Source organism: Lathyrus oleraceus, chromosome 3, assembly GCF_024323335.1.
Source record: "Lathyrus oleraceus cultivar Zhongwan6 chromosome 3, CAAS_Psat_ZW6_1.0, whole genome shotgun sequence".
Taxonomy (NCBI): domain Eukaryota; kingdom Viridiplantae; phylum Streptophyta; class Magnoliopsida; order Fabales; family Fabaceae; genus Lathyrus; species Lathyrus oleraceus.
In genome coordinates this window covers 278,939,707-279,011,795 of record NC_066581.1, presented here as the reverse complement: position 1 = coordinate 279,011,795, position 72,089 = coordinate 278,939,707, and the positions used below count along the sequence as shown (strand labels likewise).

General features: G+C 35.8%; 2 protein-coding genes and 1 non-coding gene across 5 annotated transcripts; 2 read left to right on the top strand and 1 right to left on the bottom strand.

The window, feature by feature from the left end:
- The first annotated feature begins 22,224 nt into the window (after positions 1-22,224).
- LOC127134137 (small nucleolar RNA R71) lies at positions 22,225-22,331 on the top strand. Its single transcript, XR_007807902.1, has one exon. It is a non-coding gene; the product is annotated as a small nucleolar RNA R71 (small nucleolar RNA).
- An 11,527-nt stretch (positions 22,332-33,858) lies between these two features.
- Positions 33,859-35,175, bottom strand: LOC127131928 (uncharacterized; the record flags this gene model as incomplete). Its single annotated transcript, XM_051060810.1, has 1 exon — positions 33,859-35,175. A coding segment is annotated over exon 1 (1,317 nt), but the record flags the coding sequence as incomplete, so codon positions are not given.
- A 4,170-nt stretch (positions 35,176-39,345) lies between these two features.
- Positions 39,346-41,844, top strand: LOC127127019 (subtilisin-like protease SBT3). Of its 3 annotated transcripts, none has more exons than XM_051056101.1 (2): positions 39,346-40,046; positions 40,140-41,844. In XM_051056101.1, the coding sequence occupies exons 1-2, from the start codon at positions 39,440-39,442 to the stop codon at positions 41,747-41,749; spliced, it is 2,217 nt and encodes a 738-aa protein (XP_050912058.1). In that variant the 5' UTR covers positions 39,346-39,439; the 3' UTR covers positions 41,750-41,844. The 3 variants fall into 3 exon arrangements, with proteins under 3 accessions (XP_050912058.1, XP_050912057.1, XP_050912056.1); XM_051056100.1 differs by having other exon boundaries at positions 39,346-40,412; positions 40,479-41,844; XM_051056099.1 differs by having other exon boundaries at positions 39,347-41,844.
- The last annotated feature ends 30,245 nt before the right edge of the window (positions 41,845-72,089 follow it).

The following is a 72,089-nucleotide window of genomic DNA, read 5'->3' as shown; positions in this document are numbered from 1 at the left end:
CTTGTTACATGTTTCTCGGTGTTAAGCAGAAGGTGTACCTCTCTAATTTCCAGGATGAATCGTTAAACATGAAGTCTTCATAGGGGTTTGAAATTCATCAAAGTGAAGATTATTGAATATGACTCATATTAATGAGATATTTATGGATTGTTGAGATAACTATGAGTTGTTGAGAGTATAAGTCAAATTGTTTAGATAATTATGGATTGTTGAGATGATTATAAGTTGTTGAGACTATAACTTAAGATAATTACGGGTAGAGATAATGGTTTGTTAAGGAAAATTAGGGATTAGGGTTTAGATAAACTAAAATCTAGTACTATATATATGGTTTGTAACACTGGAATCCAATGCAATTTTCACAAGAGTTAAATAAAGAGAATTATAACTACTCTATATTCGCAAATGTAAGCATTTGGTCGGATTAGGTGAACATAATTTTTGTGTGTTTCACTCTACTCCGATCTATATTCTCGTTATTGTTCTAATAGCATGTGTAAAGACAAGCTTAAGTATATACTATTATATTTTATATTTTTGATAATGTTAACGTTAAATTTTATTAATTATTAATTGTCATAGAAAAAAAAGACAAATAGGAAAATGCCTTCTTTCCAATTGTAATGGAAGTTTAAAATCAAAACATTTAAATCATTAAAAAACTCATATGTAAACCATTCTCCATGAGCCACTGATTTTTCATCTGATCTACATGGGGTATTAGAACTATTATATTGTTCTTCTTCGTTAGGATTCAAAGACAAACCAAAATAATTTACTCGTTCAACACATTCCAAAGTTTGAGAAATAATTAAATTATCATTATAGAGGCTTTGAGTTTGTAATTTATCAACTGCGGTAAAACAAATTCAGCCAATGAGATTAAAAGTGGTTATCACATTCTGTAATGCATTATGTGGTATATGAGTTCTACTTTCACAAGTTTTATTAGAATTTATGTTAGAGTACTGTGTCCATTGTCATCGCTCTATACAATATGCAATAAAAAGTATCGTAGAAAATTATGAAATTTTTTTTTAAATAATTAAGTTTTTCAAAAAAAATACGAAAATAACCATCTTTTCAAAAAGAAATCCAAAATAACCAATTTTAAAAGAGGATGCGTCGGAGGAGTTGGCGCACCCCCAAAAAAATTAGAGAAGGCACCAGATGCATTGGCGCACATGCATTGGGTCTCCTAAAGGAGGCGCCAATGCTTGTGGCGCCTGCATGACCCTCCTAAAGGAGGCGTCAAGGGCAATGGCGCCTTAGTGTCCTTTGTTTGGTGGGTGTATGCGCCACCACATCTGGCGCATACACCCCCTCCTAGTATTTTTTTTTATTTTTTTCTATTTTAATATTTTTTAGTTATATTTTTTTAAAATATTTTTTGTTTTTAATATTTAAAATTTATTATTTAATACATAATAAATAAAAATAAAAATAAAATAACTTCATTAGATATATAATAATTGATTACATTGGAAAGACCAAAAACCTAATGACCCGCCCGATTATAACGTCCCCCAGTTCCACATCCCGGTGCGTTAGGTTGTCTCCGAGGTCTCCCACGATTTTCTTGAGGTGTTTGTGGTCTTTGGGTGCTAACCTGATCGAGCGATGGCTGGTTGGAAGGTCCGGCAGAAGTTCCGACGATATTTGACAGATGTGTCATCATTTGCTCCCAATATCCGGAGGGGCTCTGGCCAACGGTGCTTCCGTAATGGAGTTCGGTGCCCATGTCATCGTAGTTAGGGCGTTGGGGTTGGGTGAATTGGGTGAATTGGGTTCCGTACTATAGTTAAACAGTGGTTGGGTGTTAATTGGTGGGGGGCTACGATGACGTGACCCATATGAATCATTTGGGCTATAAACGGTTGTGGTTGCGGGGTTTGGTTCTTGGTTTTGTGTTTGGGTGGGTGGTATGAATGGATTGCGACGTTGGATGGTTCGTTGTTGGGTGGTTGGCATGAACAAGTTGCGATGTTGGGTGTGTCGTTGTTGTGTGTATGTGGTCGGTTGATGTTGTGTGGTTGGTTGTTGAGTTTGGGTGGGTTCACATTGGTGTTGGGTGGTGAATTGATGTGGGGAATACGATGACGAAGCAAGTTGGCGCGGATCCATCAAATATTGCGGCTTAGATAGAAGGGGCGCCCAAGCCTTTGGCACCTCAGTTACTTTATGGCGCCTAGGGAATGGACGCCTAGGTTTGGAATCTTAGGGCACATAACTCAGAGATTCTTTGATTCCCTGGCTATTGAGTATTCTTTTCACTTTTTTCTCTGCGTGCTAGATTCCTTCAACTGCATGTATTCTTTTCACTCTTTTCTCTGCGTGTTGGATTCCTTCAACTGCATGCATGGTCAAGTCTGTACAGACAATTATCAAGTTATCAATGCATTGGCCAACTATTTATGCTGTGCAGTTGAACAACTAAGCAATGCATTCAGTTTCAATTCCATTCAACACAATGTCTTCCACACAACATTATATGATCAGTGCACATGTTGAAGGTGAAATATTTGATCATCAGTTGTTCGGTTTTTGTTTTCGAGACACAGAGGTGACTCGGTTTACAATAAATCGGCGATCAAATTTTTCACACCTAAAACAAAGAATAGGGGCGTTGTTTGAAACCAGACGCTTAAAATGGAGTTCTGTGTTGCAATCTGGACAGTTGTTCAGTGATGCTTCAATGAAATTCATCAGACATGAAGCTGCCAAAGCAAACACACACGTGGTTACGGTATTTGACCGAACAAAAGGTTGGTTTAGTGTTGCCGAGTCCATGGATCACAATGAGGGCATGTCAATGGGACAGTACAGAGTCGAATTAGATAGAGGTTGGTGCGACTGCGGAAGGTTCCAAGCCTTTCGTACCCCCTGCTCCCATGTCATAGCGGCGTGCTCAAAGGTTCGAAGGGATCCATCCTACTTGCTATCTGAAGTTTACAAAGTCGCCAGTCTTTCAAATGTTTATAAAATTAGTTTTTCAGTAGTGGCAAAAGAGGATTATTGACCAGAATATAAAGGGGACATCGTCTGGCACAACGAAGTTATGCGAAGGAAGAAAAAGGGTCGCCCTAACAGCACCCGGACTCAAACCGAAATGGATACGGCGAACAAAATGGTTAGACTATGTAGTTCATGCCGTCAACCAGGTCACAATCGTAATAATTGTCCTAGCGTTGGAACGAGCACAACCAAATAAATTCAGATGTACCTCTGTTGCTATATATGGAAAGTTAAATTTATTTCAAAGTACCTCTGTTGCAATATATCGAAAATTAATTTTACTTCATAGTAGACGTCTGTGACGAAAAGACAGTTGTTCATAAAAAATAACACAAACAATTAAAACAACTAGAGTACAAAAACTATGCGATTACAACCATCAAAACAATTTTGAACATGTACTACATCATCCTACGAGCGTCTTGGTCGGTCTTAATATCCACTCATTCACGCACTTCTCCGTTTTGGTTGAACGTGGACACAAGTCATTGTATTCTTCTAATCCGTTCACCCTCTCCAATTTCTCCCTCTAACCAACTATACAACGTCCGATTAAGACGTTCAAACGTATCTGTGTTCCAAAGTCGAACCTGTATCGGAGCCGCAACGACAGAAAATATTACATCAGCATTTCGTTTCTGAATATATGCAGACATTGTTGAAACAAAGAAAATTGAAATTGATGGTTGAACTAGACTAGGAGATGAATTTGAGTGAAAATAATTGTATGCAAGGTGATGGTATTTATAGAGGTGGAAGATGAATTGGACAATACATGACACACACACAGGCGCCACAAAAAGTGGCGCCTTGCACACACATACACTAAGGCGCCATTGTCCTTGGCGCCTCCTTTAGGAGGGCCATGTAGGCGCCAGATGCATGGGCACCTCCTTTAGGAGGGCCATGCAGGCGCCACAAGCATTGGCGCCTCCTTTAGGAGGCCCAATGCATGTGCGCCAATGCATCTGGCCCCTCCTCTAATTTTTTTGGGGGTGCGCCAATTCCCCCGGCGCATCCTCTCCCAAAGTTGGTTATTTTGGATTTTTTTTTTGAAAAACCTGATTATTTTAAAAAAAAATTCAAATTATGAATATGTGCGTCATTATTTAAAAAGTTATGATTATTCTATAAATTACCAATGTATCCTAAAGAATTAACAAAAGCTCATATTGATTGATAAAAGATAATGTAAACTGTGTGCATAATATTGTTCTATTTAAAGAATTCAATTGCATCAAGTAATTCAAGTCTAACAAAAGTGATTGATGAACGACCTATGAATGTCGTAAACTTTAGAATACACATGCTAATATTCAAACGAACATAGTACCAAATTAATAGTCAAACAAAAGAAAGCTACAAGTACATTCAACGTGGAACCAACGCACGTTTATTCAATTCTCTGCAAACATGTTATAAATATTTTGTACAAAACAACTCTTATCACACGTATATATCATTTGCAATTACCTCGATTTAGTGCTGGACAACGGTCGATTTGGTTGGATTCAGACTCAATATATCAAATTGGGCAAAACTATTGATGCATTTGTCAGGTTCAATTTCGACGGAATGTTCAATCAGTTTGTTTGAGTTCGGTTTAATCGATTTATCAATAAAATCATATCAGTTTATTCGATTAATTGATATTCAACATTGTCATATAAAATTCTTCTACATTCTAACTTTTCTAAATAAATTTTAAAAAAAATTGGGTCTTTAAATATAACAAATGATCCATTTTAAGACTTTTTTGTATCAATAAATAAATTTAACCTTCAAATAATACAAATGGCCTACAGATCCAATTTAACACTTTTTTTATATCAATAAATAAAGTTGACTGTCAAATAATACAAAATTATATACTTCAGAGCCCCCTAATATACCTCAGTATCCTGACAGCAGTTTGGTAATGTGACAACTTTGGTTTGTTCATAAACCTACTCATCATTTTAACTGCATATCAGATGTTAGGTATAGATATATCTCAATGACCAACGATTTAAAAGTCATAGCATCCACATCATCAGCCTTAACATCAAAATCCAACTTGTGATTTATTTCATCAGGTTTGATTGCAGTCATGCAATTTATTACCTCAAATCTCTTTAGAAGCTCAAGTTCATACTTCAGTTTATGCAAGATTATACTCTTATCATAGTACATAATCTTCATCCCTAAAAAATATACCATATTTTCTAAATCAGTCATCTCAAACTCATTCATCAACACCTTCTTGAACTTAGCTATCTCATATGAGCAACTCCCTATTAGCAATATGTCAGTAACATAGAGACACACCAGAATCATATTGCTAACAGTTGTATGTTGAACATAAACAACATACTCTATCTCACATTTTATGAATCCTTTAAGCTTAAAAACTTAATCAATTTTCAGATTTCAAGCTCTAGGAGCTTGTTTCAGTCCCTATAAGGCTTTGCGCAATTTGTACACCATCCCTTTCTGATTCTTTTTATGCAGAGTTTTCTGTTTTTTCATCATCCCTTAAATGAAACAATGATAATGCTTATATAAGCTTGTGAAACGAATGAATGAGGTATGTGAGAAATTTTTTGCAATCGTGTGAGGAAAAAAGTTGTTAGGACTTTTTTGCAATCCCTGGATTTGTGGGTTTTTGAATGAGAATTTTCTTTCCAACTGAGTCTGCATTGGTGTGCTTGTGGCCCCAAATTGGCATGTATGGATGTATGCTAATGTCATGGTTTGTGTATTGTTATGATGTATCGATTTCAATTAGAAAATGAGTTTGTGATCATGTTATATGGATGAAGGTTTATGATATGTTAGCACGAGTATTCCTCTTGATCCAATTTCTCTTTTTCTTGTTAATTTTCTTATAAAATTATGATGATGAATGTAAGTTGTTTGATGTTTTTGTAGAGCTCATGTACCACACTTTAGTCCTTTTTTTCATGGCATTTCGGACTTGTTTAATTTTGTTTTATTTGTGATGTAAGGTGATTCACTGCCGCACACGGGTCAAAAATGAGTAAATAAAACTTTAGTTAAGGAAACGACACCTCGAGTCGTATCGCAAGGATTCTTGGCAAGATTAACCAAATAAGAAAACGAACTAGGGAGTTTTAAATTCGATTGAGAATAAGTGATTATGAAATAAGTTAAAACGAGTCAACCTACTGTTTAGTTTCCCAACTTATTATAAGTAATTATAAATTCAAAATCCTAAGTGGATTCTAATCCCCTTTCGATTACATTATCAATTAACAAGCGAAATTGACATTATGTGTTTTACACTTCTATTATCTGAATGAAGCAAACAGATTCAACACTCACGAATTAAGCAAACGTGATTCAACATACGCAATTTAATGGTAAAGCAGTGCTAAAACGTGATACAGATCAAAGAACATAAATCAATCGGAATAAATCAATATGAATTTATATAATTCGAATTAATCATATAAAATATATAGAAGAATATTGAAAGAGAAAAGAAATTAGATTGAAAATGTAAAACCTAAAAGTATCGGCGGAAACCGAATACAGTAGATCAACCGTGTGAAATTTAGTTCTCCATAAATTCGTACAAAACCTCTAATCTAATTTTCGTGAATATTCAGAATAATATTACTATAGCTGCGAGTTTTCTCTTATAACAAAAGGGAAATTCAGGCTCTAATGGAAACCGACCCGACAATTACAAAAATCGGCTCAAACTAACTATTTTAATTAAGTCAAGAACTTCAACAAACTATTCGACCCTATTTCACTCCGAATTAGCTTTTAACTTCAACACAAAACTTGTATCTCTTTCTCTTAGCTTTCCAAAATATATCAGAACGCATCAATCCAATTATTGAAGCTCAAGTTATGATCTGCATATTGACAAGGTATCAAATAATTATTTAAGCTGAAAATAAAGTACGAAAATAAAATAAAGTCCAAAATGAACTTAAATATAAAAACATACTAGGATAGTAAAAATAATAGAATAAACTATAGATTTTCCTAAATACAATAGTAGAAGAAGGTGCATCAAAAATACACTGATTAAGTTACCCCACACTTGAACTTTTGCACTCCGAACAAAACTAGAAATTCAAAATTTTAAACAGAAAAACAAGAGCAAAACAAAACATGCAATTCCAAAAGTTCTCAGGATACAAAGTGCAAGAAAAATTATAATTCTAAGCTTAAAGAATATGGTGTTATTGAGCAACTAATTGTGACGGTCAATGCAGATAAAATGATAGTTTACCAAGGAGTACATCATAAGTAGCAAGATTTTCACAACATAAAATTCACTCAACTCTCAAGTATTTAGGTTGATTGTTTACACTCAAACACAACATGAAAATTAGCACTACCATAAGCTTGAAAATATTCTAACATCCATAATTGAATTACATGCACACAAAGATCAAAATGACTTTTATTCGGTTGTAACTTGGCCATGGTACGAGTGAGATAAATCCTAAGTGGTACTAGGCTAAAATTCAAATGGTAAAAAGAAAATTGAATGAAACTGTGAGAGTTGAACTATCAAGAAATTCATTCACTTTAAAACAACAACATTGCAACCATTTATCTTCTATTCTCTCTTTTTATTCTTTCTTTTTTCCAAAGGAAATACGTATTATCATCCTTCTTTTCTTTTTCCATTTTTTTCTTCTTTTCTTTTTTCTTTTTATATTTTTTTCTTTTCTACCAACTTCTTAAGTATCACAACTATAATGATTCAACCTCACACAACTCCAAACAAGACTCCTTCAACCCTTTGAATATGGTGATAACATTGTTTTTGACTTTAGGCTTGTAATGAGTTTAATTTAAACAAACAATCAGATAATTAGGCTCAAATGAGTTTTCAAACAAGGGTGATATTATTCAGAGTTGACTTTTTGGTTAATTGGATAAAAAAAGAAAACACAAACAACTTGACTTTATCTTACCAGTTTGCACAAGTAATCAAACAATTTCAAACAGATTCAAATCATGTTCTAGAGACTAACAAACATGAGTAAAACACACAAGAAAGGAAAAGATGGATTTTGGAATGTTATCCATTATTAGGCTCAAAATCTCACAAGGTAAATGATCTACCATAAATGATGCACAATTTATAATTTAGTCCTACTTAACATATTAAGAATGCATAACAAATCAATCACATCACACCATAAGTATTTAATCAATAAAACAGAGAAATTACTCACACAATACTTGCAACCCGAAAACCAATGAAAAAGCATGTCATTTTTTTATTATAAATAAATAAAACAAGTAAGTAAATGAAAAATAAGAAAACACACAAGTAAATGATCCCCCCCCACACACACACATACACACACACACTTAAGACACACATTATCCTCAATGAAAGAACATAAGTATAAAATAAGAGAGAAGAGAGATATGAAAGAACACACCCGATGAGTCAAGACGGATATATGATCGCATAAACAACCTTTACCAAAGAGACCTCTTCTACAGTCTCTTTTTCCAAAGTGGGGCTCTCATGGAGTAGTATTGGGCAATGTCCATTGTTCTTGAAATTTTTAGTGGTGCCTTCGTCTTTATTTCCATGATCAAAGAAGGATCTTCGATAATTAAAAGTGTCGAATGGTAACGTGAAAATGATCTCAGTTTTCATAATATCAAGAATAAAAGGATTAAGAGGTTACCTCACTACTTTTGTTCCATCTTCAAGTGAGACCCTTTGCATACTCATGGATGGGCTAATATCACTAACGTCAACCAAGGTCCATCCAATTCCCTTCTTATGTTCCTAAAATAATTTCTCTTCATGCTTAAATTGGACCTTTGATGAACAATATAAATCTTCAAGAAGTGGTTTAGGTTTTAGAGAAAGTGGGTGTTCAATGGATGGTTTGGTTGGGGCAGCCGGGATGTCGAGAGCTTCAGTTGTATAAACAACTTCATCTGTAGGAAAAATGTCAACCTGCAAGATAACCTCAATCTCAGTATAAACTGAACAAAGGTTAGTGTCAGTACATGAATCACAATAGTAAGTATCATCAAAGTCAGACAATGATAGGAAATCAACTGGAAACAAATCAGAATAAGTATCATAAACTATGTTAGAAATAAATTCAATGTGAAAAATATAATGTTCTTTCAGGGGGTGTTTCATAGCATCAAAGATGTTAAATTTAGCAATGATATCACCAAACTCCATGGACATTGTTCCATCATCAACATCAATTTTTGTTTTTGCTATTTTCATGAATGACCTGCCGGAAAAATCAAGTTATTAACTTGAACGAGTACATCTTCTACTACTCTAGCAGGGCGGACATTGCTCCTGTTTGCCAACTGAATGGTTAAACTTGTACTCTGCAAAGGACCAAGATCAAGATTATTATAAACAGAAGTATGCATAACATTAATAGAAGCTCCTAAATCCAACATGCAATTTTCAAATTTACTATCCCCAATGGTGCATGGAATAACAAAATTCTCAGGATCTTTGCACTTATGTGGCATGACCTGAGTGAGAGATGAGACATTTTTCTCAGTTGTGAACTTTTCAAATACAAGTGTGGGCTGAAACATTTCTTCCCATATTAACTTTCTCATTTCCCTTAAATCTCTTCTTGTAAGTGTTTAAGTCTTTCAGAAATTTTGCATATTTGGGAACCGGCTTAATAACATCAATAAGTGAAATGTTCGCAGTCCTTATCCCTATCCTCCTCATCCATTTTTTTAGTTCTCACAACTCTCCGTGGGAAAGGTATTGGTGGTACATACTCTTTCTCTTTTTCAGCTTCAACCACAACATCAGAATCAAGTTTAGGTATGGCTTCAAGTATGGGCTCAACAACTTTGTTAGTTTTTTCTAGTGTTGGGCTGGTTCAAAACTCTTTTTGGATGTCAAAGAAATTTCACTCACATTAGAACCTCTTGGATTCACTACTATTTGGGCAGGAATTTGGTTTGATCCTTGAGCTTGCTGCATGACATTCATTGAAGTGGCAAGTTGTCCAATCTGGGTCTGCAAGTTCTGAATACTAGAAGTTGTTCACTGCTGAAATTAGAGACTATTTACATCCATTTTCTTGACAAGGTCCTCAAGTGAAGGTCCAGGAGGTGCATAGTGTGGGGTGTTCTAGGGTGGTTGCAGCGGTAGCATCAACTATTATTGACTAGGTTGTTGTGTCAATTAATTCCCATACTTAAGGTTTGGATGGTTTCTCCAGTTGGGATGATACCTATTAGTGGATAGGTCAGGAGTGTTGTTGTACATGTACTAGTTGTTTATTTGTGGGTTGTAGATGTCTGCTTTGTATGCTTGAGGCAACTTAGTGACCGAATCATCTTGCAGAATATCACATGTATCGGTCAGGTGTTTAGGAGAAGTACAAATACCACACAACTTTGTTGTTTGAGCTTTACCCACTACCAATTGTTTCACTAAAGAAGTTAGCTCATCAGGTCTGGCTTCTAGAGCCTTGTTGGAAGAAGAAGCCTGAATCTCATTCACATCGTTTGTTTGGACCATATAATTGTTTCTAGTTGTGAACTGTTGGGATTTGAGTTGCATGTTCTCAATCAAGGCTTTGGCAGAAACTAGAGTCTTATCAACAAGTGCCCCACCAGTAGAAGCATCTAAAATGTTTCTATTCATTGATAGTAATCCCTCATAGAAGTACTGAATTATAAATTGTTCAAAAATCTGGTGTTGAGGACAACTCGACATTAACTGCTTGAATCTCCCCCAATATTCGGCAAAGGCTCCATGTCAACCTGTCTAATATCACATATATTTTATGATTGAAGCAAATCTTGAGGTAGGGAAAAATCTTTCTAGGAAAACTATTTTTAGTTCATTCCAGCTTGTGACAGATTCAGCTCAAGATAATATAACCAATCTTTTGTAGCTCCTTGAAGTGAGAACGAGAATGCTCTGAGCTTAATATGAACCTTTGTGATTCCTTTGGGTCTTGATTGCGACTTTATGAGTCGAATTTGGGGTACAAACTGCAAGTGCACAGTTCTATCGCGTAGTTTTAAAAGATATCGATCCCACAGGGACTTATGAATCGATATACCGTTATCTAAGGTTACTTCGTAAAGCTAAGGAAGGTAATACTTTGATTGGTTGGGGGAAAAGCTAAAACTAAAATAAGATCTAAAATAAATATCTAATAAGCGGATATCGGTATGTAGTTCGTCGTAATTAGGGAATCAATTCTTCGTTGGTTTCTTGGTTTTAAAATAAATCTTTTCAGTTGACACTATTGATTAAAAGTCTTATCTCAAACTCTCGCTCTGTTGAATAAACTATGATTTTATATTAACGTAGCTGTCACTTATAGTTAAGTCAAAAACCACTTTTTGAAAACAATAGAATCCGTAGAAACTCTTTTTAAGAAAACACTAATCGTTTAAACACCCTTATCTCAAACTCTCGCTCTGTTGACTTAGGTTATATAATTAAATCCAAATGCTTAACTCTCGTCCTCACATTCAATCTTTAAAAATACTTTTTGAAAAAGATTAGAATTTAATTAACTCTAAAAATTGCTCTCGCCCTGATCTAGAATTAATGTCCAATTTACACTGTCCAGTCAAAAACTCAAACTCTCGTTCTATTGCTTTTAACTTCTTTATGTCTTTTACTTTCGTACAAAAACCTTGTTATTAAACCTGTAAATTGAGACCGTAAAAAGAGTGATTTTAATTTTAAACTTAATTAAACCAATTTGGTTTTGATTCCTTCATTCCGCTTACTTTACATACCGATACCTAAGTAAATCAGCCAGACATGCTAAACAGACTTAAATAATTCTCAAGCATAAACAGATTCATCTCAGGCAAATAATATAAATAAACAGTAAAACAGGGCATATATAAATTCAAACAATAATTAAAGAACCTGAGAAATTAAATAGCAGTCTTGAACACTCCACCACAGACCGGTTGGATCTGTTCTTGAATTCTTCAATCAGGCAGAAAAATAAAAGTGAAGGAATAAAAAAACTAGATTCTAACGTAAGGTTAGATCCGGTAAAAGGTACACAATAGTTTCCGGTGTAAAAACTATTGTGCGAAAAAGAATTAACTAAGTGCTGAAAAGGAAAATAGAAATTCCAAGGGAAACAATATAAAAATCGTAAAAGCAATGCTGTAAAAAATGTGCTTGTACTGCTGGAAAAGAAAAAATGCGAAAAAGCGAAAACGGCGAAGAAGTCTGGAAAAAGCGTGGAACCTCTGCAGGGTTTGCAAAGTTGATATTTATACTGGTACTTTCTGTAACGGTTTCCAAAAGTAATCCGCGTCAAAGGTCTTCACGTGGCGAATGGTTAGGCGTGCAAATAGGACTCAACGTCTCTGAAGCCAAAAATATAGGGGAATGGTGTGACGTCCGTCACACCATGTGTGACGCTCGTCACACAAGCGTGCAAAGCGTGACGCTCGTCACAGCCTTTGTGACGCTCGTCACAACCTTTGTGACGCTCGTCACAGGCACAGCGCCTGTGCTTTTTGGGCTGGGCTTTGGCTTTTGATATTTGCTTCTTTTCATTCCTTTTTGCACCTCCTTTTCTTCCTTTTTTACTTGTGCTTCAAATAAACCACCTGAGATAAATAGAAAGAAAATATCGCGTAATATCTAATAAAACGAAATAAATTGAAGTAAATAATAATATAATTTAATTAAATTGAGTCCTAGAGTGTGATACTATTTCATGTTATCAAACTCCCTCATACTTAGATCTTTGCTTGTCCTCAAGCAAAATACAGTATAGAACTTGTTTTAAAAATTTTAGCCAGATGAAATTTCAAAACACACATCAATTCGTACTAGGTTGCCTGTAAACCTTGTTTAGAAGTAACTTGAGTTTAATCTTGACATCAACAACCACCGTCACAACCTCAGATAACCCCACCTTATGCAAACCAGTTCGAGTAATGCTATTATAGCTATCCTAGTTCCTTTACTCTTATTTCACCCGTTTTCATTCTAGCGAAATCACATTAAGCCCTTTATCTTTTCGCGCACATAGTGGAGTAACCGGTTAGTGATTCTGATCCCCTTTTAGCTAGAAGTTCTGGTACATAAGTCGGATAACTTCGTTATTCAGTCCATTGCAAATTGCGGGGGATCGGACCGTAGTCCGCCCTACCAAGTTCAGTACCAGATACCTGCTGAACCAACTCATAATGGATCTTTCATATTATGCTTTTGTATGATCTGCAACCTTTAGATTAAATGATCTGGTAAGGATCACCTAACTTAATTAGTGCATTTCCTGATATATATATATATATATATATATATATATATATATATATATATATATATATATATATATATATATATATATATATATATATATATATATATATATATATATATATATATATATTTATGTTACTTTGGGAGTCATTCACTTATATTCATCGGCTCTCCACGTAGTTTGCTATTAAGATGGTGCTGACTTCTCGTATAAACTACTCGGGGTTACTATAAAACTAAAAGTTCAAGGGATTGGTATAATAGGTACTTATCCTGATCTAACATGTTGAGGTTCTTAGAGCGTTGTTATGGTAATAATTTTTGTCTTGATTTCACTCAAGTTTTATAAAATAAGCGACTTTTATACTTATTAAGTGTGTTGAATTTTTTGTTATGGCTCATGAAAATTGAGGGGAATAGATAATAGAAAGTTTTCACATTTGGGACTTAACTTAAAATAAATCTATATTATAAGAAATATTATTTTATTATATATATATATATATATATATATATATATATATATATATATATATATATATATTTTTATAAGGGAAATAACAATGAAAAGAAAGATACATACTTGAAAAAGAAAAACGAGGATAGAAAGAACATGGTTTTCCCCCCCATTCTTGAATGAAACATTGTCCTTAATGTTTGAAGGAAAAGAAAGGAAAAAACTAAAGTTAAGGTTGCCTGCCGCCTCGTGTTCTTGGACCTGGTGATCTTTGATGTACGTCTAAGTTGTCGAACCTGCTAAGCAAATCAGTGAACTGCTGGTCGGTTATGGCATTCCTCTCTTCCTGTTGTTGTTGCATTTGGCGCATCATTTGCATCATTTCGAGATTCTGTGTTTGCATACCATCAATAGCATCCATGATGTCGTCGTTGGTTGCAGGCCTTCTTCGTCGACGACGTCGGGAGGATGGGACAGCTGTAGTATCGGAAGGGTTGAGCGGGACTGATTGTTGTGCAGGAGCGTTATCACCTTGCTCCATTTCTTCGAACTCGTCTGCAGACGGGTTTGTATGTGAAGGCTCGGTAGCTTCGGGAGCATTCAGATCATAGAGGTGGCGGTTGGGATTGGTGACATCGGTTAAGGCAATGTTGGGTAGAACAACGCTTGGGACTGCCTGGTTATTCACCATAAGGTAATATTTTCCGCCTACTCGGTTCTTTATTAGGCGGCTGGACCGACAGTAGCTTATATCCATAAAGAGGGGAGGTAAAGATTCTAAAGTTTGGAGTCGGTCCCCTAGGTTTAAGCCAAGTGCTATGGTGGTGATTAATCCACCAATTACAAAAGGTTGACGGCCTCTAGCACATAAGGTGCGGATATGATGAAATAGGAAGGAGGCGGCGTTTACCTTAGCATTCGGTTCGAAGACGCATTCGAGGAAGAATAGTTCCTTTGCGTTGACCTTGTTGTTGTTCGGTCTTCCAAAAACTGTGTTTTGTAGGATGCGGATAAAGTACCGGATAGTTGGGTTATGTATATGGGAAACAAGGAGCTCTTCCCAGTTGTTGGCATCTACACCGGATATTTTCCTAAAGAGGTCGAAAGCGGCAACTGTGTTCCAGTTTAGGTTTGGAGGGATTCTGGGGTAAACTTGACCTTCTATGGGGAATTGTAGCATGGTACTCAATTGATTTTGGGATAGGGAGTACTCGGTATTGAACATACGGAAGGTTGCGGTACCGGTTAAGAATTCGTCCTCACCGGTGGGAGTGTTGTACGCATATGAACTTAAGAATTCTAAGGTTAGGGATGGGTATGTGGGTTGATTATGCGTGCATAGAAAGGTTAGATTGGCAAGGCGGAGCATCCACTCGATACCTTGAAGTAATCCTAATTGTTGTAAACAAGTTGAATCAGGATACCTGGTAGAGGTGACACCTCGTTGTTGGAAACGCTCGAATTGCTCCCTTTGATAATTATCATCTTCGGATCGGAAGATGATATTTCCGAAATTTTGATTTCCCGCCATACTGATGAATGAGTTGGAAGAAGTAATTAGGAAAGAAAAGAAAATATATTTGATTGTATAGAATAGTTGTGATGTAGGAAGAAAGGTATGGTGGGTATTTATAGGGAAAAATTTTGATGTTGGAAAGGGAGTGGTTGAAAAGTGAATAAATGTGGGTAAATGTGAATAAATGGGGAAGGTAAAAAGTTGTAGGGTTGTAACGTTCGTCTCCAACGGCTTTGTAACGTTAACATGGCGTTACGCTCGTTACAGGGGCATGACGGGCGTCACACGCACTTTGTGTGACGTCCGTGATAGAATGTGTGACGCTCGTCACACAGTCTTTTTGGCATGGTTCTGCTAGCGTTCTTCAGAATAATTTTGGTAATTTATTTTTTTATTTATTTTGTTTTGCTTCAGATTATTTTATTTTGCTGATTAATTTTCCTGCATGCTATTCTACTTTGTATAATAGTGCATAAATGTATTATATTGTTAATAATTTATGTAGGCAGCAACAGTAGAGAGCATTTTTTGATAGATATTGCATAATTCATAATAAAATAGGATAATTCAATAGCTTCATAAAATAATCATAATGTAACAATAGAGAAAAACAAAAATGCGAAAGAGAAACAAATACGAATATAATTTGAAATAACATTAAATAATAAAACTAACTAAAACTAGATAACTAAGAAAAACGACTTCTATCCATCTGCACGATCTCTGGCCGGAGAAGCAAAGGAGTTAACACGGTATAGCAACTCGTGAAACTGATTTGTCATACTGTTCATGTATCCCAGAAATTCGTGTCTCATGCTAGTGAACTCTTCTCTGAGGGCGTCTTGTTCTGACATCAAAGCTTCAATGGCGGTGTTATAATCAGTTCCGGGCATATGATGTCTAAGGTCGGGTATTGCCGATTCTTCGGTCTGAACAGGTTGAGGAGGAGGATCAATATCATAATAACCAGATGGTGTCCGAGGGTCTGATTCAGCATAAGGAATCTGGTCATCACAAATCTCATAGTCTTGGATGGATTTAGTGGATCTAGCAGGAGAGGCGGTTTCGTTCAGATTGTAGAGCCAATTATTGCGGTTATGAACACTAGTCCTAGGATCGGGCATGGTGAATAGGCAAAGAATTTGGTTATTAATTATAAGCTCAAACTCGTCAGATCCTAGGTTTGCTATAAACATAGTGTTGAAGAGGAAGGGTATACTCATAGTAGTAATGCCACAAAAAGGGCTTAAGTCAAGCATAGGCTGACGTAATCCGATAGCATTACCAATCATGGTTATCAAACCGCCTATTCGAATTGGTGCTCGTTCATCTTGGATAAGGTGGTCTAAATTTGCCAACATAAAAGTGGCACCGTTTACTGGACGGTTCTGGGAAGCACAAAATATGATGAAGAGTTCATCACGTGAAACTGTGGTACTGTTTGGTTTCTTCCCAAATAAGGTGTGGGTCAGGATCTTATGGAAATAACGGAAGACCGGGTTATGTATGTTTCCAGAGAGAAACTCATGTTCCTCGGGATCGTCATTTCCAGTCAAGTTACCCCAAAAGTGTTCAAGTTCTCTATATTCAAAAAGTTCTTCTTGGCTCACTGTGAATGTGTCAAAGGATGTAGGGAAACCTAAAAGGTTGGTAAAGTCTTGAATATTAAATTGGTACTCCATGTTAAACATTCTGAACTGGATGAAACCTCTGCTTATTCCTTTCCCATGGCTGGGTAGATAGATCAGAGAACTAAGGAATTCTAGAGTCAGTCTCCGGTAAGTGACAAATTATCTACGAATAGGAGCGGTTTCCCACCCTATCTGATTCAGCAAATACAGGACACTTTGTCTTAGTCCAAGGGCAGTCATTGCCCAGTCATCAGCATACAGACTAGGTAGCATCTCTCTCGTGGCTAGTTCCTCAAACTTTTGTTTCTGAGTTGTTCCTCTGAATTTGATACCCATACGATCAATTTGTCCCATCAGGTTAGTGTTAGCTAGAGAAAAGAAAAACAAGAGTTTTAATCAGGATTTGGCCAAATGCCGAAAGAAGAAGAGAAAAGTTTTTAATAAATAAAAATAAATTAAGAATGAATACTAAACAAAAATTAAAAGAATAATTAAGGAAGAAATAGAAAAATAATAATAGAAGAAAATAAAATATTTGTGGGTTGTCTCCCACTAAGCGCTTTGTTTAATGTCGCAAGCTCGACATAAAAACTATCAATTATAATCTATAAGTTCTTGAGGCATTTCGTCTAAGTGCAAGACTTGCGAATCTTCAGTGTTTTCTGCATAGTGATAATGTTTTAGACGTTGCCCGTTTACGGTAAATGGTTCCATAGATTTGCCTTTAATTTCTAATGCTCCACTGGGAAAAACATTGGTGATTTGAAAAGGACCTGACCATCTAGATCGTAGTTTTCCCGGGAATAACTTTAGTCTGGAGTTAAATAAAAGGACTGTATCGCCTTGTTTGAAGATTTTCCTTGATATGCGCTTGTCATGCCATTGTTTTGTTCTTTCTTTGTAGATTCTGGCATTTTCGTAAGCGTCTCTTCTGAGTTCCTCTAATTCGCTTATATCAAGGATTCTCTTTTCGCCGGCGGCTTTATAGTTTAAATTTAGATTTTTAATAGCCCAATAGGCTTTATGTTCTAATTCTATCGGGAGGTGACAGGATTTTCCATAAATTAGCTTAAATGGGGTTGTCCCTATGGGAGTTTTGTAAGCAGTTCGGTAAGCCCATAAAGCTTCTGGTAATTTCAATGACCAGTCTTTCCTTGAAGTGGCGACTGTTTTCTCTAATATCTGTTTGATTTCTCTGTTAGACACCTCCACTTGCCCACTGGTTTGAGGGTGGTAAGGTGTCGCTACTCTATGCCTTACGCCATACTTAAGTAGTAGTTTTTCGAGTATCTTGGATATGAAATGCGATCCACCATCACTGACTACTATTCTTGGGACACCAAACCTTGGAAATATTATATTCTTAAAGAGTCTAGTTATTACTCGTGTGTCGTTTGTTGGAGAAGCTATAGCTTCAATCCATTTCGATACGTAGTCAACTGCCACGAGTATGTATTTGTTACCGAAAGAGGATGGAAAAGGTCCCATGAAGTCTATTCCCCACACGTCGAAAATCTCTACTTCCAAAATGCCCTTTTGTGGCATCTCGTTACGTCTAGATATGTTTCCTGTGCGTTGACATCTGTCATATTTCTTAATAGCTGCATGTACATCCTTCCATATATTTGGCCAATAGAAACCGGCTTGTAGGATTTTTGAGCAGGTCTTGGATGTACTTGCATGTCCACCATAAGGAGCGGAGTGACAGTGTTGGATTATATTTTCTACCTCTTCTTCGGGTATACACCGACGGAAAATACCATCGGGGCCTCTTTTAAAAAGTAAAGGGTCATCCCAGTAATAGTGTTTTATGTCATAGAAGAATCGTTTCTTCTGCTGGTAGGATAAGGTAGGTGGAACTATTCCGGCAGCTAAATAATTGACGAGGTCAGCGTACCACGGTGTAACGGATATAGCTAAGGTGGTTTCTACCTGTTTATCAGCTTTATTTTCTTCCAAAGTAGCTATAAGTTTATCGTACGAGAAATCATCATTGATCGATGTTCTTTCCGATTCAAGGTTCTCAAGTCTAGAGAGGTGATTTGCTACTACGTTTTCAGTTCCTTTCTTGTCTTTGATTTCCAAATCGAACTCTTGTAGCAACAGGATCCACCTTAGGAGTCTAGGTTTAACATCTTTTTTCGTTAAGAGGTATTTGATAACAGCATGGTGAGTGTAGATGATTATTTTGGCTCCGACCAAGTAAGAACGAAATTTATCTAGCGCAAACACTACTGCTAGAAGTTCTTTCTCGGTTGTGGCGTAATTCATTTGTGCTTCATCTAGAGTTCTACTTTGGTAATATATAACATGAAGCTTTTTATCCTTTCGTTATCCTAAAACAACACCTACAGCGTAATCACTAGCATCACACATTATTTCGAATGGTTCATTCCAATCTGGTGTCTGCATTATGGGTGCGGAGATCAGAGCTTGTTTAAGCGTTTGAAATGCTTCTAAACATTTATTGTCGAATATGAATTCAGCATCTTTCATTAATAACCCGGTTAAAGATTTAGTTATTTTAGAGAAGTCTTTAATGAATCGTCGGTAGAAACCGGCATGTCCTAAGAAGCTTCGTACTTCTCTCACAGTTTTCGGGGGTTGAAGATTTTCGATTACCTCTATTTTAGCTTTGTCTACTTCAATTCCTCTGTTCGAGATGATGTGTCCTAAAACAATTCCTTCTTGTACCATAAAGTGACATTTTTCCCAATTAAGTACTAGGTTTACTTTTACACATCGCTCTAGAACTCTTTCTAGGTTTTCAAGGCATTCTTCAAAGCTTTGTCCGCATACGGAAAAGTCATCCATAAATACTTCCATGATGTTTTCTAGAAAATCGGCGAATATTGCCATCATGCACCTTTGGAAGGTTGCAGGAGCATTACACAAGCCAAACGGCATTCGTCTATAAGCGAAGGTACCAAAAGGGCACGTGAACGTTGTCTTTTCTTGGTCATCAGGGTGAATTGGTATTTGAAAGAAACCTGAGTAACCGTCTAGATAGCAGAAATGAGAATGTTTTGCTAATCGTTCTAACATCTGGTCAATGAATGGTAAAGGGAAATGATCTTTTCGGGTAGCTTTGTTTAGTTTCCTATAGTCAATGCACATTCTCCATCCCGATTCGATTCGTTTGGTTATAGTTTCTCCTTTTTCATTTTCAATGACTGTTACACCTCCTTTCTTTGGTACTACGTGTACAGGACTAACCCATTTGCTATCAGATATAGGATATATGATACCTGCCTCTAATAACTTGGTTATTTCCTTCTTCACTACCTCACTCAGGATCGGGTTTAGTCTCCTCTGGTGTTACCTAGAAGTTTTACAGTCTTCTTCTAGCATGATGCGGTGCATACAAATAGAGGGACTTATTCCTTTAAGATCGGTGATGTTGTAACCTAGTGCGGTTGGATATTTTCTTAAGATATGCAAGAGTTTTTCTGTTTCGAGTCTTCCTAGGTCAGCGTTAACTATCACTGGTCGTTCAAGTTCTAAGTCTAGGAATTCATATCTCAGATTCTTGGGAAGTGTTTTCAGGTCTAAGGTTGGTTTCTTAAGGCATTGCGTAGGGTCCGGTGTTATTGCTAAACATTGGTTAAGTTTGTCTTCTACAAGATAGTCAGATGATTTGTCTTTTTCTAGCTCCGTTTCTTTTATGCATTCATCGATGATATCCATGAAGTAACATGTATCTTCTATTGCAGGTGCTTTCAAAAATTAGGAAAGAATGAACTCAATTTTCTCTTCTCCTACTTCAAAAGTGAGTCGTCCTCGTTTTACGTCTATGATTGCACTGGCAGTTGCTAAGAACGGTCTTCCCAGTATAATGGGTGTAACTTCATCTTCTCTAATATCCATAATTATAAAATCAGTTGGAATGTAGAATTGACCTATGCGCACTGGAACGTTTTCAAGAATTCCTACAGGATATTTGACGGAACGATCTGCTAGTTGCACAGACATTTTAGTTGGTCTTAATTCTCCCATTTCAAGTCTCTTGCATATGGATAAAGGCATAACACTGATACCGGCTCCTAAATCGCATAAGGCTTTGTCAATGACAAATTTTCCTATGTGACAGGGTATAGAGAAACTACCTGGGTCTTTAAGTTTAGGAGGCATATTCTGGATTATAGCGCTACATTCAGCGGTGAGTGTAACGGTTTCGCTATCTTCAAGTTTCCTTTTATTAGAAAGAATTTCTTTTAAAAACTTGGCATATGAGGGCATCTGCGTAATAGCTTCTGTAAACGGAATTGTGACGTTTAATTGTTTTAGTAGGTCAACAAATTTTTTGAATTGGCCCGCATCTTTGGTTTTAATAAGCCTTTGAGGGTAAGGGATAGGTGGTTTATAAGGTGGTGGAGGTACATAAGGTTCCTTATTTTCTACGGTTTCCTTATTACTCTCTTCCTTTTCCTTAGGTTCACTTTCCTCCTCAGTTGACTTTTTAGAGTTTTGGTTTTCTATCCTTGGGTCAGACGGTCCTTCCACTTCCGTTCCACTTCTCAGTATAATTGCATGAGCGTGGCTTCTTAGGTTAGGTTGGGGTTGGCTAGGAAATGTACCAGTTGGGGCAGCAGTAGGCGCTTGTTGTTGAGCTACTTGTGAAATTTGTGTTTCCAGCATTTTGTTATGGGTAGCCAGGGCATCTACTTTACTTGCTAGTTGTTTAATTTGTTCGTCAGTGTGTATATTCTGGTTTAAGAAATCTTTATTGGTTTGCTGTTGAGAAGCTATAAAGTTTTCCATCATGATTTCCAAGTTGGATTTCCTAGGGGCGTTATTGTTAGGTGTAGATGGGATCGGCTTCTGATATCCCGGAGGTATAGCTGGGGCTTGATTTGGAGATTGTCCAGTTGCGTATAAAGCATTATTACTCTTATATGAAAAATTGGGATGATTCTTCCAATTTGAGTTATAGGTGTGCGAGTAGGGGCTTCCTTGAGCATAGTTTACTTGCTCCGCTTGGATTCCTGTTAGGAGTTGACAATCTGCAGGAGTGTGACCTTGGATTCCACAGACTTCGCAATTCTGAGTTATGGCAACCACGGTGGCTGGAGGTGATACATTTAAACTTTCAATTTTCTGGACCAGAGCATCCACTTTTGCATTAACATGATCAAGGTTACTTATCTCGTACATGCCAGTTTTCGTTTGAGGTTTTTCTACCATTGTTCGTTCGCTTCCCCACTGATAGTGGTTTTGAGCCATGCTTTCGATAAGTTGGTAAGCGTCAGCATAAGGTTTGTTCATTAGTGCACCACCTGCAGCGGCATCTATTGTTAACCTCGTGTTGTACAGGAGACCATTATAGAAGATATGAATTACTAACCAGTCCTCTAAACCATGGTGTGGACAAAGTCTCATCATGTCTGTGTATCTTTCCCATGCTTCGAAAAGAGACTCGTTATCTTTCTGTTTAACTCCATTTATCTGGGCTCTTAACATAGCTGTTTTGCTTGGCGGAAAATATCGAGCAAGAAAAACTTTCTTCAACTCGTTCCATGTGGTGACTGAGTTGGAAGGAAGACATTGAAGCCATCTTCTAGCGCTATCTCTTAATGAGAAAGGAAAAAGACGTAGTCGAATTGCCTCTGAAGTGACACCATTAGCTTTAACAGTATCAGCGTATTGGACAAATACTGATAAATGAAGGTTTGGATCCTCGGTAGGATTTCCAGAGAATTGGTTCTGTTGCAATGCCTGCAACAGTGAAGGTTTAAGTTCAAAGTTGTTTGCTTCGATTGCGGGTGGAGCAATACTCGAATGCGGCTCATCTTGCGATGGAGCGGCGTAATCTCTAAGAGCACGAGCTGGTTCTGCCATCTCGGGTATCGAAGGGAAAATATTTTTGAACTCGGGAAGTTCAACAGGAGGGAGATTGTTTGCAGCACGATATTCCCGAATTCGTCGTAAGACTCGGAGATATAGTTCGATATCGTTGATTCGTAAGTAGAACGGCTCGCCTTGTGAGCGAGTGTGTGGCATACAAATCAACGAAAGAAAGAAAAGAAAAAGAAAAGCCTTAGTCTCTACAGCGTAACAGAAGAGTTACGATATCGACTAAATAAAAATCCCCGGCAACGGCGCCAAAAACTTGATCGCGACTTTATGAGTCGAATTTGGGGTACAAACTGCAAGTGCACAGTTCTATCGCGTAGTTTTAAAAGATATCGATCCCACAGGGACTTATGAATCAATATACCGTTATCTAAGGTTACTTCGTAAAGCTAAGGCAGATAATACTTTGATTGGTTGGGGGAAAAGCTAAAACTAAAATAAGATCTAAAATAAATATCTAATAAGCGGATATCGGTATGTAGTTCGTCGTAATTAGGGAATCAATTCTTCGTTGGTTTCTTGGTTTTAAAATAAATCTTTTCAGTTGACATTATTGATTAAAAGTCTTATCTCAAACTCTCGCTCTGTTGAATAAACTATGATTTTATATTAACGTAGCTGTCACTTATAGTTAAGTCAAAAACCACTTTTTGAAAACAATAGAATCCGTAGAAACTCTTTTTAAGAAAACACTAATCGTTTAAACACCCTTATCTCAAACTCTCGCTCTGTTGACTTAGGTTATATAATTAAATCCAAATGCTTAACTCTCGTCCTCACATTCAATCTTTAAAAATACTTTTTGAAAAAGATTAGAATTTAATTAACTCTAAAAATTGCTCTCGCCCTGATCTAGAATTAATGTCCAATTTACACTGTCCAGTCAAAAACTCAAACTCTCGTTCTATTGCTTTTAACTTCTTTATGTCTTTTACTTTCGTACAAAAACCTTGTTATTAAACCTGTAAATTGAGACCGTAAAAATAGTAATTTTAATTTTAAACTTAATTAAACCAATTTGGTTTTGATTCCTTCATTCCGTTTACTTTACATACCGATACCTAAGTAAATCAGCCAGACATGCTAAATAGACTTAAATAATTATCATGCATAAACCGATTCATCTCAGGCAAATAATATAAATAAACAGTAAAACAGGGCATATATAAATTCAAACAATAATTAAAGAACCTGAGAAATTAAATAGCAGTCTTGAACACTCCACCACTGACCGGTTGGATTTGTTCTTGAATTCTTCAATCAGGCAGAAAAATAAAAGCGAAGGAATAAAAAACTAGATTCTAACGTAAGGTTAGATCCGGTAAAAGGTACACAATAGTTTCCGGTGTAGAAACTATTGTGCGAAAAAGAATTAACTAAGTGCTGAAAAGGAAAATAGAAATTGCAAGGGTAACAATATAAAAATCGTAAAAGCAATGCTGTAAAAAATGTGCTTGTACTGCTGGAAAAGAAAAAATGCGAAAAAGCGAAAACGGCGAAGAAGTCTGGAAAAAGCGTGGAACCTCTGCAGGGTTTGCAAAGTTGATATTTATACTGGTACTTTCTGTAACGGTTTCCAAAAGTAATCCGCGTCAAAGGTCTTCACGTGGCGAATGGTTAGGCGTGCAAATAGGACTCAACGTCTCTGAAGCCAAAAATATAGGGGAATGGTGTGACGTCCGTCACACCATGTGTGACGCTCGTCACACAAGCGTGCAAAGCGTGACGCTCGTCACAGTCTTTGTGACGCTCGTCACAGGCACAACGCCTGTGCTTTTTGGGCTGGGCTTTGGCTTTTGATATTTGCTTCTTTTCATTCCTTTTTGCACCTCCTTTTCTTCCTTTTTTACTTGTGCTTCAAATAAACCACCTGAGATAAATAGAAAGAAAATACCGCGTAATATCTAATAAAATGAAATAAATTGAAGTAAATAATAATATAATTTAATTAAATTGAGTCCTAGAATGAAGCCAAAAATATAGGGGAATGGTGTGACGTCCGTCACACCATGTGTGACGCTCGTCACACAAGCGTGCAAAGCGTGACGCTCGTCACAGTCTTTGTGACGCTCGTCACAGGCACAACGCCTGTGCTTTTTGGGCTGGGCTTTGGCTTTTGATATTTGCTTCTTTTCATTCCTTTTTGCACCTCCTTTTCTTCCTTTTTTACTTGTGCTTCAAATAAACCACCTGAGATAAATAGAAAGAAAATACCGCGTAATATCTAATAAAATGAAATAAATTGAAGTAAATAATAATATAATTTAATTAAATTGAGTCCTAGAATGTGATACTATTTCATGTTATCAGGTCTCAAAAGTGTAGAACACAAAATCTGGAATTATTTTAGATGCCTATGTGGATCATCACCTACAAGACCACTAAACCTTGGCAACAAGTGTATTAAATCAGATTTCAATTCAAAAGATGCAACAACTTCAGGATAGTCAATACAAAGTGCATTATAATTCACATCTGGTGCAACAAGTCTTCTTAAAGTTCTTTGTTCAGCCATATTATAATAAAAAAACTAAAAATAAGAATAAAAAAATTATGAAAGAACACAGAATCAGAATCACTAGTAGTCATGCATCATGAGTCAGCAATGCAACAATTATGAAAATACAAACAATGTCTCTAATGAGAAAAACAATTCAAAAAAATGAAAAATGATTAAAATAAAATAAAATAAAATATGGAAATATCACTACAAATAAAATAAAATCAAAATAGGACTCCACAAATTTTTCTGAATTTGTTTGTAAATATGAAAACGGATAATAAGTCAAAATAAATAGAAAAATAAGGAATTTCAGAATTTTAGGGGGGCATCCTCAATTTAGTCCCTAAATAGAAGCTTTTGATCCTTGATTTTTTTTCTAATGAATAAAAAAAATCAGACTAATCTGAGACGATTTTCCTAAAACATGATTTTTTTAACACTAAATCGCTAAAAGGCCAGAATGCAAGAACGCTAGGGAAAGAACGCTGAAACGCAACACCTATGACTCTAATATTGGATAAAATTGATCTACAGTCGCACATAGGTAAAAAATGAGTTTATAAAAAATGTAGTAAACGGGAAGCGACACTCGAATATCGTATCACAAGGACTCTTGATCAACTTAACCAACCGATTGGAAAAAGGGGGGGGGGGGGGATTTTAATTAGAATTAACAAAAGCGATAAAACAAGTTTAATAATAATTATGATCAATAGATTAATCTACTGTTCAGTCTCCAACTTATCATCGATCAAAATAATTTCCAACCCCTAACGGTCTATATTCCCTTTTCGATTACAGTATATATATATATATATATATATATATATATATATATATATATATATATATATATATATATATATATATATATATATATATATATATATATATATATATATATATATATATATATATATATATATATATATATATATATATATATATATATATATATATATATATATATATATATATATATATATATATATATATATATTCCCTAATTCCAAATTAAGCAGACATGTTAAAAACGATTGCGAATTAAGCAAACATGATAACACAAACACGAATTAAGCAAACTCGATTTAAGGTAAGAAACACACAATCATCGAAATAAATCAATCAATCCTAAGAGAAATCGAATTAAGCATTTGAATATCAAAGAGAAGAATTGAACGGAAAATACATTTAATTGGGAAATACAAAAACATCAATGTATGATGGAGGTGCGATTACAGTAGATCAACCGTAGGTGATTAGTTCTCCATGAATTCGTCTAAAGCTTCTAATTTCTGTGAATGCATAATGTGATTACTGTAGCAGCGAAATTCTTCTTATATAAAAAGGGAAATTCGGGCCCTTATGGAAACCGACCCGAAAATTATAAAAACCGGCCTAAACTAAATATTTTAATTAAGTCTGGAATTTCAAGGAATTATTTTACCCTCTTTCACTCTGAATCATCTTTTGACTTCAACACTAAACTTATAACTCTTCCTCTTAGCTTTCCAACTCATATGAGAACGCATCAATCTGATTCTCAAAACTCAAGTTATGGTTTGCATAGTGACAAAGTATCAAATAACTGTATAAACTGAAAATAAAGTTCAAAAATAAAATAAAGTCAGAAATAAACTTAAATATAAAAATACACTAAGATAGTAAAAATAATAGAATAAACTATAGAGTTGTCTAAGTATAATAGTAGTAGGAGATGCATCAAAATGCATTGATCATAAGGCGATATGATGAAGACATTAATGCGTATGAAAAGATGAAGATGGTATGAGATGGAGATGAAGGACGCTGCAACATGGGGAATGCGTGAAGGATAGCTGTAACTCACAATGCTTATTTTCTTTTTGTCAAATTCAATTTTTTGTATTATTTGGGTGTAACATGTAAATCAAAACTTTTATTTTACCTATATTTCTTTTTAATATTTATGCAAAGAACTAAAGCCGACTTATTTAGTAATAATCCATTTCTATTTTAATGTTTTTTGGTACTTTGTGAAATAGAGATGCATGATGTAGTATGCAATGTTGTAAAGAAAGGAATGTAATTAAATTATCTAACCACCTTTATTTTGCAATTTTGATTAAAAAAAAAGCTTAAAACAAATTTAAATCATTTATTCTGAAATTCTCCTTTATCCACCTATGTATCGAAATAACTTTGGACAATCAAATGGATTCAAACATCATAATAAAATTTTAAAAAAATACCAAAACCAATATGAAATTAATGGACTAAATGAGACCTACATAAAGCCAAAGGTAAAAGTCGTATTTTGACTTTAACTTTCTTCAGAGACAGGCTAATGAATGATGCAGATGAAAACAATCAAAGTAATGAGAAAATGATAAAGGTATTAATCAAAAGGTCAAACCAAGTCTTTGACTTTATTGGACTATGTGCAGATGGTTTATGAATGAACAAAAGCATGACCACATGCAACAGTCATATTGATGCAGATGAAAAGGAAATGTAATAAAATTCTAAGGTAGGACAAAATTAGGATATGAAACTCCTTCAGAGGCAGATTCTCCTTCAGAGCCTGAAATATCTTCAGAAGTTAACTCAGGTGTTAACACTACACCAGACTTGGATTGAGACTTGTTCCAATCTCACGCTTCAGATTCTTTCACAATGACATCTCTGTTGAATTCCACTTTTTTGGTGACAAGACAATAGAGCTTATAAGCACATGTAATATGGTACCCCACAAACAACATGACTCTGCTTCTATCATCCAACTTCCCTCTCTTAGCATTTGGGACACGTTTATAACAAACAAAACCAAACACCTTCAGATGGCTCACACTTTTCTTAACTCCAGTCCACTTATCAAAAAGAACAATTTCCTTTAACTTCTTGGTTGGACACCTGTTGAGCACATATGTTGCAGTGACAACAACTTCTCACCACAAGGTGTGAGATAGCTTCTTCTCCTTCAACATGCTTCTTGTCATATCAATCAAAGCCATGTTTCTTCTTTCAGCAAAACCATTTTGATGAAGAGTGTATGGAGCAGTAACATCATGCTCAATTCCATTCTCCTCACAGTATTTCTTGAACTCTGTAGAATTGTACTCATCTCCACCATCAATTCTGAGAATTTTCAACTTCTGACCACTCTATTTTTTAGCCTTTACCTTGAACTTCAGAAACTCAATAAACACCTCATGCTTAAAATTGATGAGTGCTACCCGTGTCATTCTTGTGAACTCATCCACAAATGATACAAATTACTTGTTTCCTCCAAGTGAAGGTACTTCAAATGGTCCACATACATCAGAATGCACTACTCCTAAAACATGTTTTGCTCTTGGAGCCACTTCTTATGCAAATGGAAATCTAGATTGCTTACCTTTCATGCATATCTCATATCACTTCTTAGGTTTCACAATCTTAGGAATTCCATGTACCAGTTTCTTAGAAATTAGATGCCCTAAGCTTTTGAAGTTTAGATGTCCCAATCTCTTGTGCCACAACTCACTGTCACCTATAACACCTTATGCACTTAGGCATTTAGTTTCAGCTATTTCCATGTTCACTTTGAATGTTATGTTGCTTCCCTGTTCAGATTGCATAATCAACTTTTGATCAGTATCATACAACTTCAAGATATTATCCTTCACAGTAACTACAAAACCTTTCTCAATTAGCTGACCTACACTCATCATATTGCTCTTCATGCCATGAACATACCAAACATCCTTGATTAGAATAGTTTTGCCATTCTTCACTCTGACTTTGACATTTCCAATTCCTTCAGCATTCAGATACTTATCATCAGTGTAACACCCTTCTAAAATACCCCAAATATTTAATAACAACAACAAATATTTATCAGAGTAAATACACAAACAAGGGTGTCACATCTTCGAATCACATCATTCATCATAACAACTGTCATGCTCTTTTATTATATCATCCATGAAACATTTCAAAATTACGCAGCGGATAGAAATCATGTCAACCAATTAAAACGTATAACATATTACATGTAAAAAGGTTCAACAACCAACAAAAAAACAATTAAAACATCCCGTCCCGATGTTACATCTATCAGAGCATGACCCACTAAGAAGACCATACTAGACTCCAAGCACTAGCTTCTACTCACTCACTGCTCGTTACCTGAAAAATAGTTGTAAGGGTGAGTTCCTCAATCGATATAACAAACATTATAAATTATCGTGTTATGTTAAGTAAATTTACACGTTAATCACCCTAATCATATCATGCATTCAGTAACGGCACATCAACTCAAATATCATACTCAATAACAACGTAAAATGCAACTCAATAACGACATAAAATGCAACTCAATAACAACATAAAATGCAACTCAAATGAGACTCGACTCTTCATGCATGTGGTACCATTCGGAGTAAAACTCCCAACTTAAAATCATTGCCATTTTAGTGGGCATCAAGGCATAAGCCTTCAACTTTCAACTTAAAATTTTGCCAATCCAGGCCAACATGGTGTGAGCAAAGCTCCATATTTTTGCCAATCCAGGCCAACGTGGTGTGAGCAAAGCTCCATATTTTTGCCAATCCAGGCCAACGTGGTGTGAGCAAAGCTCCGACTTAATGCATATGAATGTATATGGCATGTACGACTTGAATTTTCAACAACATAATAATAACAGCAACACAACAACGTTTCCAACAAAAATCAACTTATAATCAACTTTGGCTCATCAGCCTACAACTCATTCTTTTCAACAAAACAACTTATAATCAACTTTGGCTCATCAAGCCTACAACTCAATATTTTCAACAACTTTAACACAACTTATCAACATATTTGCATCAACTCTTCATCACATAACCCAACAAAATTACTCATCATAATTAACTACAATAGGCCACTCACCAATTGTGTTCACAACATAAAAATTAACAATTTTTCCCCACTGCAACAGTGTTAACCGGTTAACGCCCTGTGTTAACCGGTTAACGCAGGACAAAAATACATTTTCTGGCAAAACGCAACAGTGTTAACCGGTTAACGCCCTGGGTTAACCGGTTAACGCAGGCAAAACAGCACATTTTCACAATTTATAACAGTGTTAACCGGTTAACGCCTTGGGTTAACCGGTTAACGCAGACGAAACAGCAGTTCCTGCGCTAACACAAGGCAGAATGCAGAGTTCTCCGCATTTTCCGCCGTTGGAGGACTTCCGGACCTCCGATTCAACTTCCGTAAAAAGCTACATTATCGGAAAATCACGACACATACAATTATCGATTCCATTTCAGTTTCATACAACTTAATCATCACAATTTTCTCAGCATTCTAAATCCCTATTAGGGTCAATTCAACGGCTATTATTACCCATGACATGTTAATCTATAATACCCATTAAACGACGATAAACCCCCCTTACCTGAGACAATCCGGCAATCTCTAAGCTTCAAGCTTTTCCGTTCTTCAACCTTTGCTCTCTAGCTCTTCCTCTTTGCCCTTTCTCCACTTCTCTGCAGCTTCTCAGTTTTCACGTAAAACCCTTTTACAAAATGAAAACTCTTTTTCCTTATTCCAACTTATATATTTTCCAAATAATTATTATTCCAAATAATAATAATAATAATAATCCAATAATTCAATTTATTTAATTAAATTATTAAATATATTATTAACTTAATTTAAATAATCCTCTTATTTAATTCGGGGTGTTACAACTCTCCCCTACTAAAAGAGTTTTCGTCCTCGAAAACATACCTCAAGCAAATAACTCCGGATAAGACTCCTTCATCTGACTCTCCAGTTCCCAAGTCACATTGCCACCTGCTGGTCCTCCCCAAGCTACTTTCACCAAGGCAATCTCTTTACCCCGCAACTGCTTCAACTCACGATCCTCGATCCTCATAGGCGATATTTCAACAGTCAGGTTATCCCTCACCTGTACATCATCTACTTGGATCACATGCGACGGATCATGAATGTACCTCCTCAACTGAGACACATGAAAAACCTCATGCAAATTCGCAAGTGACGGCGGTAAAGCGATACGATAGGCTACCTCTCCTATCCTCTCCAAAATCTGATAAGGACCAATAAATTGAGGTGTCAACTTCTTTGACTTCAAAGCTCGACCAACCCCAGTTATCGGAGTAACACGAAGAAACACGTGATCTCCCTCTCGGAACTCAAGTGACTTCCTCCTCTTATCATGATAACTCTTCTGACGACTCTGAGCAATTCTCATCTTCTCCTGAATCATCTTAATCTTTTCTGTAGTCTGTTGAACAATCTCCGGTCCAACCACAGCACTCTCACCGGACTCATACCAACATAACGGTGTCCGACATCTCCTACCATACAAAGCTTCAAACGGTGCCATACCAATACTCGAATGAAAACTATTGTTGTAGGTAAACTCAATCAAAGGTAAATAACAATCCCAAGCACCTCCCTTTTCCAAAACACAAGCTCTCAAAAGATCCTCTAATGACTGAATCGTCCTCTCAGTCTGACCATCAGTCTGCGGATGATATGCAGAACTCAATCTCAGTTTAGTTCCCAAAGCCTTCTGCAAACCTTCCCAGAATTTCGATGTAAATCTAGGATCTCTGTCCGAAACAATACTCGACGGAATACCATGCAAACTTACAATTTTCTCAATATACAACTCGGCTAATCTCTCTAACGGATAATCCATTCTAATCGGAATGAAATGAGCCGATTTTGTCAATCTGTCAACAATCACCCAAATAGCTTCAAAATTCTTAATTGTCCTTGGTAAACCAGAAACAAAATCCATACTGATACTATCCCACTTCCACTCTGGAATAGCCAACGGTTGCATTAGCCCAGACGGCTTCTGATGCTCAATCTTCGACTTTTGACAAGTCAAACAAGAATAAACAAAACTCGCAATTTCTCTTTTCATTCCCGGCCACCAAAATAACTTCTTCAAATCATGATACATCTTCGTAGCTCCAGGATGAATACTCAACCCACTACGATGTCCTTCTTCAAGAATACTCTTCTTAAGTTCGGCAACATTCGGAATGCACACCCGATTACCAAATTTCAAAACACCATTCTCATCAACTCTGAATTCGCCACCTTGACCTTGATTCACTAGAGTCAACTTATCAACCAAAAGCATATCGGATTTCTGACCCTCTCTGATCTCATCCAGAATACCACTTGTTAACTTCAACATTCCCAATTTAACACTATTGTGAGTACTCTCACACACCAAACTCAAGTCTCTAAACTGCTCAATTAAATCCAATTCCTTAACCATTAGCATAGACATATGTAATGATTTCCGACTCAATGCATCAGCCACTACGTTTGCTTTACCCGGATGGTAATTCAAACCAAAGTCATAATCCTTCAGAAACTCTAACCATCTTCTCTGTCTCATATTCAACTCTTTCTGATCAAACAAATACTTTAAACTTTTATGGTCACTGAAAACCTCAAATCTTGACCCATACAAGTAATGCCTCCATAACTTCAGAACAAATACCACAGCTGCCAACTCTAAATCGTGTGTCGGATAGTTCCTCTCATGAACCCTCAGTTGTCTCGAAGCATAAGCTATAACCTGCTTATTCTGCATCAACACGCCACCCAAACCCAACAATGAAGCATCACAGTAAACCTCAAATGGTTCCGACGGACTCGGTAATATCAGAATAGGAGCAGTAGTCAACCTCCTCTTTAACTCTTGGAAACCTCCTTCACATTTTGAGTCCCAAACAAACGCTTGCCCCTTCCTAGTCAACATCGTCAATGGTAACGCCAACTTAGAAAATCCCTCAATGAACTTCCTATAATAACCAGCCAAACCAAGGAAACTTCGAATCTCAGCAACAGACTTCGGAGCTTCCCACTTAGATACCGCTTCTATCTTAGAAGGATCAACAGCAACGCCACCTCTTGAAATCACATGACCAAGAAAACTCACCTCTCCTAACAATTTAGCAAATAACTTCTTTTCTCGGAGAACTTCTAAAACCACTCTCAAATGCTCAGCATGCTCTTCTTCAGATTTTGAATACACCAAAATGTCATCAATAGCAGTCTTCTGAATATCCTCGGTTTTCACACGGATCTGATGATACCCAGATCTCAAATCTATTTTGCTGAACACACTTGCACCAACCAACTGATCCATCAAATCATCAATCCTCGGCAAAGGATACCGATTCTTGATCGTCACTTTATTCAGTTGCCTGTAGTCCACACACAACCTCATAGTACTTCTTTCTTCTTAACCAATAGCACTGGTGCACCCCACGGTGACACACTCGGACGAATAAATTTCTTATCCAACAGATCTTCCAACTGACTCTTCAATTCAGTTAACTCAACAGCAGACATACGGTACGGAGCCATCGATATCGGCCTAGTACCAGGTACCAAATCAATCGAGAACTCCACTTCGCGTTCTGGTGGTAATTCATTCACCTCTTCCGGAAACACATCAGGAAAATCACACACCACGGCTAGATTGCCAATCACCAGTTTATCTTTAGCCTCCAAAGTCGCTAACAGCATAAACAACTCCACCCCATCTGCTACTTCTTCATTCACTTGCCTTGCTGATAGAAACAAACTCTTTCCCTCCTCAATCTCAGGAAAGACCACCGTCTTATCAAAACAGTTGATAGAAACTCGGTTAAACACCAACCAGTTCATACCCAGAATAACATCAATCTGCACTAGTGGAAGACACACTAGGTCCATTCCAAAGTCTCTACCAAAAATACTCAAAGGACAATTCAAACAAACCAAAGTAGTAGTCACTGAACCCTTCGCAGGAGTATCAATCACCATACTACCAAACATCTCAGATATCTCTAACTTAAGTTTCACAGCACAATCCAAAGATATAAAGGAATGAGTCGCACCTGTGTCAATAATAGCTACAAGAGGAAACCCATTAATATAACACGTACCTCGGATAAGTCTGTCCTCACTGGAGGTTTGAGTTCCAGTCAATGCGAACACCTTCCCCGTTTGAGATTTCTTTGGCTTCTGACACTGACTTCCAATATGCCCTTCTTCGCCACAATTAAAACAAATCACTTCCTTGTGCTTGCAATCAGCTATTGCATGGCCAGTCTTACCACAGCGAAAACACCTCTTTACTTCAACAGTGCATACATTACTCTTATGACCAGCCTGACCACATTTGAAGCAAACTATACCAACAGGAGCACCTCCCCCACTAGCTCTCTGAGCCGGAGCAGCTCTTTGCTTCCCTTTTCCAGCTGGAGCATCATACGGCTTGCCACGATTTTGATGTTGCTTGCCCCTGCGGTCACTGACAATCTTGTAATGAGCATTATTGTCTTCTTCAAATATCCTGCAGCTATCAACCAATTCATTAAAAATGCGTATCTTCTGATACCCAACAGCCTTCTTAATTTCAGAGCGCAGTCCATTTTCAAACTTGATGCACTTTGAAAATTCAGCACCAGCACCAGTGTAATGAGGATAAATTTTGGACAGCTCCACAAATTTCGCAGCATAATCAGTGACAGACATGTTTCCTTGCTTCAGCTCAAGGAACTCAATTTCCTTCTTACCACGGACATCTTCCGGATAGTACTTCCTCATGAATTCCCTACGGAATACATCCCAAGTAATGACTTCACCTGCCACAGTCAACCTCTCGTGAGTCTCTAGCCACCAGTCATCAGCTTCGACTGCTAGCATGTGAGTACCATACCGAACCTTCTGAGCTGGAGTGCAATCCATAACACGGAAGATTCTCTCAATCTCTTTCAACCATCCCAAGGCTGCATCTGGATCATGCTTCCCTTTAAACACCGGCGGATTCTCTCTCTGAAAAGTCGCCAAGCTACGTGATCCAGCATCTCCACCAGCATTTGGCAAGTTCTGCACAGCTTGTGCCATTGCTTGCATTGCGGCAGCCATTGCAGCGTCATTCCTTCCAGCCATTTCAACTTATCAATACAACACAACTTAAAAGTTAGATTGGTAACAATACATAATTGTCAGACAGTAACGACACGACAACTGGCCGGACAGACCGACCTGCTCTGATACCACTAATGTAACACCCTTCTAAAATACCCCAAATATTTAATAACAACAACAAATATTTATCAGAGTAAATACACAAACAAGGGTGTCACATCTTCGAATCACATCATTCATCATAACAACTGTCATGCTCTTTTATTATATCATCCATGAAACATTTCAAAATTACGCAGCGGATAGAAATCATGTCAACCAATTAAAACGTATAACATATTACATGTAAAAAGGTTCAACAACCAACAAAAAAACAATTAAAACATCCCGTCCCGATGTTACATCTATCAGAGCATGACCCACTAAGAAGACCACACTAGACTCCAAGCACTAGCTTCTACTCACTCACTGCTCGTTACCTGAAAAATAGTTGTAAGGGTGAGTTCCTCAATCGATATAACAAACATTATAAATTATCGTGTTATGTTAAGTAAATTTACACGTTAATCACCCTAATCATATCATGCATTCAGTAACGGCACATCAACTCAAATATCATACTCAATAACAACGTAAAATGCAACTCAATAACGACATAAAATGCAACTCAATAACAACATAAAATGCAACTCAAATGAGACTCGACTCTTCATGCATGTGGTACCATTCGGAGTAAAACTCCCAACTTAAAATCATTGCCATTTTAGTGGGCATCAAGGCATAAGCCTTCAACTTTCAACTTAAAATTTTGCCAATCCAGGCCAACATGGTGTGAGCAAAGCTCCATATTTTTGCCAATCCAGGCCAACGTGGTGTGAGCAAAGCTCCATATTTTTGCCAATCCAGGCCAACGTGGTGTGAGCAAAGCTCCGACTTAATGCATATGAATGTATATGGCATGTACGACTTGAATTTTCAACAACATAATAATAACAGCAACACAACAACGTTTCCAACAAAAATCAACTTATAATCAACTTTGGCTCATCAGCCTACAACTCATTCTTTTCAACAAAACAACTTATAATCAACTTTGGCTCATCAAGCCTACAACTCAATATTTTCAACAACTTTAACACAACTTATCAACATATTTGCATCAACTCTTCATCACATAACCCAACAAAATTACTCATCATAATTAACTACAATAGGCCACTCACCAATTGTGTTCACAACATAAAAATTAACAATTTTTCCCCACTGCAACAGTGTTAACCGGTTAACGCCCTGGGTTAACCGGTTAACGCAGGACAAAAATACATTTTCTGGCAAAACGCAACAGTGTTAACCGGTTAACGCCCTGGGTTAACCGGTTAACGCAGGCAAAACAGCACATTTTCACAATTTATAACAGTGTTAACCGGTTAACGCCCTGGGTTAACCGGTTAACGCAGACGAAACAGCAGTTCCTGCGCTAACACAAGGCAGAATGCAGAGTTCTCCGCATTTTCCGCCGTTGGAGGACTTCCGGACCTCCGATTCAACTTCCGTAAAAAGCTACATTATCGGAAAATCACGACACATACAATTATCGATTCCATTTCAGTTTCATACAACTTAATCATCACAATTTTCTCAGCATTCTAAATCCCTATTAGGGTCAATTCAACGGCTATTACTACCCATGACATGTTAATCTATAATACCCATTAAACGACGATAAACCCCCCTTACCTGAGACAATCCGGCAATCTCTAAGCTTCAAGCTTTTCCGTTCTTCAACCTTTGCTCTCTAGCTCTTCCTCTTTGCCCTTTCTCCACTTCTCTGCAGCTTCTCAGTTTTCACGTAAAACCCTTTTACAAAATGAAAACTCTTTTTCCTTATTCCAACTTATATATTTTCCAAATAATTATTATTCCAAATAATAATAATAATAATAATCCAATAATTCAATTTATTTAATTAAATTATTAAATATATTATTAACTTAATTTAAATAATCCTCTTATTTAATTCGGGGTGTTACAATCAGCACATATGATCTTTGTCCTATTTCTAGAGTCAAAATTAATCATCCATTGTTTGTTTCTAGTTAGGTGATTTGAGCAGCCAATGTCCATATACCACCAGTCTACCAAATATCAACCATCATATTCAGAAGTCATTAATAGCACAAGTTCAGCATCAGAATCTCCTCTGACTATGTTTTCTTCTTCTGATTTCCTTTCCTTGTTTGACCAACAGTTAACGGTAAAGTGACCAAACTTCTTACAACAGTAGCATTGAACCTTCTTCTTGTCAAACTTCTCATTTCCCTTATGATGTTTCTTATCATTAGAGTTGGAGACCTCTAACTTCTGATAACCACCACCATGTCTCTTCTTGGCCTCTGACCAAGACTGCTTCTGATTCTTCTTACCAGAAGACGCTTTCAGAGCCTGCTCTACCTCTCTTTCAGAGTTTCTCTCAGTCAGATGCAACTCTTGTGTCTATAGACTACTCTGTAGCTCTTCAATTCTCATGGTGATAAGGTCCTTAGAGTGCTCAATTGCCACAACAATGTAATCAAACTGAAAAGTACGTAATCTCATTACCTTTTCAATGATTACTTGTTCAGATAGAGTCTTTCCACAAGATTTCATCTCATTTGTGATCAGAATCACTCTGGAGATGTAATCAGGTACCTTCTCATTATTCTTCATGTTGAGATTCTCATACTGCTTACGTAGAGAGTGAAACTTCAATTTCTTCACTGATGCATCACTATTGTAGCATCGTACCAGTGTGTCCTACACAACCTTTATCGTCGTTAAATCAGTGATCTTCTCAAACATATTCATTTCAACACACTGATGGATATAGAACAACGCCTTCTAATTATTCTTCCTTATTTCTCAATGTGTATTTCTTTGTGCTTCAGTTGCATCTGTTGCAGCCGTCATTGACGAGATCAAGAACATCTTGACCTCCAAACAACACATGCATCTTGTGTTCAAGCTATCATTTCCGCCGTTCATCTTTGTTCTTGTGCACATTCACTCAAATCTCACTAAGACTCGTGTTTCCCAATCCCCCAGAATCAAGAAATATGATTATGTTTCAATTCAGATCTTCAATTCATTGTGAATTGAATAAGCAGAATCAATCACACACATACACACCTCACGTACACTCGTGTGTCCCGTTCCTGAATCTCAACTTGAGCTCTAGATACCAATTATTGGTGCATAAGATTGAAGATGATGGAAGAGAAAAAGAGAGAATTTGTAACTAACTTTTCTATCCTATGCAAAATAGTTACAAAATGAAAAAATTCTATTACAACTGAAACTTTAGTTCAACATTTATACCATCAGAACCATTAAAACGAAATTCAAATACAACCCCAATTAAATGAAAATGAGACTAAATCTGAATTACAACTAACAAGTTGTTTATATGTCATTAAATATTTGAGAAAAAATTTCATTTTATATTTAAGTCATCTATATTTAATTAAAAAAAGAATATACACCGTCATTCCGTTATCTTTAATCTCTTAAAACTAATCGAAAAATATTCATATTAACCAATAAAAATATGTGTTTAAATGTATGTTTATTGAATAAGGAAGCAAAATGAAATAAAGAATTAGGCTTAATCAATTGGTCCATGAAAGTGGAGGTGTTTTTTTTTCATTTCTATATGCTTAAGATAAAAAAAATTAAATATTAAATTTCATTTGATTTTAAATTCCACAAGAGAATCTATAAATTTATTTTTAAAAAGAAGTTAGTTGACGAAAATCAAAAACACCTCAAATCATATGATCGATCTGGCTAGAATTAAATACACGAGTTACAAATCTAATTAAACTAGTTAATAATTATAATAATATTATGTAATAGAATTCCTTGGATAGTAATTAGAGCACATCCCGTGATTTACGCTCAAGACTATACAATCGTTTTGAGAATCACAGCACTAACGATCTTGATTACTGTTTGGTACGTGATTCTCTTGTCCACATGCACATACCAATGAAAACCATAACTATACATATTAGTATTACTATCTCATTGGTTTAACACACCGTTCTTACATGTGATCTTTTACATTTTCTCAATATAAATTCTTATGCGGAAAATTTATAGCCAATCATTTAGAATCAATTTTCTAAATAATTTATAAATGTCAACATCATTCATACTCTTCACAGACTGAAAAATTTCTATATAGTCACATGATCATAAGAATCAAGAGCCAAAACAATATTTCTTTCTTTACTTCCAAAAATAATCAATGGACGCAAAGTTTCTGTTTTCACTTCTTCTCATTGCTCCTTGGTTTCTATTAACCTTTCATGCCAATGCTGAGATAACTTCCACATATATAATCCATATGAACAAATCCCTCTTTCCTCAAATCTTCACTACTCATCATGATTGGTTCAAATCCACCATTCATTCCTTAAAATCAAAAACATTAGCACTTGATGATCAAGATCAATCATCAAAGCAATCACAGATGAAAAAACTAGTGTACACCTATGATAATGCCATGTATGGCTTTAGTGCTGTTCTATCTTCAAAGGAGTTAGAGACTCTTAACAACATGGATGGCTTTGTTGCAGCATATCAAGACAAAACAGCCACCATTGACACAACTCATACCTTTGAGTTTCTCTCCCTAGATTCTCCGAATGGACTATGGAATGCTTCGAATTTCGGTGAGGATATAATTGTTGGTGTTATTGATTCTGGTGTGTGGCCTGAGAGTCAAAGCTTTCAAGATGATGGCATGACAAAGAAAATTCCAAGCAAATGGAAAGGAACATGTGAAATTGGTCAAGAGTTCAATGCTTCCATGTGCAACTTCAAATTGATTGGAGCTAGATATTTCAACAAAGGTGTGATTGCTTCAAATCCAAATGTTACAATCCTCATGAACTCGGCTAGAGACATTGCAGGACATGGAACTCACACATCATCAACTGTTGCAGGTAACTATGTTAATGGAGCTTCTTATTTTGGTTATGCTAAAGGAGTAGCAAGAGGCATTGCACCAAAAGCTAGGCTTGCTATATATAAAACCAATTGGCAAGAAGGTCGTTTGGCTTCCGATGTTTTAGCCGGAATGGACCAAGCAATTGTTGATGGTGTTGATGTGATTTCGATTTCCATGGGATTTGACGATGTTCCGCTGTATGAAGACCCTATTGCAATAGCTTCATTTGCAGCTATGGAGAAAGGGATTGTTGTTTCATCTTCTGCAGGTAATTTAGGACCTAATCTTGGAACCTTGCATAATGGTATCCCTTGGCTAATTACAGTGGCTGCAGGAACAATAGACAGAACTTTTGGAACTCTTGTTTTGGGAAATGGACAAAACATCATTGGTTGGACTTTGTTTCCTGCAAATGCTATAGTGGTAAATCTTCCACTTGTTTACAATAAAACTTTATCTTCATGCAACTCAGAAAACTTGTTATCTCAAGTTAACAAACAAGTAGTCCTTTTTTGTGACGACGAATCAATGACAAACTCAACATCAGTGTTTCATCAAATCAATACTGTTGCAGCAACAAGTATGTTAGGAGCAGTTTTTGTTTCTGAAAATCCTAATTTAATTGATTTAGCAAATATTTACTCTCCGATTATCGTAATCAGGCCAAAAGACGCAGAAACTGTGATCAACTACGCAAAAAGACACCAAAATCCAACAGCAAGTATTAGGTTTCAAGAAACATATGTTGGAATAAAGCCAGCACCAACTGCAGCACAATACTCTTCAAGAGGTCCTTCCCATAGTTTTCCATGGATTTTGAAGCCTGACATAATGGCCCCTGGCTCTAGAATTCTCGCTGCTTATCTTCCTCGTAAAGCATCGGGTAGAATCGGCGCAAATGTGTTCTTATCAAGTGACTTCAATTTTATGTCAGGAACATCCATGGCTTGTCCTCATGCTTCCGGGGTTGCTGCTCTTCTGAAATCTGCACATCCACAATGGAGTGCTGCAGCTATAAGATCTGCATTAATAACCACAGCTAATCCTATGGATAACACACAAAGTCCGATAAAGGATAATGGCTACCCTTCTCAACATGCTTCTCCTCTCGCTATTGGTGCGGGCGAGATTGATCCTAATAGAGCAATGAATCCAGGTTTGATCTATGATGTTACTCCACAGGACTATGTTAATCTTCTTTGTGGTTTGAACTTCACAAAGAACCAAATTTTAACAATTACAAGATCAAGTTCTTATGGTTGTGAAAACCCTTCTTTGGATCTTAATTACCCTTCATTTATAGCTTTTTACAGTAACAAAACAAGATCAATGGTTCACAAATTTAAGAGGACAGTTACAAATGTCGGTGATGGTGCTGCTACATATAAAGCTAAAGTGACACATCCACAAGGTTGTTTGGTGACAGTGTCACCTGATATATTAAATTTCAGTTATAGAAATGAGAAACTAAGATACCACATTGTCATAAAGTATGTAATGTACGAGAAGGAAAATGTTTCATTTGGGGATGTTGTTTGGGCTGAAGATGGTGGAACACACTCTGTTAGAAGTCCTATTGTTGTGGCACCAAGTGGAATTGTATGAGTTCTTAGATTTTTTTTTTTTTTTTTCCATTTTCCGCACCTTTTGTATGTGTCCCTTCAAAAGAAAAATTTGTATGAACTTTTATTTTCAGTGTCCTTTGTAGGTGAGTCGTCACATAGGACTGGACATGTTTGTGAAAGCGTACCAAAAATTATTGCATGCACTAAAAGCCAAGTTTCTTATTCGATCTTGTGACTCATTGCATTGGATCTTCTTCACTTGAGTTCAGTGATAGATCCGGGTCACGGGTCAGGAGGAGCCATGAGAAATGACAAGCACGCAAAGTTTTGGTGGCTTTTGGATCTCTTTCTTTTTTCTAATATTCTTTATACTTCTTTCTTTATATTCTTTCACTTATAAATAAAAAATTCACTTTCGCCTAAATATTTTTTTTGAAAGTCGGTTGCAAAGGAAAAATGTTTATCAACCTTTTATACAATTATATTGATTTTTTTATTGAAACTATTTTTTTTAAAGAACACTTTGCAGGATACATATGCTAGGGGGAGAAGAAAGTCCCATCTGAAACCTCCGTAAGTATATTTTTTTTGTTTGTTATTATTTTGGTGGTGAGTATTTGTTTGTAAGGACAATTTATCATTTTGGGAAAATACTCTTTTCTCATGCATCTCGTGTGGGAGAAAGCGTTTTTAATAAGATTCCTCAATTTGTTATTTTGAATTATTTGCATTATCATATCCCCTTTTGTAGGAAATCGAAGGCACTGAGGTGCATAGGAACCACCACGGAGCCTCCTCATTGTCCAGTATCTAATTGTCACGAACCACTTTGAATAGGTCCATCCGACTTAGATCCTGGTCTAGATAGAATAAGGTTATTTGTTCCTTCTCACCCTTAAAGTAAAGATCAAAAGCAGTCACCTCTTCATCCTTGAGCAATGATATCTCTTCCTCAAGATCTTTTATGGAGCTTGAGGGCTTTTTTCAATGATCCCTTCAAACATTTCCTCTCCTTAGCATATACTTGTGATTATAAAGCCACCTTTTTTAGGAGGTCTTTCAAATTATTTCGCTCTTTCATCAAGGTTGTCACTGTCCTCTAACACTCTTGGAGACGCCCCGTGACAAAAGAAAGTTGGGATTTCAATTCACTAGTCCCTTGAAGATGCTTCTCCCGCTGGACTCTCCCTGCCAAGAGACATCTTAGCATTTGAATTTTTTAAAGTTCCATCAATTCAAAAGGAGCAATTTAGGAGTCTAATAATCACCAAGGGAAATTCTCTAGAATGGGGAGACAACGCCTGGTGAACTTTATAGTTAAAAGAAGGGTCACTCCATTATAATGGTCGAAGGGTTTCCGTCATCGGAACAAGCTCTCCATCTATCCTCCCTCCCTATACAGCTTCCTAGTTGATTCTCAAAGGCCTCGAGGGTCTGTCATTCTATCTTTGATTTTTTGGAGGCCGAGCATCATCTGTGAAGACAAGCTCAAGTTGGAGTATACTTTTGATGAAGACAAATAATTATCAAAGAAGGAAAAGTTCTCAAGGTTAAAGATTCATGAAGCCTCCTAGACAAGGATCAAGTATGCACAAGCTTTGGATGTCATTAAAATCAAAAGGAAAATATCATGAAATAAGATACAATGTCAATTCATTTTTGTATAAATTTTAGATGCTATAAAATCCCTCATCCATTCACCTATAAAGTTTTCCCAACATTCATGCATCATACACATTTAAGCCATAACTTTTCAAAGGGGACTTTTTTTGCAATAGTGTAATCGATTATATTATATATGTAATCGATTACATGCACATTCAGCCAAGTCTTTGTAACTGTTTTTAAGGTAGTAATCGATTACACCATATATGTATTGATTACACGTTGCAAAAATTTGAAAAATCTAAACCATTGTGTATCAAATGATATGCAATTGTTCATGAAACTTCCTCATAAAATTGCATTTAATCCAAGAGGTGTTCTAGGATGTATTTAAGGAAAAATACATCAGATTTTCAAATCACATCCTTCCCACAAATTTTGTATAATTAAAATTCTTTTCAAGTGTTCATTCTCAAATATCATTGAAAACTTTTCTACATAATTTTATATACCATTGCAAAGTTTCAACCAAACATTTGATCACTTAAATTCTATACGTTATGAATTGTATATTGAAAGGGAATATCATCTTCTTGTTCTTGGATATTGTCCAAAATCAATTTTATTCAAAAGTGTCATTTTGTTGTAACTTGATCACCAAGGTATGGTAATAGACAAGTGTAGAAGAAATTGGTGTGCTTTCTCTAGGTGTTGTGAAAAAGAAAGTGATGTGCTTTCTTGCTTGTGTTATAAGATTGTAAGAGTGTCTTGGTGTAAGGCTTGTACAAAGATCTAACATAGTGAAAAATTCTTCACGATGTGAAGGGATTAGATGTACCCTTGATTATAAGAGGAAATATGATATATCCTTGTATCTTTTACTTTCTTGCTCTTTATTATTTAATTTTTGCCACTTTTCATTCAAGTCTAATAACTTACTTTCAGAAAAGTAAAAAGGATTTCTTTGCTTAAAATAAGAAAAGTCCTAAAAACCTAATTCATCCCCCCTCCCCCTCTTACGTTGCACTCTATAGTTAGAATTGGTATCCGAGAAGGTTAAGGTAACTTTCTCCTCGATCCAAGTAGATATGGATTCCACAAAATCGTTCTTAGCAGATGGTGGCAGCACCAACAAATCTCCATGTTTCGTTGGTGAACACTATTATTTCTAGAAGATTTGCATGCAAATGTACTTAGAAGCACAAAGAGATAAAATATTGGATGTTGTCAACAATGGACCTTTCATTCTTACAATTTTCATAAACAACGTAGAACAACCAAAGGTGGAAGGCTCTTTGAACGATGATGACAAAAAGAAAGTTTTATTTGATAAGAAGGAAAAAATATACTTGCATTTGCCTTGGGAATAGATGAATTTTTATGAGTATCAAATTGCAAAACAGCTAAGAAGATATGCGATACATTGGAAGTAATGTAACACCCCGAATTTAATTAATTAATTAATTTGAATTATTTAGATTTTTATATTATTAATGGGTGTTTAAATTAATTGTGTATGATTGTGGGGGTAGGTATCCTTGAAATAGAAGTATGGAGAGAGTAAGAGTTTGGTATAGTTGTTGATAATTAATTAGAATTTTAATTAGTGATTGAAATAAATAGTATTTTATTCGAATTAGTTAAATAAATAATAAAATAACTAGAATATGAGTATCTTAATTAAATAATAAAATTTAGTTATTTTACTTATTTAATAAGGATAATGAGAATTTTTAATAATTAGCCTATAATTATTTTATTTAATTGGTTGGAATAAAATAGAAGAGTAGAAATAGTGGGGAGAAAAAGAAGAATATTATTAGTATTATTTTATTAAAAGAAAATTAGAGAGTGGTGGTAAATAAGATGATAAGTGAGGGCAACGAGGGAAGTTTCTAATTGAGGGGGGATTAGGTTAATGATAAAAAGGTTAGTAAGAGAGTTTGGAGGGTTTTACGTAAAATAGAATTTTGTGGTGAGAAGAGGCAAGAGTTAGGGTTAAAGGAAAACTCCATTGTTAGAGCTTGAAGTGTGCATCTTGTTGGAAAATCTAAGGTAAGGGTGAGAACTTGTTCCAATAGTAAATTGTATGATAGAAGGATAGAATGGAGGAACCCTTAACCTCCTTAGGATTGAGTGTTTTGATTCATAATTTTGAATTTGGATGCTATGATGATTATTATATGATGAATTTTGTGTGCCTTATATGTGTGTAGTTTTTTGTTTTGATGATTGAACTTATATTCACCATTGTTACAATTTTGAAGGTTTTAGGCATAATCTTAAAACAATGATTAGATGATTTAATTGTGTTAAAACTGTTAATTAACTTTATATAATTAGAGTATTGCTGAGTTGTAATTTTCTGAGCATTTGGCTTTTTACGGAATCTAAATCGGAGGTCCGAAAGGCCTTCAACGATGAAAAACGCAGAAAATTATGCATTCTATCTGTCACAATCGCGAGCACTTTTTTGTTTTTCGGTCGAAATCGTTTTTGCCATAACTTTTGATCCGTAAATCTAAATCGAGTTCTGTTTGAAGCGTTAGATATCTGAAATTTTAGAAAACAACAACTTTTTAGTAACGTCTTCGTGCACGGTTTTGATCATAACTTTCAACTCGTGAATCATTTTGGGATGAGATTTGAAGCATTAGAAAGCTGACTCTAAGCGATATAATGTTATGATGATAAGTGAATTGATTGAGTATTATTCATATGCCTACTGTGTTGGTGAAGTTTTTATTCATACGTTCGGTTAATGAATTGTTGACACATCCCGACGATTTTGGTCATAACTTTTATTTTGTAAGTCTGACTTTGATTCCGTTTGAAGTGTTAGAAAGCTAACACTCAGAACTATAACATGATAGTGATTATTGAGATGTTTTAATAATATTCATATGCCTACTGTGTTAATAAATGTATTGGTTTATACGTTTGGTTAATGAATCATTGCATTGTTGTAATATCATTGTGTGATAATTATGTTGTTATGTCGATGATGTTAAGACGTTGACGAGTTGTTGTTGTTTGTTGATATTATTCATGTGATAAAATGAATTGGTTGTTGCGTGATGAATGGTGTGATGCATAAATGATGAGATGTGTGTGGAGATCCTTTAGGTGAATCTTGTTGTGTTAATGCATGTTATTTGAGAATCATGCATCTTGGTGTACGAGATTCAGTCCAATTTTGGTGAGCCTCGATTCTATGGTGATGGATCAGGTGCGAGTAGCTAATTATTATTATGAGGGATTAGTGAAGTGTTGCCTATGTTGATGGTAACGAGTTTTGGTGAGCCTCGATCCCATTGTGATGGATCGAGTGCGATTAGCTAATTCCTATTATGGGGGATTAGTGAAGAGTTACCTCTGGTGATGGTATCAATTTTGGTGTGCTTAGGTTCCAGAGGGAATCGATCCTATGGTGGAGATCAAGGAGTGAGATGAACCTGAATGTTCATATTTGGTACCATGTGCATGTCGAGTCGGTGTTAAGTACATTGCATAAGTGTTTCATTTGTATTGGTTGTTGTTGATGTGTTGTTGGACGAGATGTTGTTGCATGTGATGTTAATGATAATTGAGATATGGTTTTGTATGATGTTGATGATAATTGAGATGTTTTCGTGTATGATGTTGATTATGATTTGGATGTAAGAATGTGATATATTGTTATGCATGATTGTGTAGATGTTGTATTTTATTCTTCATTCTATCTCGTTATTATTGAAATGAATTATCACTTCTTCTGTTTGAATATTGCCTTTACATGGGCATCATGCAGATACTCAAGAGTAGTATTGATGAAGTAAGTGGAAGGTAGCTATTGGATTACTTCTTTATTTTATCGATTTTACTAGTGGTACCTTGCTCTGATCATGTAACATCGGGTTGGGTTACACACTTATTTTATTCCTTATGTCTAATTACGTTGAAGTCATAAGACTAATTTTGTTGTTGAGAATTATAAGATGTTGAGTTTATTGATTACGACTCTCTTATTTTGTTATTACAATTGAAGTTGAGACTAGATGTTATTACTTGCTTTATCTTCCATAAATGTGATGATAATTCCGCTGCGATGATACTTTAAAACAGAAGTGAGCGTGCGATGACAAGTTATGAATGTCTTATTATGTGAATATATAATGTTGATTAGATGAGATAGATGTCGTGTAAGCATCTCATGTATGATTCAGATAAGTTGGATGTCGTGTAAACATCCTTATTACAAATGTGTGTATTGAAATTTACTGTTGAAACCCGTGTTACGGAGCAGGTCATGTGTGTTATGAATGTGTGACACCCTATGTGGTTTTATTTTATATTTAATTTACACAATATTTTATTTTATATTTAATTTACAAGTAACACATGAAGGTATGGAGAAAGTGAAAAGATCCAAATTAAACATTTTATCCCAAGAATATGAGATGTTTATAATGCAACCCGGAGAGAAGATCCTTGATTTGCAAAATTGATTTACACACTTGACAAGCCATTTGATGGCACTTGGAAAAACATTAAAAAATTATGAATTAAATCTCAAAGTCCTTAGATCATTAACAAGAGCATGGAAACCAAATGTAACATCTATGTCGGAGAAGAAAAATCTTTCCAAAGTAAATTCAGCAACATTGTTCAGAAAACTTCAAGAACACGAGTTAGAAATTGGAAGGCTAGAAAATCACAAAGATCAAGAAAAGAAACACACAAAAATTGCTTTAAGAGTAGAATCCAAGGAAAAAATGCAAGATAATGATTCAGATAAAGAAGAAAATATTACCTTTCTTACCCAAAGTTTTGAAAAGTTCCTTCAGAAAGATAAGACTATAAGATTTGAAAAAGGAAGATATTTTTTTAAGAAAAGGGAAGCCTCAACATCAAACTAGAATTTCACTTGTTTTAAATGCGGGAAGCAAGATCACATGAAAGAGGATTTCCCATCCCTTGCAAAAAAAGTAGCTTCAAATGAAATAAAGATATCAAATCAAATAAGGCATACATTGCTTGGAGAAACACGAAGAGATTTCATCTTTCACCAACTTGGAAAATGAAGAATCTACAAACTTCGCGTTGATGGTCTCACACCATTGAGACGATGACCACGAGGTTAGTGATTTTGAAATTAATGATAAACCTTCATACGATGAATTACAAAATGCCTTCCGTGAATTACATAAGGAATGTTTAGCCCTTACTAGAATATGTATGCTCAAAACAAAAGAAAATAATTTTGTCTCTAGAAAACAAGGCGAATGACACTAAAGTGGAACTAGAAAAAGTAAAAAATTCAGCATGAAATAAATGTCAAACACATGAATATAAGTTTTTTGAATTTGTTGGAATTAAACCCCAATCTTAGAGATAATCTGAATAAATCTTGATGAACAATAATCAATCTTTCTAATTGATCGTGCCTCTTGTTCTTCACCCTTTACTTGAGCGAATCAACCACACCCTGGTTGCAAGATGATTCTACTTTGCATACATATTTGAATAAATTAAAAAAAGATAAACTAAGGTTTGAGAGAATATCAAATTTATGAGTTACATTGTACAACTGCGATGAATTGTATTACAAAAGTGATTACATGGTGATGAGTTAGTTTTTAACTACATAGAGTTTCCTTCTATTTATAATGAGATTACTTGTACTCCAAGTAATCTCAAAATAACTAACTTAACTCAACTTTTAAAAAAACTAAGTTCAACTCTGTCAAATTTTATTTGATTCGACTCTCTTGAATATACACATTCTTAGACTCTATCAAAGTAAACTTCTTCGACAACTTCATACAGACTTTGACATTGTTGAATACAATCTTACTTAACAAAAATAATTACATATTTAAAACACCACCTAATTCATTGTGTCTAAGCTATCTACATTAATCATTGTTATCAATGTCTTGAATAATTTGACTTGCACAACCTTCATCATTATGTTTGCAATCTGATTCTCTGATCTGCAGTGTTTCAGGCTCAACCTTCCATTTTCTACTTGTTCTCTTAAATAATGGAATATCATTTTGATGTGGTTACTTCTTCCATGTACTATCAGATTCTTCACCATGTGGATAAAAACATGTTGTTGATCTTCATGTGCATTGCTCCATGATTCTTCCCTATAATTTCTTCGATCAAATTCACCATCCATGTTGTTTGGAATGAACATAGAGAGGCATGTGTGTATTCAATATCACATGATGATAATTCTACAACATATTCCTTTCTTGAACTCCAAGCAACTGGTACACCACTTAACATGAACATGTATCCAGCTGTGAATTTTCTATCCTCAACATCGCCACACCAACTAGAGTTAATGCATCCCACAAGTTTGCATTATTGTGCTTTGTCTATTGCAGGAAACAAAATTCGATAATCTATTGTTCCTCTAAGGTACCTTAGTATCCTCTTAGTTGCTTCAAGATGAAATATATTTAGCTTCTGCATGAATCTACTTACCATGCCTACACTATAGGCTAAATCAAGCCTTGTGTGATAGAGTTATCTTAATGATTCAATAATTCTTTTGTACTTTATTAGATCAACGTCATCTTCAATCGAATATTTCATCAGTTGTAATCTTGGCCCAACTAGTATCGAAGTTGCATTACAATCTTCCATCTCAAGTCTCTTGAGTATTTCACCTGCATATCTTCTTTGGTGCATCATCAAGCCTCTACTAATCTTGTAAAATTCAATACCCAGAAAGTATTAGATATTTACCAAGTCAAACAATTTAAACTCCTTGATTAAGTCATTTTTTAAATCTTTAATCTCCTTCTTGCAATTGTCTGTTATCAACAGATCATCTACATAAAGACAAAGTATAAGCAAATCACTCCCGCTTCTTCTGAAATACACACCATTCTCAATTATGCACTTTATAAACTTTATCTCCCTTAGAAAGTTATCTCTCTTCTTGTTCCAAGATATTGGAGCTTTCTTGAGTCCATACATGACTTTAGGCAGCATGTGTACTTTTGTTTCTTGGCCTTGCTTCACAAAACTAATTGGTTATGCTACATTAAACCTCTTCATCTAGAGGGACATTCAAGAATGCACATTTCACATCCATCTGACACAAGGTCTAGTTATTCATGTTTGCTACACCAACAACCAAGGTAATTGTTTTGATCCTAGCATTTGGTGCAAAACTTCATCATAGTCAATTCCTTATTTCTGAAGCAATCCCTTTGCTACAAGTCTTACTTTGTGTCTGGTTACTTCTCAATTTGGATTCAGCTTCACCCTACACACCCACTTCACATTAATTGCCTTCTTACCTTGTGGCAATTCAACTAGTGACCAAGTTTTATTGTCTTCTATGGATTTTAACTCATCTGCCATAACATGCATCCATTTTGAGTCTTTCAATGTCTCAGCTACATTGACTGGCTCAGTGTCTGCATATAAGGCATAATGTACTAGCTCATATTAATCATCTACCACATCATCTAATATGATCACACATTCTTGCAACCTTGCAGACATGTTTCTTGTTCTTTGAGGTCTACTTCTTCCTACTTGACCTCTGATTTCTTCTTGTTGAACTTCTTTGTCAGCTTCACTAGCTGGTTCATCACATATGATTCTCATTGAATCCTTCTTAATATTTTTAGTATCATCCCATTCATTAAGCTCATTTATGATTACATCCATGTGGATCAACACTTGCTTGTTCACTGGGTCGAACAGTTTGTATCCACTAGTTGAGTGATATCTTATCAGGATCATCTGGTTTGACTTGTCATTAAGTTTTCTTCTCAACTGATCAGACACATATCTATGTGATATGGATCTAAACACCTTCAAGTGACTTAGGCTATTTTTGACACCAAATCAACATTCTTCTGGTGTGATACCTTTTAGATTCTTTGTTGAACATTTGTTAAGTCTGTAAGTTGTAGTGGACACAACTTCACCCCATAACTCATTTGATAATAGGTTGCCCTTTAACATAGTTCTCACCATATTCATAATTGTTATGTTCTTCCTTTCAGCAGTACCATTTTGTTGAGGAGTGTATGGTGACACCACCTCATGCCCAATTCATTCTCTTTCACATAGTGTGTCGAAATCTTTTGACACATATTCTCCACTACCATTTATCCTCACAGTTTTGATCTTGTGACCACTTTGTCTTTCCATCATGTTTTGAACTTGGTGAAGACATCAATCACATCACTTTTCTTCTTGATCAAATAGGTCAACAACTTTCTGCTATAATCATCTATAAATGTAACAAACTACTTGTAACCTCCAATCGAATTTACCTGAAGAGGATCACATACATCTGAGTATATGATCTCAAGGATTTCTTTTGACTTACTTCTTGTATCTTTACTGAATCTGTTCTTGTGTTGCTTTTCCTGAACACATTTTTCACATACTTCATTTGGAATGTCAATTTCTGGTAAACCTGAAACCATATTTATTCTCTTCAGATTTCTGATGTCTTTGAAATTAAGATGCAAAGTTTGTAGTTTCATAGCCATTCATCCATGCAAGCTGCAGTTGTCAGACACCTATGTTCCAACATATCAAGTTCAATCCTGAAGGTTCTATTCTGAGACATATGATCCTTCAAGATTAACTTGTCACTTGAGTTTAGTACTCTCATCATCTCATCTTCAATCACTATCTTGTAATTCTTCTCGATTAGCTAACATATACTTAGCATATTACTTTACATGCAATGTATGTACAACATATTGAAAATCATTGATTGTTTGATATCCTTCCTCATGATCAAAACATCACCAATACCTTTGGCACTTAGGTTACTGTCATTAGAAAATTCCACATTATTCTTCATCGAGGGACTGATGTTAATGAACCAAACTCTTCTTCCAATCATGTGTGATGAGCAAAACCTAAGTCGGGATACCAATGATATTTGAATCCTTCTTCTTCGTTTGTTGTGACCATCAACAAAACTACATCTTCTTGTTTTGCAAGTCTTGCATCACTTTCTTGATTTTTTTTCTTGTCTCTCCGACATTGACTTGCATAATGTCCATACTTCTGACTGTTATAACACTGAATATGGATTTTGTCAGGTTTTCTTCCATCACCACTTCCTCTACCTGCAACACCACCTTTATGCTTGATTTGATTTAAAGATCATCTTTAATTTGATGAACTACCTTCTTATTGGTTTCCTATACTAATTAAATTGTTGTAGCCTCCTCTACCTTCGTTTCAACTCCATTTCCTTTGTTTTTCTTATCTTTAGTTGATTGTGTCTGTAAAGCCACGTCACTCTTTGTCTTGCTTGCAGATCTTTCATCCATTTTTTGTTCACGAGATTCAAGCGTCCATTGAAGCTCTTATTTTTTTAGGTTTGACAAATCCTTCGATTCTTCTATGACTACTACCACATGATCGGACATTGGAAGTAATGACCTTAAGATCTTTGCAACTATTGATCTTGATGTCAACATTTCTCCCCACATCTTGATTTGATTCACCAGTATCGTTACTCTGGTGAAGAAATCAGTAACACTTTCGTTTTCTTCCATCTGAAGCAGTTCATACATTCTTTTATGAGTTTGTAACCTCATCACCTCTTTCACTTTCTCAACACCTCCAAACGATTTCTCCAGAATGTCTCATGCTTCCTTTAATGAGTCTACATCTCAGACTTTCTCAAAATTATATGGATCAACACATTGATGGATTATAAAGAGAGCTTTATAATCTTTCTTTTTCAAATATTTATGTGCAGCCTTTTGTTCACCCGTGACATTCTAGCCAATTGGTGTTACTTCATTCTTCACAAGATCCCAATCGTTTTGATAGCATAAGGCAACATTCATCTGCTTACACCAATTATCATAATTCTTGTCATTCAGGATGAAAATATTTACTAGAAAATAGTCATTCGAATGAAAAATCACTGTTCTATGCCTCCCAAGAATCGCAGTCAGTGCTCTAGATAGCAAATGTTGGAATTAAACCTCAATCTTAGAGATGATCCCATACAATTTTGACAAGCATGAATCAATCTTTCTAATTGGTCGCGCATCTTGTTTTTAACCCTTTGCTTGAGTGAATCAACCACACATTGGTTGCAAGATGATTCTACTTTGCACACAAATTTGAATAGATGAAAAAAGATAAATTCAAGTTTGAGAGAATATAAATTTTTGAAGGAAGAAGAAAAATGTATTACATTGTGCAAGTCCATTGAATTGTACTACAAAAGTGATTATAGAGTCATGAGTTAGTTTATAACTACATAGAGTCTCCTTTTATTTATAATGAGATTACTTGCACTCCAAATAATCTCAAAATAACTAACTCAACTCAACTCTTAAAAAAACTAAGTTCAACTCTATCGAATTCTAACTAATTCGACTATGTTGAATATATGTATTCTTAGATTCTATCGAAGTAAACTTCTTCGACAACTTCATACAGACTTCGACATTGTCGAATATAATATTATCTAACAAACGAATTACATATTTAACATAATTAAACCAAATCATAAAAAAAAAAAAAAAGTGTCAACTTGCTGCTCGACATCTTTGTGAAAGCCTACCAAAAATTATTGCATGCACTAAAAGACAAGTTTCTTATTTGATCTTGTGACTCATTGCATTGGATCTTCTTTCACTTGAATTCAGTGATAGATCACGGGTCAGGAGGAGCCATGTAGAAATGACAAGCACGCAGAGTTAACTCACTAGCCTCTCGGAGAACTCAATTAACTAATTTGGACAAAACTCAAATACATATGAAATGAAATCTTTCAAAATAACGCCACCTATGTTATGTGACTGTAGTGTACTTGCAATGTTTAGTGTCATCGCTATGATCGACGACTTCGCTTAGGCGCTTCTACCTCGACTCACTTATATATAGAGAGGTTAAGAGGAGGGAACTCTAGTTCACGATGATGTGCAGTAGATTCTCATGGATTCATGAAATGCCTTGTGGTACTAGAGGTTAAGGAGGATGTATTGGATATCATATTATGTATTTTGTAGACTGTTTTGATATTATGTATATGTATTGGATATATGTATCTTGGATAATTTGATGGTATTGTATTTCGTTGGGTAGTTTGTTAGAATTTATTATTTTGTGTTGTCATATGATGGTTAATTTCTGTGTTTTGGTAAAATATAGATTCAAATATAAGCATGGCATGTATTTTACTGCAAAACACAATGTCAAATTGTAGAATTTAATTGTGTAATTAGATGTTCAGATTATAGAATTTGAATACATTTCAGCACAGACTGAGTTTGTTCAAAATCTTATTAATTAATTTGAAAATATTTACGAGGTTTCTATTTTTTAATCGAAATTGGTCTGAAGAACAATACTTTTTTATTTTAGTTTTGTTGATGACATAATGTAAGCGAAGATATTTATTGCCTAATATTTTTTAAATGTATAAAATGTTAATAAGATTCATTGTAACCTATTCTCTAGAAAGAGTAATGATGTTATACAAATGATCCTCTAGTGAATTAGATAAATCTAAAAGATTTCATCTAAAACAAATGATCATAAGTATTTTGATACTATATTTGTTAAAGCATTTTGATACTATATTTGTTAAAGCATTTTGATACTATATTTGTTAAAGCATCCTCCGGGCGTGTGTTATGGTGACACGCTCTCGTACCTATCGGTATAAGATTTCAATGTCATCCTCCATGTGAAGTACTCAAACTATGACAGATTCCTCTAATTAACTTCAAAACTTCAAACTTTAAAGTTAATATGTTTGATCCTCTAGAATAAGATCAAGTTGCTATCTCTTATGAGTTTTTTCCTCTAGTACCCATCAGTAAAGTATATTCTCAAAAAGAATAAACTTAGTTATTTTCTCTCTCAACATTCTAATTGAGAAATAATTGAGCAATAGTACAAAATGTACAAACATTGTGTGACAAAGATACCAATTGCACAAGCTTTGTGTGATAAGAGGTACATTGTAGTGTGCGACAAGACTTGCTACAAATGATATGGAAACAAACTAGCATCTTATAATAGTACAAGATCTCAACGGCTTCTTTTCTAACAAGATAAAGATCATCCAACGGTCATAAAAAAAACTATATAAAGACTCAATTTTTCACTATTTTATTCATCAACAACAATCAGTCACAAATCAAACAATACAATACTGAAACAATCACGTGAATAAACCTATAAAAGCAATATGAGAATAAAAGAGAAGAACTTTCAAAAGAAGGTTATCTAGAGAACAATCTATTGAAAGTCAAGAAAGATGCAAGCAAGTAATTTCGTTGTAATACGCTATCTCTTGAAAGATTAAAACACTTGTATTTGTATCTAAAGTAATATATATCCTTTGTTGAATGATATTTTTAAACACTTTATCATTTATTCATTTATCTGATCGTATTGCTTAAAGTGCTCAATGTTAGTGAGATTCTTTGAGATGACAAAGAGATCAAATTAAGATCAGATCTTTGTGTTAGAGAAATCTAAGTTATAGATTTGTTTGACTAAGAGATATCTTAGTGATCTTTGTAATCTATTTGATTATAGTAAAAACCTCTTAGTGTGAGTAGACTAAATGTAGCCTTGAGTTAAGGCATAAAAATAGTGAACTGTGATCAAATTTGTGTGTTTAATCTTTCTTCTCTTATCTCTTTATCTTTTAGCACATGTGATTGACTTAAGATAATCGGTTAACATAGTTCAACCCCCCCCCCCCCCCCCCCCCATTTCTTGTATTTTCATCATCTTCAATGGACATCATAGCTTTGGTTTCATGTTTCATGTTTGAACACTTAATTATGTAAGAGTATAAGATCCTTGAGAAAACATTATTGATCATGATAGCAATGAATGAACCAATAATTCTTGCTCAATCAACATTCTAATGTTTTATAGATATTGATTAAAGTACTAAAAATATAAGCTTTTATAGTTTATTTTTCTACCAAGATCTAGATATATAAGCTAGTATGTGATGCCTACTAACATCCTAAAAAATATTGAAGGAAATAATGTTCATCTTTTCTCTATGGATGTTTCTCAAAAGAAAATTTACAAGTTGTGTCATAAATCGATAAGCATTCTTGTACCAACCATTTCCTTTAATGTGTGTGATAATAAGATTTTTGAAATTTAATCAACAAAAACTACCTTTGATTCACTTTGTGTGAACTATGAAGGGAATAGACAATTGAAATAATATAAAGAAAATGATTTGATAAAGAAGTATAAATTGTTCAAAATGAAAGAAGATGAAATTTTTGAGACCATGTTTTCTGATGTTAGCTTTGAGTCATAATGCTCTATTTCAGAGGTCGGGGCGAAGGAGAATACATGCAAACACTAAAATGCTCGAGTCCGTGAAAATCTATAGTGTTTGGTTTAGGGCTAAAAAAGTGTGTACCTAAATTTTGTGACATTTATTATGCTTTATATTGGGGTTTTGGGGTTCTAGAAACCTAGAACATTCTATTGGAAGACGCATGTCTCAAAGGATAGATATTGAAAGATCTTTTTCGTCCCAGATCCATTTATCCCCTTTTCTAAGAGGAATATTTTGGTTATTTCTACCTTTGGATAAATTTATTTATTGGGATTTTGAATTAGGATCTTCATCCCATACAAAAACAATAGGAAATTTCTTAATGCACCTTATATCTTACTAGTACACCATGAGAAAATACTTAAATGCCCCTAAGATTCGGGAGATGCATTCTCGGACGCACCTTGAAGCGTTAAATGATCGGGAGATGCATCTCCGTAATATTTTAAAAGTCATACACCATGCATTAACTCTAAAAGAAATTTGACACTTATATTGTGTCGGAGATGCATCACTGGTTATTTTATGGAGACGCATCTGCGAAATAAACAAAAAAAAGTGCATGTTTTGTTTTGTTTATGTTTATTCTAATGAAGATTTATAAATGTTGTGTATCATGTTATGCGACTAGATTTAAACCATACAATCAATATGCAAAAAATGAGATATATAAATCCAGATGGTCCAAAAATGTCATATATAAATAACATCAAAATACACGATAAAATAGCATAAGGTGAAAATAAAATACAATCCATAATGAATCCAAAGTACAACTATTATATACTACTGCACTACTGCCTATGTCGGGCTACATCTCATCTGCCTCCTCGGCCTTCAATGTAACACCCTTCTGAAATACCCCAATAATTAATTAAAACAACAAAATATAAATCAGAGTAGATATGCAATTTCAGGGTGTCACACTTGACACTTCACACCATTCACCAAAATATCTTGTCATGCTCGTTTATTAATCAAAATAAAACATTGCACAATTCGCAGCGGATAGAAATCTAACAACACGCAAACCATGTAACACATTACATGTAAAATTGTTCAACAACCAAAATGAAAACAAAGTAAAACATCCCGTCCCGATGTTACATATACCAGAGCATGACCCACTAAGGAACTACACTAGACTCCAAGCACTAGCGTCTACTCAATCACTGCTCGTTACCTGAAACATAGTTGTAAGGGTGAGTTCCTCAATCGATATAATAAGCATTATAAAATATCATGTAATGCTAAGTAAATTAACACATTCATCACCCTAATCATATCACACATTTAGCAACGGTAACATCAACTCATACTCATACTCAACACAAACACAAAACACACGTATAATATTGGAATACATCCATTCATATTATACGCCATACATACATTATGTAATGAGACTCCATGCATGCGGTACCGACTATTCATGAACACATAGTTCAACCTCACCGATCAAACCCAGATACGGCTACCAAGCTCACTAGTCCCACTCATTTGAGACCTAGTGACTCACTCACTAATTCCTCACCATGGGAATTAGCTACCACCATAAAGGCTATGCTATGCACGCTAAATCACCTAGCATGCAAACATCAACGACAATCCACAATGGACATATGCTCACACTCTAAGCCATAAACAGTCCATCCACAATTGCATACATAATAGATATATTCACAGCATTATGCATACCATCATACATCATCAGCATATTTATCACATAGTCATATCATGTCATGCCAAAATAATAAATCACAGTATTAGCACACTCTACTAATACCTATACGGCTCAAAACAATGGGAAATGATCCCTATTATATCATACATCAGCTAAATTACATCACTCAGCTGAAACGACCAAAACTGCACAACAACAGCTCAGAAAAATCAAACTTCTGCCCATCCAATATGTACACCATATTTAAATATCAATTTTTTTCACTTTTCAAACAGTGTTAACCGGTTAACGCCCTGGGTTAATCGGTTAACGCAAAACAGAATGCGCCTCTTGACAATTTTTAACAGTGTTAACCGGTTAACACCCTGGGTTAACCGGTTAACGCAAGACAGAAATTAATTTTTTTTAATTATCATAACAGTGTTAACCGTTTAACGCCCTGGGTTAACCGGTTAACGCAAGACAGAAAGCTGTTCCTGCGCTAACACGAACAGAATGCAGAATTACCCGCATCTTTCGCCGTTGGAGGACTTCCGGACCTCCGATTTCGATTCCGTAAAAAGCTACACGTCCAGGAAATTACGACTCATCCAAATATAGATTCATTCACAGTTTTAACGTAATTTATTCATCACAATCCAAGGGTATTCATCAAAACCTAATTAGAGTCGATTCAATGGCTTATTACTACCCATTACATGTTAATCCATAATACCCATTAAACGACGATAAACCCCCCTTACTTGAGTTAATCCGGCAAATCCTTCTTTGACCTTCAACAATCGTGAATTCTCCTCTTGAGCCCTAGCCTCTTCTTCTCCCTTTCTCAGTTTCTTCTCTTTTCTCCCAATTATTACGTGTTCTCTGTTTTCACGTATAAAAACCCTTTTTGCTAAATGGGACTCTTTACTGATTCCAAAAATCGTTCCAATTCCAACTTTATTATTCCAATAATAATAATCCAATAATATTCCAATTATTTAATTAAATTAATAAATATACTAATAATAATATATATGAATGGTTTATCTTTTATTTTGAAAAAATAATACCCTCTCATTCATATTATCATCATAATAAACTATTAAACTTAAATTAAATAATTATCATATTTTATCGGGGTGTTACAACTCTCCCCCACTAAAAGAGTTTTCGTCCTCGAAAATATACCTCAAGCGAATAACTCTGGATAAGACTCCTTCATCTGACTCTCAAGTTCCCAAGTCACATTGCCACCTGCTGGTCCTCCCCAAGCTACCTTTACCAAAGCAATCTCTTTACCCCGCAACTGCTTCAACTCTCGATCCTCGATCCTCATAGGTGATGTTTCAACAGTCAGGTTATCTCTCACCTGTACATCATCTACTTGGACCACATGCGACGGATCAGGAATGTACCTCCTCAACTGAGACACATGAAAAACCTCATGCAAATTCGCAAGTGACGGCGGTAAAGCGATACGATAGGCTACCTCCCCTATCCTCTCCAAAATCTGATAAGGACCAATAAATCGAGGTGTCAACTTCTTCGATTTCAAGGCTCGACCAACCCCAGTTATCGGAGTAACACGAAGAAACACATGATCTCCCTCTTGAAACTCAGGTGACTTCCTCCTCTTGTCGTGATAACTCTTCTGACGACTCTGAGCAATCCTCATCTTCTCCTGAATCATCTTAATCTTTTCCGTAGTTTGTTGAACAATCTCCGGTCCAACCACAGCACTCTCACCGGACTCATACCAACATAAAGGTGTCCGACATCTCCTACCATACAAAGCTTCAAACGGTGCCATACCAATGCTCGAATGAAAACTATTGTTGTAGGTAAACTCAATCAAAGGTAAATAACAATCCCAAGCACCTCCCTTTTCCAAAACACAAGCCCTCAAAAGATCCTCCAGTGACTGAATCGTCCTCTCAGTCTGACCATCAGTCTGAGGATGATATGCAGAACTCAATCTCAGCTTAGTTCCCAAAGCCCTCTGCAAACCTTCCCAGAACTTCGATGTAAATCTAGGATCTCTGTCCGAAACAATACTCGTCGGAATACCATGCAAACTTACAATTTTCTTAATATACAACTCAGTTAATCTCTCTAACGGATAATCCATTCTGATCGGAATGAAATGAGCCGATTTTGTCAATCTGTCAACAATCACCCAAATAGCTTCAAAATTCTTAATTGTCCTCGGTAAACCAGAAACAAAATCCATACTGATACTATCCCACTTCCACTCTGGAATAGCCAACGGTTGCATTAGCCCAGACGGCTTCTGATGCTCAATCTTTGACTTCTGACAAGTCAAACAAGAATAAACAAAACTCGCAATTTCTCTTTTCATTCCCGGCCACCAAAATAACTTTTTCAAATCATGATACATCTTCGTAGCCCCATGATGAATACTCAGGCCACTACGATGTCCTTCCTCAAGAATACTCTTCTTAAGTTCGGTAACATCCGGAATACACACCCGATTACCAAATTTCAAAACACCATTCTCATCAACTCTGAATTCACCACCTTGACCTTGATTCACTAGAGTCAACTTATCAACCAAAAGCACATCGGATTTCTGACCCTCTCTAATCTCATCCAGAATACCACTCGTTAACTTCAACATTCCCAATTTAACACTATTGTGAGTACTCTCACACACCAAACTCAAGTCTCTAAACTGCTCAATTAAATCCAATTCCTTAACCATTAACATAGACATATGCAATGATTTCCGACTCAATGCATCAGCCACTACGTTTGCTTTACCCGGATGGTAATTCAAACCAAAGTCATAATCCTTCAGAAACTCTAACCATCTCCTCTGTCTCATATTCAGCTCTTTCTGATCAAACAAATACTTTAAACTTTTATGGTCACTGAAAACCTCAAATCTTGACCCATACAAGTAATGCCTCCATAACTTCAGAACAAATACCACAGCTGCCAACTCCAAATCGTTTGTCGGATAGTTCCTCTCATGAACCTTCAGTTGTCTCGAAGCATAAGCTACAACCTGCTTATTCTGCATCAAAACACCACCCAAACCCAACAATGAAGCATCACAGTAAACCTCAAATGGTTCCGACGGACTTGGTAATATCAGAATAGGAGCAGTAGTTAACCTTCTCTTTAACTCTTGGAAACCTTCTTCACATTTTGAGTCCCAAACAAACGCTTGCCCCTTTCTAGTCAACATCGTCAACGGTAACGCCAACTTAGAAAATCCTTCAATGAATTTCCTATAATAACCTGCAAGTCCAAGAAAACCCCTTATCTCAGAAACTGACTTTGGAGCTTCCCACTTAGATACCGCTTCTATCTTAGAAGGATCAACAGCAACACCACCTCTTGAAACCACATGACCAAGAAAACTAACCTCTTCTAACCAAAATTCACACTTGGACAGTTTAGCAAATAACTTCTTTTCTCGTAGAACTCCTAAAACCACTCTCAAATGTTCAGCATGCTCTTCTTCAGATTTCGAATACACCAAAATATCGTCAATAAACACCACAACAAACTTGTCTAGGTACGGATGGAAAATCCTATTCATATACTCCATAAATACCCCAGGCGCATTAGTCACACCAAAAGGCATTACAGAATACTCATAATGTCCATACCTTGTTCTGAAAGCAGTCTTCTGAATATCCTCAGTTTTCACACGTATCTGATGATACCCCGATCTCAAATCTATTTTGCTGAACACACTCGCACCAACCAACTGATCCATCAAATCATCAATCCTCGGCAAAGGATACCGATTCTTGATCGTCACTTTATTCAGTTGCCTGTAGTCCACACACAACCTCATAGTACCTTCTTTCTTCTTAACCAATAACACTGGTGCGCCCCACGGTGACACACTCGGACGAATAAATTTCTTATCCAACAAATCTTCCAGCTGACTCTTCAATTCAGTTAACTCAACAGCAGACATACGGTACGGAGCCATCGATATCGGCCTAGTACCAGGTACCAAATCAATCGAGAACTCAACTTCACGCTCTGGCGGTAATTCATTCACTTCTTCAGGAAACACATCAGGAAAATCACACACCACGGCTAGATCGCAAATCACCAGTTTATCTTTAGCCTCCAAAGTCGCTAACAGCATAAACAACTCTGCCCCATCTGCTACCGCCTCATCATAGGGAGTGTAATACTTCGACAGCTCTGTGAACTTAGCAGCATACTCAGTAACAGACCGGTTGCCCTGCTTCAATTCTAAGAACTCTATCTCTTTCTTTCCTCTGACATCCTCTGGAAAGTACTTCCTCAGGAATCTCTCTCTGAACACCGCTCAAGTGATCTCAGCACTTCCAGCAACTTCCAACTCAGTGCGGGCAGCAACCCACCAATCATCTGCTTCCTCTGACAGCATATGCGTACCGAACTTGACCTTCTGGTTATCGGCACCCTCAGTCACTCGGAAGATCCTCTCGATCTCCTTCAACCACTTCTGAGCACCATCTGGATCGTATGCTCCCTTGAACATTTGAGGATTGTTCTTCTGGAACTCACTCAGTTGACGAGCAGCTCCCAATCCCACAACATTCGGATTCCCTCCAAGTACTCCAGCTAGCATACCCAGAGCCTCAGCAATCGCAGCATCGTCTCTACCTCTTCCAGCCATCTCTATTCTGAGTTAATCCAACAAGCTAAAACAATAAGTACTGATAGGGTTACACAACACCTATCACATACAGGGAAACAGAATAATTACGACTCGACTCGACCGACTATGCTCTGATACCACTAATGTAACACCCTTCTGAAATACCCCAATAATTAATTAAAACAACAAAATATAAATCAGAGTAGATATGCAATTTCAGGGTGTCACACTTGACACTTCACACCATTCACCAAAATATCTTGTCATGCTCGTTTATTAATCAAAATAAAACATTGCACAATTCGCAGCGGATAGAAATCTAACAACACGCAAACCATGTAACACATTACATGTAAAATTGTTCAACAACCAAAATGAAAACAAAGTAAAACATCCCGTCCCGATGTTACATATACCAGAGCATGACCCACTAAGGAACTACACTAGACTCCAAGCACTAGCGTCTACTCAATCACTGCTCGTCACCTGAAACATAGTTGTAAGGGTGAGTTCCTCAATCGATATAATAAGCATTATAAAATATCATGTAATGCTAAGTAAATTAACACATTCATCACCCTAATCATATCACACATTCAGCAACGGTAACATCAACTCATACTCATACTCAACACAAACACAAAACACACGTATAATATTGGAATACATCCATTCATATTATACGTCATACATACATTATGTAATGAGACTCCATGCATGCGGTACCGACTATTCGTGAACACATAGTTCAACATCACCGATCAAACCCAGATACGGCTACCAAGCTCACTAGTCCCACTCATTTGAGACCTAGTGACTCACTCACTAATTCCTCACCATGGGAATTAGCTACCACCATAAAGGCTATGCTATGCACGCTAAATCACCTAGCATGCAAACATCAACGACAATCCACAATGGACATATGCTCACACTCTAAGCCATAAACAGTCCATCCACAATTGCATACATAATAGATATATTCACAGCATTATGCATACCATCATACATCATCAGCATATTTATCACATAGTCATATCATGTCATGCCAAAATAATAAATCACAGTATTAGCACACTCTACTAATACCTATACGGCTCAAAACAACGGGAAATGATCCCTACTATATCATACATCAGCTAAATTACATCACTCAGCTGAAACGACCAAAACTGCACAACAACAGCTCAGAAAAATCAAACTTCTGCCCATCCAATATGTACACCATATTTAAATATCAATTTTTTTCACTTTTCAAACAGTGTTAACCGATTAACGCCCTGGGTTAATCGGTTAACGCAAAACAGAATGCGCCTCTTGGCAATTTTTAACAGTGTTAACCGGTTAACACCCTGGGTTAACCGGTTAACGCAAGACAGAAATTAATTTTTTTAATTATCATAACAGTGTTAACCGGTTAACGCCCTGGGTTAACCGGTTAACGCAAGACAGAAAGCTGTTCCTGCGCTAACACGAACAGAATGCAGAATTACCCGCATCTTTCGCCGTTGGAGGACTTCCGGACCTCCGATTTCGATTCCGTAAAAAGCTACACGTCCAGGAAATTACGACTCATCCAAATATAGATTCATTCACAGTTTTAACGTAATTTATTCATCACAATCCAAGGGTATTCATCAAAACCTAATTAGAGTCGATTCAATGGCTTATTACTACCCATTACATGTTAATCCATAATACCCATTAAACGACGATAAACCCCCCTTACCTGAGTTAATCCGGCAAATCCTTCTTTGACCTTCAACAATCGTGAATTCTCCTCTTGAGCCCTAGCCTCTTCTTCTCCCTTTCTCAGTTTCTTCTCTTTTCTCCCAATTATTACGTGTTCTCTGTTTTCACGTATAAAAACCCTTTTTGCTAAATGGGACTCTTTACTGATTCCAAAAATCGTTCCAATTCCAACTTTATTATTCCAATAATAATAATCCAATAATATTCCAATTATTTAATTAAATTAATAAATATACTAATAATAATATATATGAATGGTTTATCTTTTATTTTGAAAAAATAATACCCTCTCATTCATATTATCATCATAATATACTATTAAACTTAAATTAAATAATTATCATATTTTATCGGGGTATTGCATTCAATATCCCTCATCCTTCGGCACTATCTTTGTAACACCCTAAACTCCATACATAATTTATCGCGTAAATTAAATATAAAACAAAACCACGTAGGGTGTCACACATTCATAACAAACATGACCTGCTCCGTAACACGGGTTTAATAGTAAATTTCAATACGCACATTTGTAATAAGGATGTTTACACGACATCCCACTTATCTGAATCATACCTGGCATGTTTACACGACATCCTTCTCATATGATCGGTACTATGTATTCACATAATAAGACATTCATAACTTGTCTCTGCATGCTCACTTCCATTTTAAAGTATCATCGCAGCGGAATTATCATCACAGTTATGGAAGATAAAGCAAGTAATAACATCTAGTCTCAACTTCAATTCTAATAACAAAATAAGAGGGTTGTAATCAATCAACTCAACATCTTAAGAATTCTAAACAATAAAATTAGTCTTATGACTTCAACATAATCATACATAAGGAATAAAATAAGCGTTTAACCCAATCCAATGTTACATGATCAGAGCAAGGTGCCACTAGTAAAAACGACAAAATAAAGAAGTAATCCAAGAGTTACCTTCAACTTACTTCAGCAATACTACTCTTGAGTATCTGCATGATGCCCATGTAAAGGCAACATTCAAACATAAGGGGTGAGAATTCATTTCAATAATAATGATATAGAATGAAGAATAGAGTACAACATCTACACAATCATGCACAATAATATATCACATTCTTACATCCAAATCATAATCAACATCATACACGACAACATCTCAATTATCATCCACATCATACAAAACCACATCTCAATTATCATTAACATCATATGCAACAAGATCTCATCCAACAACATATCAACAACAACCAATACAAATGCAACACTTATGCAATGTACTCAACACCGACTCGACATGCACCTGGTACCAAATATGAACACTCAGGTTCATCTCACTCCATGATCCCCACCATAGGATCGATTCCCTCTTGGAACCAGAGAACACCAAAATCGCTATCATCACCATAGGTAACGCTTCACTAATCCCCCATAATAGGAATTAGCTACTCGCACCCGATCCATCACAATGGGATTGAGGCTCACCAAAACTCGTTACCATCAACATAGGTAACGCTTCACTAATCCCTCATAATAAGAATTAGCTACTCGCACCCGATTCATCACCATAGAATTGAGGCTCACCAAAATTGGACCGAAGCCCGTACACCAAGATGCATGACTCTCAAATAACATGCATTAACACAACAAGGTTCACCTAAAGGATCCCCACACACATCTCATCATTTATGCATCACATCATTCATCATGCAACAACCAATTCATGTTACCACATGAATAATATCAATAAACATCTTAACATTATCGGCATAACAACATAATTATCACACAATGATATTACAACAATGCAACGATTCATCAACCAAACGTATAAACCAATACATTTATTAATATAGTAGGTATGTGAATATTATTAAAACATCTCAAAAATCATTACCATGTTATAGGTCTGAGCGTTAACTTTCTAATACTTCAAACGGCATCAAAATCGGACTTACGAAATAAAAGTTATGACCAAAATCATCGGGATGTGTCAACAATTCATTAACTGAACGTATGAACAAAACCTTCACCAACATAGTAGGCATATGAATAATACTCAATCAATTCACTTATCACCATCACATTATATCTCTTAGAGTCAGTTTTCTAATGCTTCAAACCCCAATCCAAAATGATTCACGAGTTGAAAGTTATGATCAAAACCGTGCACGAAGGTGTTACTAAAAAGTTGTTGTTTTCTAAAATTTCTAACACAATTTTCATCTTCTTCAACCCCAAAAACTTCCATGAAATAATCTCCAAAATTATTTTATTCCTAAAATAGAGTTATAGCCCTCTGTTTCAAATATCCAACGCTTCAAACGACACTCGATGTGGACTCACAGATCAAAAGTTATGGCCAAAACGATTTCGACCGAAAAACATAAAAAAAAGGCTCTCGCGCTGAGCGCGGCCGTGACGGACAGAATGCAAGATTTTATGCGTTTTTCATCGTTGGAGGCCTTTCGGACTTCCGTTTTCGATTCCGTAAAAAGTGAAACGCTCAGAAAATTACAACATGTGCAATACTCTAATTATCTAAAGTTAATTTACAGTTTTAATACAATTAAATCATTTAATCACAATTTTAAGATTATGCCTAAAACCTTCGAAATTACAACAATGATGGATATAAGTTCAATCATCAAAACAGAAAACTACACACATATAAGGCACGCGAAATTCATCATATAATAATCATCATAGCATCCAAATTCAAAATTATGAATCAAAAGACTCAATCCTAAGGAGGTTAAGGGTTCCTCCATTCTATCCTTCTATCATACACTTTACTATTGGAACAAGTTCTCACCCTTACCTTAGATTTTCCAACAAGATGCACATTTCAAGCTCTAACAATGGAGTTTTCCTTTAGCCATAACTCTTGCCTCTTCTCACCACAAAATTTTATTTTACGTAAAAACCCTCCAAACTCTCTTACTAACCTTTTTATCATTAACCTAATCCCCCCTTAATTAGGAACTTCCACCATTGCCCTTACTTATCATCTTATTTACCATCATATCCCTCTTGGCTCTAATTTTCTTTTAATGAAATAATACTAATAATATTCTTCTTTTTCTCCCTACTATTTATACTCTTCTATTTTATTCCAACCAATTAAATAAAATAGTTATAGACTAATTATTAAAAATTCTCATTATCCCCATTAAATAAGTAAAATAACTAAATTTCATTATTTAATTAATATATTCATATTCTAGTTATTTTATTATTTAATTAATTAATTCGAATAAAACACTATTTATTTCAATCACTAATTAAAATTCTAATTAATTATCAACAACTATACCAAACTCTTACTCCCTCCATACTTCTAATTCCAGGATATCTACCCCCACAATCATACACAGTTAATTTAAAACACCCATTAATCATATAAAAATATAAATAATTCAAATTAATTAATTAATTAAATTCGGGGTGTTACAATCTTCGGTACATCAATTCCATTTGTGCCTCCTTCATGATGGCATATAGGACCCGCCTCATATCAGACCCATCAGTAAAGATACCTTTGTCAATGCCTTCTGCACATTCTCCATTATGCAACAACGTCTAGTTAAGACATCATCAACATGATCTAATTGTGTCTTCTCCTCCTCTAGTATCTCCTGATGAGTTGTCCTCAGTGGATCTCCTGGAGAAGCCTGTACCATATATGGATGTGACACCGTAAAGAACCACTTGATGCACCTATTGAAGTGGCTTCATCCGCTCTTAGCTATTGTACTTTGTGTCTCCCCTGATATCAGATGAATCTTATAATCATCAAACATGGCATTCATCCGTATATGTATCAAAGCAAGAGGAACAGAGACAAGATATTGTCTGGGAATGATATGGGTGTAGTTGAACTTCCGCATCACGCGCTCGGGCAAATGAGGAGTAGTGAAACATGATATGCAAGCTAACCATCCTAAGTATAGCATTATCTCATCAAATGGCCATGTCTCACGGTGATCGACATAACTGTTGAAGTGCATATCTTCGGCAACCAAGCAGTCAAGATACAATCTGAATGGTTTTATCGCATGGTTCCCTCTGAGCAGGGAAAATACAGTAACACATGATATATCCTCAATATAAGTCGGTACACTCACCTAGCCGGATATGTGCGGGAAGTGTTGGAGGATCCAAGCCTGAAAAGTTTGGAACACACGAAATCATCATTAATGGTGTTGTAAAGATGAAATGAAAATGACATAAAAACATTAAAATACAAATAAATATTATCGTCAGTGGTATGGTATTGCCTATGACCTGCTTCGTCTTCCACCTACAGTACTCTGATATCTTCGAGTACAAGTAGACTAAACAATCGACCCTCAGTCATACTCATGGATTCGCTCGAAATTCTCAAAGTACCATTGGTAGATGACATCTGTATAAGTGGCACTCTAGATACCCAAATCATCATTTTCTACTCATTTACACAAAAACTAAAAAAAATCAAAAACTTAATTTTTCATTTTGCTTCAGTGTTAGATGATGTTTTTTATGTTGATTAGGGATCCTTTGCGCCTGATTGTTTGATATTGAACTTGGTGATAAAAAAAATTGAGAGAGCTTGAGAAGGTTTTGAGTTTTTTTCAAAAATGAGGAAGGAGAAGGGTTCTGATGCGATGTAAGCTCCAATATGAAGATGCGTCTCCGAAATAAGTTTGAAGATGCATCCCCAGAATATTTTGACGTTAAATCCAAATTGGGTGCGTCTGGAGATGTATCTTTGAAATCTGGAGACATTTTTAGTATTTTCTTGTAATGCTTTAATAATATACAAGATGCATTAAGAAATCCCCAAAACAATATCCCTTAAGCCTGATTTAGCATAGCCAATGTGTAGCTTGCAATTTAAGTTGTTCTCTCATGTGCGCGTCACGTTTTACATTGTTGGGCTCTTTGATGAGTATATTGAAGGTGTGAAAAACATAAGAAGTAGGGGTTTGAATTGGGTTTTACAAACCAAAAGCTTTTTACCAACTCAAGAACACCACTTAAAAGTTAATAACAAAGAGATAAAAAAACACAAGTATTTTTATCCTGGTTCACTTGAAACTCAAAGCTACTTCATTCCACCCGCCAATGTGATTTTGCCTTATACACAAGGACTTAATCCACAATAATCACAAAGAATAACCTTTTTTTTCTTCTCAAGGATCCGACTATACCCTAGTCACCTTAAGGACTCACAAAGAATAACCTTCTTTGTCTTCTCAAGGATCGAAATATACCCTAGTCTCCTTAAGGAATCAAACAAATAGTTTGAATAATATTTTGTATGTTACAAGTTGCTTATATACAAGCAGATTTTACACAAATGATAATCAATTACTTAAAGAAAAACTATTTATATAGAATGATAGCATTTCAAAGTTTAGCAGCGCTTTTGTATATTTCTTTGTCGTCAAATTATCTTTCTTCAAGTCTCCAAGTCTTACTTATATAGCATAAGAAGAAGATCGTTAGAGGGAAAAATGGGGAAAGCTCATAGAGCGGTTGTCCACTGTTGAATGGTGAAAGGAGTGATAACGCGTATTGTCCTTCTCCCACAAAATCAGTGACGGGTGGGATGTATAGTACTGTCCTTTGCCCATGAAATCAGGTAGTGGAAAGGATATTTGATTTGTAATATGTACAATCTGATCACGTATCCGTTTGATCTTATCTTCAAGTTCATTGGCTTCTAATGAAAGTTGATGAAGTATGAAATGAAGAAACATAAAGATGGATTCAGAAAACTTCAGAATCTTTGGTCAGAACCTTGACAGCATCAGTAATCTGACTTGAGATCTTCAGAATCTTTAGAGTCTTCAGAATCTACATTCAGAACCTTGATAACCTCAATATTCTGGCTTGAGATCTTCAGAATCTTCAACTATGTAACACAACTTCAGAAGCGTGCCATTCTTCAGAAGCTTGGTGATCAGAGTCACGTCCAGAAGCACGAATTGAGAGAATGTTGCAGCAACAACATAGTGTCTTCTCATAAGCTTCTTAGGTGTGAATCTGCACAGAAGCAGAAAGATCATTGCAGCAACAGTATTGAACATCTTTTAGAACTTTTTATAATTGGCGCAAAAGCGGAATTTGAACTTATTATTCAAAAACTGATGATGTTGCACATTATATACTTAGAATCAGAACTGGCTGTTAACGCTACACAATAACAAACCATTAGGTACCAAAATTATTCTCACACAAATACAATATTGTTATCATTAAACTCAAGGTATAGATACAGAACCAAATCTTGTTCTAACATATATATGTTTTAAAATTGGCTTCGAACTTTCTTAGATTTCCATGTTCTTCTTTTTCGCTTTATTAGTGTGTGATGGGAATTTGTGGGTTTTGTCACCTTCCCTTCCTACCACGTGGTGCTTATGGTTTATTGGGTGATGGTTTACGAGTATGTCTGATATGATTATTGCTTGGGAATAATAACTATACTTATGAATTTAGTGAAAAAATCCTTGTTGAATAGGCTCTCGTTTATTTATATATGCATATTCTCAAGGATATTTGATTCACTCCCATTAGATCTTTTTCGTTTTCCCCGTATGCTTTATCTAATGGGTATAAATAAGAGTAAAATATGATTCTATTTAATGTGGGTGGCGATGTATTCCATTATGGTTTTGATTAGGGGTGGCAAGAAAGGTCGATGACCCGTCAGGCCGGCCCGCGCATCCGCCACCAAATGGTGGGTTGGGATTTTGTGCCCGCCTACCTGCTCAGTCTATCCTACTTTAAGATCAGCCTCATCTTAAATCCGCCAAAAAAATGGTGGATTGGTCCGCCAACCCGCCAACCTAGTTAGGAGCACTCAAAATATTTATTTTGGTTGGTTGAAGGTTAATGCATTAACTATAGTTTTTGAATACTTGTTGATCATTTTATTTTATATATTTATTTGTGAGTATATGCAATATTTTTTAAAGTAAAATTTGTTTAAAAAATGTTTTATAAAAAATTATTCTAAAAAATAAGTGAAAAATATAATTGAAATATAAAAATAAGTTTATTAATCTATTAAAAAATGAAGAAAAAAATTAATAAATAGGCGGTGAAGCCTGCCGCCAGCCAACCTGTCACCTTGGCAGAACGGACTAGATTTTCAAGCCCAATTTCACTTTCCCGCCCCACCCCCTTTTTGGGTGGGCTTAAGGCGAGGCAGGCGCGAGAGGTTTGTTTAGCCACCCTTAATTTTGATGATGATAAAATAATAAGAAAATTAATTATAAGCATCGTCAAGAAATAAAAATATTAAAGCTTATCAAAAAGCAAATCTAAGAAAGGATTTAAAGTCTTTGATAGCTCACATGATTTTGTGTCTTAGTGTTTTTTAAAGATAAATAGTATGTAATAATTGTGAGTAGCT

Excerpts from the sequence above, each read along its gene's own strand:
- LOC127127019 (XM_051056099.1), top strand. The coding sequence starts at position 39,440 with ATGGACGCAAAGTTTCTGTTTTCACTTCTTCTCATTGCTCCTTGGTTT.